Genomic DNA, 70,218 nt, shown 5'->3' with positions numbered 1-70,218 from the left:
ATGGAACACACTGTCCTTTTCAATCTAAAATTTCTTCGAAACTATAAATACAGCTTTGTATTAATTAAAAATATAAATGATACTATATTACAACGATGGAACATTATGGTGTTTGCCTACTCACCTCTTCGTCCGTGTACATATGTACAAAATCACCAATGTAATTGGGTATCTTTGGTCACTTTATTTTCCTCTTTTTAAACAATAAATTGTTCATTTCTTCTTCATCAGAGCTATCTGACGAAGATTCAAGGAAAAAGTATGCTAGACGCTTCAAATTTTCCATATTATTTTCAGCCGCCATTTTGCATTCGAAAATCCCCACCGTAAAAAATTACTCTTTACAATTTTACAGTTTGGCAGAAATGAAAAATTCGTATTTCATTGGCGATCCGAGCGCTCGGAAATAGGTCGCTCGGTCCTTAGGGACGGAGCAGCTCCGAGCGATCGCCGATCGAGCGGCGCCGCCAATGGAAGATGTAAATCCTCCTCCGAGCAGCTCGGCTTTTCCCAATGGAAGATAAAAAAAATTCCGAGCGCTCCGTGAGCACTCGGAGGAGCCCAATGGAAAACGCTGTAAGACTTAACGAAGTATTTTAGTTTGGAATTGGAAGCGTATTTAGTGTATTTACTTGGCTTCAATTTTATTACCTTGTTTAGTTGAACTGGGGTATCCTTTTAATGAAGTAAATCGAAAGTTAAGCGAATTACCGAATTTAAAACGGACAAAACTGAAACTAAAAAAACGACGTTACTAGATTTTTATGAATCGTGTACTTTAGTGTCGTCCATGTGTGTGGGTGGGTATGTGTGTGTGATCGGGTATGATTGGGAACGCGAAAAAACGTAGCCAATCGGGGGAAATTCCTCTTAGTCTGCGTTGTGTAAATCATCAAGAGCGCTATACAACATACGGCCAATTGACGTGGCAACACAGGTTGAAGTATATTCGTTTCACCAGTGGGCGCATGCGTTTTTCGCCTTCCCGGCTAGAAATGAAATATAAAAAATATGGCCGAACGACGTCGAGAAAATACGAGCATTCAGGCAAAACGGGTTTAATTTCTAGTCAAATTTAAAGAAAATTCATAAATAATACAAAATCTAGTTGCAAATTGAGTTTGTGCAATAAAATAATTAGCGATTTGACCTGTATGTAATTGCAATTTTGTTATTTCTGGCTATTTCGTTCTCAATTAATCATTAAGACTGGGACGCTTTTGAACTATTCTCACAGCGAAGAGGCCGGTAAATGGTTAAGGATGCACGCTTAAAGCTAACAGGTGTGAGTTCGAATCTCGCTTCCGCATATATCTCTTATTATTTTTTTCATTTTAATTTTACTTTCAGTTTGAACATTTTCTCTGCTTTTTATATCAAATAATTTATATTACTTAAATTCCTCTAATAATATTACTTAAATTCCTCTAATAATATTACTTAAATTCCTCTAATAATATTACTTAAATTCCTCGAATTCATTATCTTGTCATTTTAATTCATTTTGGGCTCCCAACGCCATCTTGTTACAAAAAAAAATTACTAAGAATTTTGGAATTGCGGTATTTTTCACTTATAGTTATTTATAATAGTATTTAATTTCGGTAGTATTTCCAAAACTATTGTTAAAAATATGAAATTCCACTCTTTTTATTTTTGTTCCCTTGTTCACTCCGCTATGCCGCGACGCCTTTCCCGTCTCGTATTCTCTTTCTCTCTCCCTTTTCTGTGAATCGACTGTCTCCCCTGTTGTCGCTCCCCAAGTAGCCGGTACCGCGAAACGGGAATTTGTTAAGAGCGTCGCCGAAAAAATCGCATTTCTTTAAACTAATGATTAAGCACTTAAAAAACCCATTATATCGAAACATGAATAAGGCACATGTTTCCGACGTCAGGAATCCAGTGGTGGTTTTAGATTTCGCCTAGGACCAATAGTTTTAGAGATATAAAAATAACAAGAAATGCATGTTAAAAAAGGTTCTCAGTCGAAATTTCGGGGCTTACGGTTTCAGCATAGGCCAAAGCCAGGCGATCCGGAACAGATTGCGTTGTAGAACGGGGGGGCTTGTAGAAGGCAGAAGTCGAGGGTAAGAATAAACAGTAAACCTATCGGTTTACTTTAATTAATGGCGATTTAAATTACGTAAGATCTGGCGACCTTGCTGGCCAATGTGCCGAACCGTTTCACCCTATTCATCGTTTTGTAATACAGTATTTCACATTTCGGGGGTCATGAGGCGTGGCACTCTTTTGGAAACCACAATCTGGCTCATTTAGCTATTGACTTTTCCTATTAGTTTTTTAATCTAATAGGCCTGTGTTTGCATCTAGTCGTATTCGAAACCTATTTTAACCCTGATAGACGAGAAGATAAATAGACCACATGTTTAAAGGTCAGTAAAAACCTTAAATTTATTTAGTATTTAAATAACTGTAATACAAACTGTATAACATTATTGTCGCAATCAATCTTAACAATCATGCCTCAATATTCCAGAGCTGATCGTACGGAACTAGTGGCCATTAACTACGCGGAAGGTGGAAGAAATCTACGACGAGTGAGAGATCTTTGAGCAACGATATCCAGATAGAAGTACATCCATAACTACTGTAAGGCGAGCTGTAAATGACTTTCACCAGTATGGTAACGTACAACCTCAATTTCGTGGGCCTGGTCAGCGGGATTTGGACTTTGAAAACATCGTTTTAGGATATTTTGCCGCTTACCCACGTAGTAGTTGCGTCGCGGCGAGTAAGGATTTGGCTTGCAGTAAAAATCGCATTTGGGTAATTTTACATACGCATAAGTACCATCCTTACAGAGCAACGCTTCACCACGGTTTACGAGTTGGAGACGCTCAACAACGGCTGGATTTTTGCAACTGCCTGCTAAATTCCGTTCACGAAGACCCACAATTCCTCCGAAACATGCTATTCTCGGATGAATCCTCGTTTACAAGAGACGGCCCTTACAATCACCAAAATAATCATGTTTGGGAAGACACAAATCCACACTGGGGATATGGACACCGTCACCAATTTCAATTTGGTCACTTTAATGTTTGGATTGGTCTTGTTAGAAACCGGCTAGTTGGTCCAGTATTCTTACCGCAAAATCTAAATGGCCAGAGTTATTTAGATTTCTTGAGAAATGAGCTAGAAAAACAACTTGACGAACTGCCGTTGGCGCAACGAGCAAGACTGTGGTTTCAGCAAGACGGTGCTTCGCCTCATTACCACAGAGTCGTGAGAGATTACCTAAACAACGAATTTCCACAACGATGGATAGGGAGAAACGGTCCAGTACACTGGCCAGCAAGGTCGCCCGATCTGACTCCGTTGGATTTCTTTCTATGGGGCTTCGTCAAGGACAAGGTGTACGCCACTCCGGTTGAGACCCTTGAAGAGCTGCGTCAACGAATTGTAAGCGCTTGCCGGGAAGTAACCCCGGAAATGATTCAAGCCGCCTTCGACAATATGATTGTTCGCGCCCAAGCCTGCATCACAGCCGAAGGTGGTATTTTCGAAACGTACTAATAAATTTTGTTTGTAAGTAGATAAATAAAATGTCGCATTTTTCACCCTACGAAATTAAATCGTGTAATACCTTCTTCGCCATTGTCTCCTCGATTTTTCAGCGGTGTTTATTGCATTAAACACCAGATTAACAAATTTCTGACTTTCATAAAGTTTCACTACTCACCCAATGGAATTCCAAAAAAAGTTATTTTAGCTTGCCCAACCTGTGACTTTTTCACGTCGTATTTTGTCAGTGAAAAAGACGTCTATTTTTTCGCGCCAATGCTATTTGTACGTTTTCGGTGACGCTCTACAATTTTCTCAGTAACAATTTTCTTAAAGCACCTAGCGGTTAAAATTTAAATTTTCAAAAAAGTGTAAATTTTTTGGATTTAGATGCAACTTTTGGTAGAAAGTGTCCCCCGGCACGTATAATGTGCAGTACAAATTTCGAATTTTAGAAAACATAGTTTTTGAAAAAATCACTTTTTCGAGCAAAAAACACATCCTGTATATTGGAATTGTATTTTAACGTATTAGACATAGAAGATTAGGCCTAAATTAGGTCGTGTAGGGCTAAGATTAGCGTAGAAAGTAAGTTACTATTTTATTGTAGTACACTATTGATATCAAAGCGAATCGACTTGAAACGTTAACCCACACGTCACCAATGAAAAACTAGCGAAGGCTCGATTCTACTATAGTATATTCAACGTGGAGATGAAGTGCGATGTTACAAGTGTAACGGAATCTTAGAATACTGGGAATCAGGAGACGTACCAGAACTTGAACATGCCAGATTCTTTCCACACTGTCCGTCGAGGGATAATTTACCCTCGGGGAAAAAAGTACCTCTCACTAGAATGGGACATTTCACCAACGCCAAGAGCAACTACTGTTGTTGAAAAATGCATCTCGCTTGTATCTGAAGACGACGTTTGTGATTGTCCCTCATCTGTCAGACGATACTGCTGTTAGACGCTACAAATACGTAAGGTAGAACTTTTTTTAATTATTTATACAAGTTGCGCTTGCAGAAGGTAGTTTCAATCCTTTAAATGAAATTGTTTATATCCCTTACGAAAATCGAATTAATTACTATATTTAAATTACGATTTAAATGGGTTAAATGTCGGACTAGTCGTAGAACCAATTTTACGTAATTATGTAAACAAAGTTCTAAAATAAAAAAATTAAATGTATATAACTTATCCTTATTCTAGAAATTAAAAGGGCTCGGAAGCGATAAATTATGGGTAACGAGGGGTGTAAAAATTACGGCTCTTCGTTTTTCCAACTGCTTTTCTGATATACAAAAAAATGGACCAAAATGGACCAAAAGTACCCTAAAAGCGACCAAAGTCACCATTACCGGCCCTATGTACCCTATTTCGGACCAAAAGTACCCCAAACTGGACCTATTAGCTTTTTTGTAACATTTGTTAAATTCCCATGGAGATTCCCCTAAAAAGAAGTATTTCGGAGAGGGAACCTTCACTAGGAAAATATAGAGATTGGCTAGCGATAATAAATTCTGGCGATTGGGGAAAGCACAGGGGTGAAATTCATCCTCCAGAAATCTGCGCGAGGAAAACAAATTCTGGAGAATGGGGGAAAGCGGAGGGATAAAATCCATTTTCCAAAAATCTGAGCTAGTAAAACTAATTCTGGCGAATGAAAATTATGGTGAATTGGAAGCGATAACAAATTCTGGTGATTGGGGAGGGGGATGGGAGAAGCAGGAAAAATCTTGGCGAATGACAATTATAGCGCTTGGAAGCGATAACAAATTCTGGCGATTGAGGAGGGGGTAGGGGAGAAGCAGATAAAATATTGGCGATTACCATCCCGCGATTGAGATAAGATATATGGAAGCGATAACAAATTCTGGCGATTGGGGAGGGGGGAGCGGGGAAGCAGAAAAAATCTTGGCGATTACCATCCCGCGATTGAGATAAGATATATGGAAACGATAACAAATTCTGGCGATTGGTGAGGGGGGAAAGGGGGGAAGCAGAGAGAGAAAATCTTGGTGATTACCATCCAGCGATTGAGATAAGATATAAGACTGATTATCTCAATCGCGTAATGATAATCCCTTTCTCTCATATCAGATTTCAGAAAATGTCAGCCCAAATAACAGCCTTTTAATGAATTTCTATTTTGGCTGAAATTTACAAAGTTTACCATTTTCAGCTTATAATAGTCTCGTAGCTATTTGGGCCGAAAATGTCGGTCCAAATAGCTACCTTTTTGTTTTAAGCTAAATGCGCTGAAAATGTCGGTCCTTTTAGTCTGGGTGCTATCAGGGGGTAGAAACGTACGCGAAATGCGTTGTCTCATGCGATTCCCTAGTTGGGGGGGGGGGGAGTTTAGTCTGAAAAGTTTCAGCGGGTTCGTCTGCTTCGGTAACTGGACCTCGTTCGGGCCTCGGGCTAAAAAGGGATCACGCTTATTGTCAAAAGAAACAACCCAAATCTAAAAATCCGAATGGTTAGTATTACAATTTTAATTATCATCGATGTAGTCATAAATTGTTTGTTTTAAATATAATTTCAGGGGTAAACTTTAAAAAAACACTTCAAAATTAATATTTTTGCCCAATGAAGAGATTGAATCTCCTGATTTATTAAAAACAATTCTTAAATATTAAAAAAAAAAAAAATTGAAATAACATCTCCATGAGTATTCGTTTTTTTGCAAATTTTACTCCTGATTTACCTGTTGTAAAAATTAGTTTTAAATGCTTTATTTCAAATGTTTTTCTATATTTTTATTCTTTTTAAACAGCTTTGTTAAAAAAAATTAAGGCAAATCCAATAAAATTATGACAAATGAAGCATTCCATTACTTGTCCATGTTTACAATTGAAGGCACCAAGTTACAAACGTAATAATAAACTTCACTACAATTTCAATTTAACCCAACTTATGATTAAAGATGACTTGTGATAGTTCTTACAACTCTTGAATTGGCAAGATTTTCCCATATTTAATTTACACCTTGTTAAAATAAAATAAACCTTAGTTTAATATTATATCTGGTTAGTGTAACTTAAAACAAATACCAACTTGGTCGAACCATGGCCAACTTCGCGCGCTCACTACGCTCGCACCAGGCGGCCTACCCAAAGAATTTCAAATCCATGTATTGGCGCGAAATAAAAGTTTGGTTTTTAGTGTCTTCGACGGCCGTCGGGAGCGCTACTTCCGGACCTTAAAGTCGGTTCCTTTTACGATATAAATAACATGGTTTTCTATGGCGCGAAACTTGACCATAATGAGTACATAGTACTGTAAATTATTTAAATATCAGAAAATTGTATTTATTTTATACTTAGGTTATAACTTAAAAGTTCAATTTCCATAAATAACCCCTCAAATACTTCATTACTTAGGTAATTTTTAAATAGTTTGTATGAATAGTTAAGCCTTGTTGGATTTTAGATTTGTTGTCTTTTAAAACAATTTTCGCGGCGGGAAATTCGAACACTTGATAATTACTTAGTGCTGAATGATATTTGATTTATGACAAAAGATATTTATTTCATTTTTCAATTATTATTTAAAGTTGTTACATATCAATAATTTTTGTATATTTTACCCAAAAATGCCTTCGAGTTGCGTTCCCTATGACCCATCTGTAAAAAGCAAAACACCTGGAGTTTCAAATAAATGGCAGATCAGAATCGAGCGTTGTATGTTGTTTACATTTTTGTGAAACAGATTACCGTAAAGGTCTTAAATTACGAACGCTGGAAAAAACGGCAATACCTACAGTATTCCCACAGTTGTAGCCAACCTGGTCAGTGGCAGTCATATTGCTAGTAGGCCAAACAGGCAAACACTTATCTTATTAGCCCTAACTCCCAAGAGCGCGGGTGGTGGCACCAGTGTGGGAGTTGATATAAAAGGAGGTAGCAGAGGGAGAGATAGGGCTTTTAAGAGCATAGAGGCAGAGCTGTAGAGTCAGTGGTTAGTAGCAGTCAGAAACTAGTATGGGAGTGGTTAACTCCCAGCTAGCCTGCTAGTCAGTTGAAGTTTTCCCCCAGTGGCTGCCAGGTTGCATTCTCTTCCCTTGGTGGCAATATCTAAGAAATATTTGTATCTTATTATAATAGGATAGTTATTGTATAGTTCGCTCTAAGGCCTCCGAAGGCATGTTACCCAACCTTCTATAGTAGAGTGGCTATACAGTATCCAACTTATATGACACCAAATGCGTTGAGTACAGAGCCTGACACGCAGCGAACCACTTTAAAATTGGCAAGTTTGGCTTACGTAGCTGGTTTTGTGGTACAGAAAATGGGGCAAGCTGAATTTTGTAGCTTGTGTTTCGAGTGCATTTCCGGACCCTTCTCAAATTCAACACTTTTAGACTTTATTAAAACAGCCGACAGAGGAGGTATAAGTTACCCAAATAAGGATTTTGTAATGTTTCATTGAGGCAGCACTTCCTTATTTTCGAGAATCAGCAAGAATTAGCGAAAATATTGAATCTCCCGTGTTGCCGAAACTTACCAGGTGTCCAATTTTGCATTGTAATTTTAATGTCCCTCATGCCTCGATATCTGCCAAATTTATCTGTGACAAAATAATACCACCCGTAGTTGATAACATAACTAGGACAATTTGATTTGAGAAAGTAAAGGAACTAGTTTACAAACCTCAATCGAGAAAACTTCTGAAAATGTAAAGGTCTTTCATTTTCATTATGGATTTTCATATTTTGATCACCATACACCAGTGATACTTCATTGTTTTCCAGGATTCTTTCATATCTACCATTCATAATTACCAGTTTTCATTCATATCTACGAGTATTCATATAATCATATTTACCAGCGTTCATTCATATCTACCAGTATTCATACTTTTTTACCAGCGTTCATTCATATCTACCAGTATTCATACTTTTTTACCAATGTTCATTCATGTTTTCGTTCATTATCACTGTTATTCCAACTATATATGTCTCTAAAATTTAATGAAAAAATGCAATTATTAAATTTTACGTCAAACAAATTATTTCATAAAAATATTAAAAGTATTTTTTATGCTCATTACACTAAAAGTATTTTTTATGCTCATTACACTAAAATTTTAGTTACATTACTTTAAATATCAGTTTAATTGTTTATCTACTTGCCATCAAATAGTTTAAAATCCAAACCAAAATGTTTGATGAAAAATTCCACGTCGGTTTGTTTACATTCCATTCTAAACACGTGATTTTCACTGGCGCCTGAGCGGTGGCACTTTTGGAAATAGTAGATCTCGGCGGGAAAAATGAATTAGAAAATTTTGAAAAGGGTTGTAAATCATGGAAAAAGGTTTATTCTACCTCTGACATCGACGAATATATCGAATAGTTTTCAATAAATTCCTTAAAGTAACGAAAAACCATAATCGTTCCATTCGATTCTATGCTAATAGTTAGGTCCGGAGGTGGCTCCAGCGCCTCCGTAGCGGCAAAGAACGAATTTCGCTATTTTTGATCTTTTGGGTAGGCCGCCTGGTGCGAGCGTAGTGAGCGCGCGAAGTTGGCCATGGTCGAACCCTCGGGGCTCGGGCCTCGTGCCCAGCACCAACCGCGAATACGAGATTTAAAAATTGAACCGAACTGAATTTTTCAGACTTTTTTCCCCAAGCTATTACATTGCCCCCCGCAACTAGGAATCGCACGGTTAGAAGGGAGCCCGTAGGAATCTCTCCGCATTTCCAATCTAGGGTACGTAGTCTAGATTATCTTTGGTGCTATTTGGGACGAATTTGTCAGCCCAAATAGCTTCAGCCTTTATTTTAGTAGTCAAATGCCGTGTCTACAGTGCCTTATGTCCAACCCTGATCCCCTCCTCTTCTCCACGAATGGGGAACGCAGCTCTGGGGTGATTGAGTGGGTTTCTCATTTTAGCCTCTTCTAAAAGAGGCTTTGATTTTAATCGAAAGGGGATATTTAACCCCCCGATTGGAAATTACGAATTCGCTTCAACGGCACTCGATATAAATTTATTTCAGGCGTCATTCTATTGGTATTAGTTCCCTCTATCTACCTATGATCCCAGTGCTGAGCTGCGGTTTTTAATCAAAGGGGTAAAATCAAGCGTGCTAGGAGGAAGAGGCTACTTTTGTGGCTCTAGGCACTTTGCATAGTCTGCCTCATGGATAAGGCGTCACTGGACCGTATTAAGGTATCTTGGCGCCCTAGGCTTAATAATCCCCTCCCTTCCCTTTCGAGGTCTAGTTAGCGGTAAAAATGTATTATTTTTATCAAAATTTTGCATCCCCAAAGTGCCGTGCCTAGTCAGCCTAATGGTTAATCCGGCCCTGGCCATGATGCTCGCGGATCCTCTCGACGCAGTCAATCTTAAGTTTTAATGCAATAGCAGGGCTCCCACCAGGTCCCTAAAATACCCAAAAGTCCCTACTTTTTATCGAGGTCACTAAATCACCCTATTTCTAGTACATTTTTTGAAAAGTACCATCGGCTTAAAATATTGAACCAGAATTGTATTCATTCACGTCTATAGTTTTTTTAGAAATTTCTACTAAGTTATTTTTTAAAAGTTTAAATCTTATTTTTGTTTATTCAAATGGTCCTTTACTTATTTGGTTCCTATTTTAAAAATTTGGTTCCTATTGCACCCTATTTCTAGCCAGAAAAATGCCCTATTTTCCAATTTTTTATTTTCAGATTTTATTGGGAGCCCTGCAATAGCTAATTTGGAACCGTCAACGCGTTCCGTTCTACCAGAACATTTGTCTAATTTAATTTCCCACAAGTTCCGCGTGCTTTTTTTAAATCGTACGCGTTCCGCCAAAAATGCAGCTGGAATTCGAAAACAGCGACCAAGTAAATCGTTTTATTGTACTGGATTCATCAACCGAATTTTTCCACTCAGTGGTAGTTTCATGATGTGTTTCGTTTAATTCTCTTTCTGCTGTATGTCGTATGATTATTTTTGTCGAAAAACCAATTTGAAGTGTTCGTAAAGAATTTTCGTTATTCTCTTCCATAAAAGTCACAGTAAATAATCGTATCTATTGACGAAGACCTAAGGGTAAGGTTCTGGTTATTTTTATACGCTTTGCTATTATTATAAGTAAAAGTAACATAATAACAATAAGTATGACAATTTTAACAAACTAATTTTCCGGGTTATTGCGCAATCAAGGTTTATTTCAGCACAGCCCCTTATACTAGAAATCAACTGAGGCAACTAAAGCGGTCCGTATTTAACATTAAAAATATCCGAGTAACTTCATTAACTAACAATTGTTAGGCGCAATTTTCAAAAAAGATCACCTACAGATAAAAAAAATATCTTACAACTTACGGACTTCGCACTCAAGCTCGCGCAGAAAAATCATCATGTTAATTGAAATAGGGAAATCAGCAGTTTTCGGTACAATCGTTAAATCTAAGTTGTAAAATATTTAAAAATAGGGTGGCCGTGATCTTTTTAAGGTAAAAGCGGATGTTATTACGAATGACGGTGGTTGAGGTATTTTATATTAAATTTTTAAGTGGGAAAATATTTTAATTAAAAAAATATATTTTTACAAGGCCTTTCAAGCTCTAACTTCATATTACTGGCAGACAATAAATTTAACCTAACTCTAATTTAATAATATTAAAATATATTAAATATAAAATTTATCTGTCATTATTTCTTAATTAACTTGTATAATAGGTAATATTAAATTGATTACACATATAGTAAAGGTAAAACATAATTACCTTATAACACACAATCTGGATCATTGTATTCACTATTGATAATGTTTACTGAGATTTGCATAAAAATAACTCGGGGTTGATTTTATAAAATGTCTTTACGCTTGCCCAACTTGTTGAAATGTTGCACTGGAATAGTTCAGCCAATAAACTCTTCAGTGGGAGAGAAAACGGATCCACAGCTGAAGCGGGGAGGCAACATTTCAACAATTTGGCCAAGGTTATTTTATAAAAAGAACTATTAATGATTTTAGCTTTCATATTATGCCCACTTATATCCCAAACTTGGTTAGCTGTACCGCGTTGTGCATTTAAACTTCTTTAATGCATGTTCTATTTTTAAATATTTTGTGTGTGCCTATATATTGGTTTTTTGGCTAATTGATTTTATATATTTAACTTTTTTTAATTAAGTGCTTAAATGAAAAGACTTAAAACGGTTTTAAAATTCACAATTTATTTATTTAAAATAAAACCGTTTTAAGTCTCTTTTCATTTAGTTTTTCACAATGTGCTTCTCTTCACTTCTAAGTGCTTAAAAATACGAAAAATTTATCAAAGGGAAATGGTTTGTTTTTCTCTTTAGTTAAGTTCATAGATCAATATAGTTCGGTAAGCATTTTTACGAGCCTCGAATTCTTGTTTTGTGGCGCACATTAGTTTCTTTTTTTTTCATAATTCGAAATATGAAAAATAAAAACGTGGTTTTTCCGGAACCACTCGTTGAGTCCTCATTGGTTGAAACTGCTCGATCGTCTGCAACGGAACTTCACATATTTTTCAGTTATACAAAATCATTCTACTCTATAAGATTTCTATATTAAATATCGTCTGCTTCCCCAATTCTATTCATCAGCTTCCAAAATCCGCCTCTTGGAGGAAATAGGAATAAAGTATTTAATTTAATTAAAATCTTTATTATTGAAGCACTTAAAAATGATTAAAAAATTTCAAATGGGAAAACTAGACTGCTGTTCAGCAAGTTAATTTAAGAGCAATTCAGCAACCTCACGCCAGAAAATCGAGCACTATTTGAGCTCTACAGCTCATAAGGGTCCCTATTGCGTGGTCAAAGGGATACTACCTGTGTAGAAAAGTCGTGATACGTCGTTACGGTAATGGCTGCTGACCACCAATAGCTAATTCGCTATATTTAATTTTCGCCACCAAAAATATGGCGTATAGTGATAGTTTTCGTTTAATTTTCATTTTGGAAGCGTTTGAATTTTCACCAAGCCTTTGCCGTCAATAGGTGGTTTTTTTCGCCTGTTCTGGGTTTTTTGAGTAGGTTAAAAAGTGTAGCCCTATGACGTCATTTTACTCCAATTCTGTCTTGACGAAAAAAAAACAAGTTGGAGTAAGAAGGGAGTAGTTAAAGGCTAAAGGTTTATTTATTTGCCGTAGCAGCTGTAGTTTTGTTTTAAGATGGCGACCGGTGGTGAGGTGTTAGCTTTTCTGGAACCTTCTTCATCTGAGGAAGAAGAGAGTAAAATTGAAGCTATTTATTCTTGCGCGAGGAATTTTAGATTGAGCATACAAAATTATGAATCAACTGTCGTGAAATGACTACACGGAATATGAATTTAAAACCTTTTTTCGAGTTAAGCCTAGCGTTTTCAACATGTTGTCTAACCGTTTTGCTGCTTCAGAATTTGCACAAATATTACCCCTTCAAGGTAAGCCCACTAAATTTTTTTAAAATTCTTAATTTTAACAAGATAAAATTGTCAAAACAGGTGGTAGCCGTGAGCTTATATCACCCGACAAACATCTATTAGCATTTCTATGGTTTGTAGTCCAGAGAGGTGTAAAATTAGCCTTTTCAGTTTACACAGAGACACGTAGTGGCAAATGCGAGAAGCTCTGGAACTGCTTGATTTTCGTATGCTAAGCAGACGATTTTTCAATAAAGCGTCTGCTTAGCAGACAAATATCCAGCAGTTTATGAGCTTCTTGCATTTGCCACTACGTGGCTCTATGTAAACTGAAAATGCTAATTGGCTCACATTTCAGACAGATTTAACATTACGTTAAGCTCCGTACTCATCATTTTAAAAAGAGTCAATCAGTTTCTGGACAGCATATCGCAATCTTTTATAAACTGGCCGGTTGACAGAAATGAAGTCATGCAAGGTTTCGCTTCAAAGTGCGGTTTCCCAAATGTTTTGGGTTGTGTAGATGCCTATCCGTTGGAAAGCTTTTGTCTAATTCCATACAAAGATAATGGATATTTGACAGCCATCCAAAAGAATATCAACAAAAGACATAGCAAAACCCGTGTTATTGTTGAAAATACAATTGGAAACCTAAAAAAGAAATTTCCCATTTTAAATTTCATTAATTTAAGAAAAATTGAAACAATATGTGATGTGATTATTTTTTGTTGCGTACTTTATAATATCGCATATGATCCAAATGATAAAGAAATGCTGGCCATTGAAGACCTGGAAGAGGAAATTATGAAAGATCCCAATCAAGAAATCAATGCTTTCACTGGTATTCAACCAACTACTACTGGCTTGCTTGTACGTGATGATCTTGCCCGGTCCTTTTATTTTGAAGATCATCAAAATATGCTTGAAAACATCAGACCTTCACCCTAAATATTGGTATTAATGGTTATTTTTCGTAAATGGCACTTACTAAAAGTTACATATTTAAATTTTTAAACAATTGACTAAACATTTCAATATTTAAAAGTTTTAAATTGACCTATTTTGAAGCTTTGGCATTATCACAAACAAAAACATGGTATGTAAAAATTAAACTTTAATTATATTATAGATATCACAATTCAATAAAATATATTAAGTATTGCTAATTGATTTCATGAGATATTTCTCAAAGAATGCCATTTTTTCTTTGTGTCTGCGCTCCTTTGATTTTTCTTTTTCTTCATGGCGCCCTCTTAGATCTTAACGCTCTTAATTGTGTCGGCACAGTTGTCCGCCCCCACCCCCAATTCTTCAGATTCAACATTTAATACTTGAGAATTGCCAAGGGAATTTTGGTTTCGCTTTGGAGTATTTCCAACTTCATTTACTTCTGGAGTTTCCTGCTCCATGTCGGCTGCTGTACCACTTTGTCTTGAAGCCGCTGCATTACTGTTTTGTGAAGAACTGCAAAAGAGAACAGAAGTTCATTAAAATATTAACCGCAACATTTAATAAATTTTAGTTACTCTTTGAAGATATCTTTTATTTGTTCTTCGTTGAGCGTTGTCCCAGCTCCACGTAAAATTACTGGGGTTAAATTCGGATTGTCCATAAAGACTTCTTCGAGTTCACTAAAGTTTTCAAGGCAAGTTGTATTAAATCAAATAGATAAACAAATCCCTTTTAAATCTACCTTTGGAAAGAACAAGTAGCTCTTGACCTCCCTGATTTGTTATTGATATCTTTCTTTTGTTAAAAGCTCTAGTAAGGCTCTTCCATCTATAATAAAGAACAATTTATGTTTTTCATAGGCATTATTCAAGGTTAACTTACTTATTTTCAATTGATAGAACAGAGAATGTATGGCCATGATCGACTAGCATTGTCTGTAATTCTTCGAAGAGTTTTTTTTTCGATTTTCCCCTCCGTAAGAATTTTGGTTCATGTGCCTGGTACAAAGCTATTAAAAGCTTTGTAGCTTTTTCGTTAAATTTTGTTTTTTCAGTTTCATTTAATTTTGCTTTTCCGCACAATTGATACTAAAATTAAATTTGGTTATAGAAGAATGATATTCCCAACAGGTACCTCCAGTAAAGGCCAGTGCTTAGTCAAATTTGGATTTCATATTTCAGAGGTTCCAATCTTAACATTAATTTAAAAAGTCATACAAAACATTCAGCAGCTCAAAGCTGTGAAAGCACTGACTGGTTACCAAACAGAACTGTAGTTTATAAGAATACCTCAAAATCATCTTTTCAAATTATCTCAGTTTAATTTGCGGCCAAGGGCATGAAACAATGTAATCTTATTGGATTACCATCTTCATTGGTAGCAGGACACTCCACTGGAAGACAGTTTAAATCTAAATCGGATACTGCTATCCGATAAACTATTTTATCTGAAGTAAAATGATAATCAAAACGTTTAGAAAAAGCACATTTAAAACTAAAAGCCAGATCATCAAAATGCAAAGAAAACTTTTCATATTCTACAACCTTCTCCTAAGAAAAAATAATGCTGGTCATCAATATGTGGCTCATTTTGCTCATTTATTTATAAAAACCATTTAACAATTTGACTTTCGTTGTTAAAAGATTGCCACATTTGAAGAGGTTCAAAACGCGTCATGTTTTCGTGAAACGAAATTTAAGCGGACGAATTTTCTATATAAGCAGACGACAAAGCTAGATTACTCCCTCTACACCTCCTTTCGAGGAGGAGTAAAAAGTGTAACATTTGAGCTCTGGAACAAGCGAACAAAATTCGGGACAGGGTAAAGCCTAGTTCCCACTTAGCGAAAAAAACAATTTTCGCGCTGAAAATTGACGCTCGCGAATAAAATTGGCGAATTTTTTCAAATTCGCCGCTAAAATCGCGTCTCCGCGGTATCTAGCGAATGTTCTATTTTTTGACGTCCACACCTTGGCGATAAAAAGCTTCAGCCAATCAGAAAACGCGTTCCCTCGATCTATTCTGCTCTCGTCCGTCACTTATTAAGCCTAGGTCTTTAGAAAAGCAGCTCAGCCAACTTGACCAAGATACTGAAGTAAAGGTAATTTAAAATATTTCCCTAACCCAAAAACGTCTATCTTTTGGGGACATATACTTATTGCATATTGCATAAACGAATAAGACATTAAGTACAATTAAATTAATTTTATTGAAATTATCAACAGGAACATCCATTTGGTTCATTTTGAACTGATGTTTTATGTTAGGCCTAAAACATTACTAAAAACCCGCACGAGTTGTTTTCAGCGTTTTTAAATTTTCGCGCTAAAGTGAGAACCGCTTCCCCAGCGACCGAAAAAACGCGTATATTTTCGTTGTGCGAAAATTTAATTCGTCTAGAAAATTCGCCAATTGGGAACTAGCCTTAAATCTTACCCCGAGAACAGGCGAATAAAACGTTTTAGGGTAAAAAGTTTACACTTTTTGTTCTCGGACAGGCGAAAAAAACCACCTAATGAGAGATGGCGGGAAATCTTTACCGGATATGGTTTGTTTCGGTATATTTTGACAATACTCTAAAAAAAGGTTACAGAAAGTGTGATATTTATGGTTGTTGCTATTAGTGTATTTTTGCAATTCATGTATGTCAACATAGAAATATGGGGATATAGTCTAATAACCTTGATTTAACGAGAAAAACTGTTATTATTAACTTCGTTAATCTCTTATACTTCGTCATTAATTAGGTGTCGTTCTGTACACAGTCATAAACAAACCATCTCGAGATAATTTGTGTTTGCAACGGGATGTTGTTTCACGCGTTCTATCACGTGAAGAAACCTGTTTGGTGGAAATTCGTCTTACGAAGAAAACGTTGCTCCAAATTGTTGTTATTTTCAATAGTAAGTAGAATCAGAAATATATTGAAGTTTCTTACGATAGAAGTAATATATCTAGGCCATACCACGGAGGTAAGACATAGACATGGATATCCAACCCAAGTATTTCTTGAAAAGGGTTTGGTAGCATAGCTAAAATTAATTTATCCTCAAGATAACGATATGTATATTTCGTTTGCTCTCTTTATGTTTAATATTTTAATTGCTAGCCGTCATCTCTAAAAAATATATAATCATAATCATAATCAGCTAGGCTAATAGCCAAGGCACCATCTTAGGCTTAAGTAAAAAAGTAACGGGGAGAAGGCGCTAGCGTCGCATTGCAAAAATCGCTTTTCATACATGAAAGACAAAGTTGACTCTCCATAACTTACGTTCGCAGTTGCCAATGGTCGGGAAATTGATAAATTATTAATTTTTATTTCGGTGACGGGGGAGGGTTTAACTTCGGCGGTATTCTACAAACGATAGGGTTTCAAGAGTTAATGAGATATCAGTCGATAGGTAATTTCCCGACCATAGCTGCCCTTATTTCAACTTTGGCGCTCGGAGCTACGGAATTTTAGCAGTACCAAAGATAATATAAACCTCGTACCCTCGCGCTTAGTCAATAGCGTTTTTTACCCACTTCCTGCCATGGTTACTATGGTAACCAACTATAGAAAAGACCCCGGTCAACTTTGATGACGTGCTGTTCGCGCAGTTAGCCGTGATAGGACAATACAGAGACCCATGGAATCACTTGCCGGAAGTGGGTAAACGCATCGTTTCAATCAGAAAGCTCTCAGAATTCGAATCTATAGTATGGAGTTCTATATTATCTTTGGCAGTACCTATCTTTGATTCCGCTAAAAGGCACACTTTTAGTTCCACATCGTAATATATTTCGAGTGGAACTATTGTTCTGACGGAAATGTTGAAGTTAGAGGGATAGAATAATGGAGAGAAAGTAATCGCTAGTGTTTGTCATAATTTTCACGCGTCGACAGCGAGTGGTACTGTCGGCGCCTACGTTTTGGCGCGAAACGAAGCAACAGTTGTTGTACGATTTTTGGTTCTTCCGGTTGTGACTTCACGTTAGGTATCGGCGGGGAGTAAATAAACTACCTGTTCAACAAGCCGTTTATCTGATACGTCCTGCCCGAGGTGATATGATTTTTCTCAGTCACTCTGGTATGGAGCAATACGCAGAGGTATTCCTTGGTTTAAATGAAACTTCTAATTGTAATAATTCCTGCGTAATAAAAAAAATCTTACTATCTTCAAATTGGTAATTAAATCTTGATCACGTGATCCAACATCGTAAAGTTAAATAACCCTGATTTGATGGTCCTTACATTAAAAACGGCCTAAAAATCAGTCACTATAAGATTATAACTACGTCCATAAGTGTGACAGTTCGTCGAAATAATTACTGTGTGAAATGACGTAGAATTGAAAAGATAAGAGCCTCGAGGGCCTACTTAGTAAAATTCTGTACACTGATTACAGACTTTATCAATGTTAGTTTTGTAATCATTTAAGTAATGACTTTAGTACAGTCAAAGCTGCAGGCTTGTACACCGATTACGGAAAGTAATCAGCATTTCGAAGAGCCTCTGGTGAGCAAAAATATTCAACTTAAAACCAGTGGTGGGTGAAATACCTCTCGGGCCCCTAAGCTTAAGCTTTATTGCACATAATAAGACATTTCGAAATGGAAATAATACGTGCGCATTTTTAAGTTGTTCTCTAGCCTGCTGGGCGTGACAACAATTATAGGTCTGCTCGAAGAATATTGCATTTCCGAGGCGTCAGTTAGATGTTTGGAGACGACCACAACTGTGCCGTGCACCGATGAACCAAGTTACAGGGAATTTGCAACAGCCACGAAATTCAAGTACTCGAGCTCAGCTTTCCATTTACACCCGGAGATAAAGAAGAAAAGTAAGAGATGCTAGAAGTTGAAACTGATTTTTAAAAAAGGGTTTAAAGCTACATATTTATGTGGCTCACCTAATTCCGCATTTCAGACACCAGGTTTAACAGGTTCATTCAATCGAATTTCCTGATTTCCCTAGTTTTCCCACTGATATTTCCCTGATTGTTCCAGGTACAAAATAACCTCAATAAAATCTAAGGTTTTATCTTATTAGGTCGCAAACACTTTTTACCTAGTGTAGCTCTCTAATTCATTGCTTACTTTAACAATCTTTTCAAAGAAGTAAAGGGTTACTCATTTCATGATGGACTTTTAAACAAAATTGGTTTCATATTTTTATACAGGGTCTTTTAAATTGATCTATCCAAGCGCTTTTCTCAAAAACGACGTTACGGAAAATCGAAGCATTTTTGTGCGTTTTAGAAAATTTATTTTTTTCACCGGTAGATCGGAGACCAAAAGTGTCAATGAGAAAATTGAAGAGCATATTGAAAAAAGTAAGGATACAATTGGTTCGGTCAAAATACGATTATTTCCACCCGCGTTTTGAGGTCTTGAAAGAAGACAAGTTGGCCGTAGGGGGCAATAGCTATCTTTTGAAACCAAAATAAACAAGTAACAAAAATGTACGTTTGTTGGAATTAAAGCTTCGGATTTTCGATAAAAAACATGTAAAATTTATTAAATAAAATGAAGAATAAGAGTAGATGATTGTTGGACGTAGTATATCTTTTTAGACCCAGGCATATCTACCGCTATTGTTTTAGGAATGTGCCTGTGCGTTGGCCTGCTGGATTTCCGTCTTAACACCGCTGGACTTCTTTTTGTCAAGTTTAAACAAACTTAAAACGTTTTTTTATCAAAATTCCGAAGCTTTAATTCCAACAAACGTACATTTTTGTTATTTGCTTATTATGGTTTCAAAAGAAGAAATTGCCTCTTACGGCCAACTTGTCTTTTTTCAAGCCCTCAAAACTCGAGGGAAAATAACCGTATTTTAAATATGCTCTTCAACTTTCTTATTGACACTTTTTTCTGCGACCTTCCGGTGAAAAAATAAATTTTCGAAAATGACAAAAATGCTTCGTTGTGTGTTAAATTTAAAAGTTCAATTGATTACTATGCGTAGTATACACCCTGAAAATTTCACAATTTTCCGTCACGACGTTCTTTAAGGGGATTGTATGAGCTCGTCAACTAACATGGAGCAATAAAACGCTGAACTATGCGTTTTCTTAGCTGGGAAACCTTACTTTATTTCGTGGCTCACATGCAAGAGTTCATTGGTAGTGACTAGTGAGAGGTCGTCAGGTCCATAAACACTTTAGAGGGCTAATTCTCGCTCCCTCTTCTCCTTGGGACTCGGAGATAAAAACTTTCCGAGACGTTTTGTGCTGTGATCGACCTTCGAGTTGTTATTCTTGCACGTCCGTTCTTTCTATGGCGGCTTTTTGGGGGAGTCGCAATGAGCTGTTTATATACAGAGTTTAATTATAGTTTAGGGATGTTTTAGCGGAATAAATGCGCTAATCAAGATATTAATGAAATGTGGTAATTCGGAGACTTTCGATACTTTTTAACCCGGGGAGCCACCTGTTACCTTCGTCAACATAAAAACATGAAACTCAAACAAAAATATAGCTTAACAATAAACACGAAATATTTAAAAGTAATATTTTATTCTACTTTTCTGGTTCTTATCTTTACTAATTAAAAGGTTTATGTTATCTATGGGAATATAAATCGTTTAGTTTTACAGTTTCTTTCTTTTAAAATGCAAGGTTTAATGAATCTCTCTTTAGGAGTAGGAGATCTTAAAACACTATCCCTATACTTTTCCTTTAAGAGGGGCAGTGAAAAGTTAGTTGTAACAAGGTCTATTATAATCTGTATACCTAAATAACAGTCAGGTTAAGCCAACACAAGAAATCGTTTAGGCTAAACTTGTAGGATTGTAGACGTATCTTTATTGGGTATACAATCTACACTCCTACAAGTTCTCACCACACGTTTTTAAAGGATGGTTTAACCCATTTACTATTAAAAAAAAACTCTTGGAACAGGGAAATAAGACTAAGTGCGCGCTACATTTTCAGGTTGTGAATTGGTTCAAATATACGCGTACAATCGACACGGAGCAAATAATCCTCCAAGAAGAATAATCCGAAATCTCGAAAACTCTCTGCCCCGTCTACGGCACGATATTCTTCGAAACGTCGAGTCAGGAAAACGTAAGTTATTTGTTTTACGTAAAAACTACTAGGATGTAGTTGAATCTGCGATAAAAATATATAAATAAGGGAGGGGCGATAAATTCATAGACTTTTGGATTTTCGTATCCTAAGCAAGCTATAAATCACAAAGCGTCGAAAATCCAGCAGTTAAGGAGCTTCTCGTGTTGGCCGTTACGTGAAAAGGCTAATTGCAATGGCGAACAGGAAACGTTCTTGGAGGGTGTGCGATTATTTGAGCTCGTCAACTAACATGGAGCAATAAAACGCTGTCATCTCTCCGCGAATTAAAAACTGCCAGGTTTTGAAGCCCGAGAAAACTCCGCCGTCCGCCGGCCTTTTAAGTCTGACTTTAGACCCTAATTGGAATCGCTCTATGACAGACTATCGTTAAAAGTAATTCGCTACCCCAATGAGTCTAAATAGCCCGCTCTTCCGAAGAAGCGCCTAGGAACTTGTAGAGGTTAACGGGAATAGTTAGTGTAGGGAGCTGTTGGCTCGTGTGGCATGAAGGGCTTGCCACCATCCTCCTACACATTGTAACCCGACCACCTGTTTAAAGACATTAAAAGTCACTCGATGACTTGGGCCTAAGGTAGTGCCTTGGGTATTAGCCTAGCTGATTATTATTATTATTTTATCTAGCGTCTGCTATTGCCAAATTAGCCCCAAATTAACGAAAAATGCCGAAATCTGGGTGTCCTAATTCCTCTGTGTTAGTAAGGAGAAAACGCAAAACTGTGTCAAGTTATAATAAAATGTAAATACTAACATTTTTAAGCTTCTATTCCATCCATTATAACGCCCTTATACGCATATTTGTGTGCCATAACCTGCTGCCACATGCTAATAGTCCTAGTCGAACGAAGTCGATACTACGACGCAAAATATCAATTTCTTTCCTCCACATTTTGACGGGAAAATAAAAAGTGGGCCATTTTCGACAGAGGGTGTAAAGTATAGTAGTAGTCGGAGTCGGCTAGTGTGCGTCTTGCCGACTCAATGCCGACTGATATGGTTGATTTAAATATCCTTCGCGGTTGGGCCGACTATCATTTGAGCAGCTGTAAAACATACGTTTTATTGTGTAAAAATTGTCAAAGGTTGGTCGGCCCGATGTTCCTCCACAAGCTCAAAAAGTCCGATTTGTGGTCGGAAATGGGTTTTGCTTTCGTAAAAGATCGATAAAACTTGAAAAATTAAGTTTATAATTAAGAATTAAACACCTTTTAAAAATTTACATAATAGTCATATTAGTTGTGCCGACTGCGATGGTCGTTGGGCTTCCTAAACTAAATGAAGATATTCGAACGCCGAATAATTCGTGAATTTTAAGAGAGCACGTGGTTGGCTATCTCCATGGGAGAGTTTCGTTTGGCCGACTTCTCATTTGGCCGACCACAAAATACACGTTACGCCGACTGTCCATTTGGCCGACTGCACATTTGTCCGACTGAGAAGTCGGTCATATGGACAGTCGGCCAAATGGACTGCTCATTTGACCGACTGAACATTTGTCCGACTGTCCATTTGGCCGACTGAGAATTCGGCCAAATGGGCAGTCGGCCAAATGGACAGTGCATTAGACCGACTGCTCATTTTTCCGACTACTCATTTAGCCGACTGCTCGTTTGGCCGACTGCTCGTTTGGCCGACTGCTCGTTTGGCCGACTGCTCGTTTGGCCGACTGCTCGTTTGGCCGACTGCTCGTTTGGCCGACTGCTCGTTTGGCCGACTGCTCGTTTGGCCGACTACTCGTTTGGCCGACTACTCATTTGGCCGACTACTCATTTCGCCGACTGCTCATATGTCATTTAGACGATACTAGGTGCGTTTGGCTAGGTACTGTCCTCTAGGTCGCGTTTTAGAAGGCCCAGCTTGGTTATAAAGAACGGGGCTGGGGGGGCGCCGGTCCGGCCCCCCAGCGCTCGAGCGAAGCGAGTGCGCGGCGCCGTCAGGCGCCAATACTTAGAATACATTGCCCGTTCTATAAGTCAACCTAACACTAAAGACATAGATAAGGACAGGCTATAGTATAAGAGTCAGTGAAATGAGCAGTCGGTCAAATGAGCAGTCGGTCAAATGAGCAGTCGTTCAAATGAGCAGTCGTTCAAATGAGCAGTCGGTCAAATGAGTAGTCGGCCAAACGAGCAGTCGGCCAAACGAGCAGTCGGTCAAACGAGCAGTTGGCCAAACGAGCAGTCGGTCAAATGAGTAGTCGGACAAATGAGCAGTCGGTCAAACGGGCTGCTCATTTGGCCGACCAGAATTTCAGCTAAAAGAGTAGTCGGCCAAATGAGTAGTCGGCCAAATGAGTAGTCGGCCAAATGAGTAGTCGGCATAATGAGTAGTCGGCCAAATGGTCTGCTCATTTGGCCGACCGAAAAGTCGACCAAATGAGCTGTCGGCCAAATGGGCATTCGGACATATGAGCAGTCGGCTAAATGAAAAGTCGGTCAAATGAGGAGTCGGCCAAATGCGGAGTCGGCCAAATGCACCCCACCCATCTCCATTGGCTGTGATACAGTAGGTCAGTGGGATGGAAGTTTCCGCTATATATTTTTTGATTGATCTAGTTCTCACTATTTTCAGTTTAAAGTTAGATAGCCGATAATTAATAAATGTGTGCATAAATTATATTTATATAATTTTTACTAAATCATTATTTTGATTATTTACGTATCTTCTCGTATACTAGGCGAGTGTACGAATTGATCGAAGTTGGCCGTGCCCCCAACTGGTTGTAGATCGTTAGACGGTTAGAGAGTCTGTGTATTTTTATAATAATTTTTCCGCACGCGTGTGTTTTCCCGCTCATTTGTGCCCTTTGTTAAAGCGGTAGTTAAATCCGTGGTTCCATCCGAGTCAATTTCCAAGCGACTTTTCTTCTTTTTCCGGCCATAAAAGTATTTACATATAGTTTTTAAATAATATTCGGTATTGTACATAACATTTACGGGTTTAAAGCTTATTTATAATTCTAAATCCCAACTTTCGTAGATTTAGAGGTCTACATTATTATTCATTATGGAAATAGAGAAATTGCCTTATGTTTTTAGAAAGTGCAAAGTCTGAACGTGCAACAACTTCTACAATCCCCAGCATTATAAATGGTAAATCAGGAATAATTACATTTGTTTTTAAATATATAAAGTGAATCAAATACAATGCGATTTTGCTTTCGGATATTTCAGATAAGAGTTTAAAAAAACATCTGTTATCTCAATGTTGTGCGACATAACTACAAACATAAAAGTTCGTACTGAAGTGGTCAATAGTTTAGCTGGCAGTGGTAGTGGAAAACCAATGGATATAGATCAGTGGCGTCACCAGGATTTCAAAACTGGTGGCGCTTAAGCCATAAGCACTGGTCAGGGGCGTCCCATTGAGTGATATGGGGGAGGGGGGGGGGCTCCGAAAAAGGTTTGAGACATTTATACCGACTAGGAAAAATGAAATTTTGATGACCATTTTTAAGTTTAAAGAAACATTTCGCAAAGTGAATTGGAAAAAGTCTTAATTTTAGGAGGCGCTTTTCAGAAATTTTAGGTGGCGCTTCAGATATTTTTCAGGTGGCTCAAGCGCCGCCTAAAACACCCTAGCGACGCCACTGATATAGATTATACTGGCTTGCCAGAATTTCCCATCAACAAAGTCAAGGACGTAAGAGAATTTAATGAACTCTTGTGTGATAGTGACATAAGAAGAAAATCGGTAAGTTTGAATGCATGCTTAATGGCTAAAGTTTATAGGGAGCACGTGAAAGTCTTTTGTTTTGTTTTAGTCGTTTTAAGTATCAAAAATTCAGTATTCGAGTATCTAGTTCAGGTTTTCAAATTAATAAAATTCTAGTACGTAAGTTTAGCTTAGCTTAGCTGGGATTTCTAAATTCGCACAGTTTAAATTTAAATCTCAAAAGGTACGTGAGGCAGTAAGTGCCCAAATTACGGGGTATCAGGAACCACAAATTGATAGATTAACAGCTAAGGTATTTTACTTGGTCAATTGAGGGAGGTATAATTTCCCATTCTATGGTGAAAGATAATTGGTACATACATTGTCCAAATTATGGGCCTTGGAGCCTGTTGTTTGAACCCTGTTAATAAAGCCAAAATGTCCATTTCCATTTAAATATTTGGTTTTTATCCATTCCCAAAAAAAAATTAATTTCCATTATCTCAGTTATTGGTGTTGAAACTGTTCTATGTAATACTTGGTTGTTATTTAAAAAAAATATTACTAATTAGGTAGACAAAATTTCAACTTGGGGTGCAAAAAAGATATCTGACTCCACAAGAAGCATTATGCGAAACGTAATGACAAATGAAGTTGCTCTTAATTGTAACTGGATCGGAGCAAATTAAAAAGCAGCTTTTGTAAACATGCTAATAAAGAATTTCATCATTGGTATAGTGTAAATAATACTAAATGTTTAACAATTTAACCTTATGATTTATCTCTTTTCTAGAAGCAGTAAAACGGTCAACCAATTTGAAACTGGGAAAAGATATAGATGTAGAATCTTCAATAAAATTATGGTTCAAACTTGCTAAGGATAGGAACGGGGGATGCCTAAGGAGAAGCTTAAAAGCAATGGAGTCAAAAGACACTGACAAAAATTACCAGGAAGACAGTGTTAAAAAACTTATTTTGTATTGATAATCATGAATTTAAAAAAATAAGTCACGTATAATTAAAAAGACAAGATATTTCATGACTAAAAACTTATATTAATATAACATTTTAATTTCAATAGGCGAGCTTTCGAACCCAAGTCCCTTTTCAAGGCATAGTTGGGTAAATGCTTAACTATGACTTGAAAACGAACTTCGGTTTGAAAATTCTCCTATTGAAAATAAAATATTACATTATTAAATTAAAATTTGTCATGAAGTATCAATCATTTTAAATAAGTTATTAACAGTGTCTAAAAGTTGACCTATAAATATATCAAATTGTTCAACTAATTTTTTTTCCGAGAGTAACGAAAGTTTGTTAGCCAAAGTATTTAAATATGTTTTAATTAAAATCTCTTAAACATTTAAGAATGTATGTTTGTCATTTAATTATATCCATGTGAAATTAGTACTGTTAATTGATATATTGGTAGATCCTATGACTATACAGCCTTAATTTTTCGTCGGCAAAACAGCATAATATTGGTCGGGCCGACTGATATAGTCTTAATATTTTGCTAGGCAAAGTGACTCACTACAGGTAGGGCCGACTATTACACAGTCTTGGTTTCTGGGTCGAAATTGGTAGGGCCGACTGATATTTTGGTAGGGGTCATAGCAATACAGCGACTCTCTACCGACCATAAAACAGGCTGTGACATTTCGACCTGTTAACCAGCTGAGGGCCGACTACGACCCGACCAAGACGATCGGCTACGGCCCGACTATGGCCGACTACGGCCCGACTATGGCCAACTACGAGACGGCCGACTACGACCCGACCAAGTCGGCCGACTGATTTTATACGTCCATCGGCCCGACTAAATTGTGCTACTGGGGAGGTAAAGAACGATGCAAAAACTTTTCTATTTGTTGGATAAATTAACATCAATAAATCTTTTAATTATGTATTGCTCGGCGAGAAATTGTCCTTCAACTAAAAAAAATTAAGTATCGTTTATCTTTTTTTAAGTTTCCAAAGGATAAAGACCGGTGAATACGCGTTTTCATTAGATAAGCTTATATTCATATATATTATTAACTTTCAAACTTTTAGTTCTACATATTTGTACACAAACCATACACTTTGTTCTCTCCATTTTACTGACGATTGTTTCATGAATGTTAAAACCAGAAATAGACTAACAACATTTGCTATACCAACTATTTTTCGCAATAATGAAGACCAAATTTCAGTTTCAAATACGCCTATTAAAGGTATAAAAACCTCTACCAGGAGAACTTGCTTCTTAATTTTATTAATAATTAATTATTCCAACAAGTAGTAAAGTAAAACCGGACAAATGAACATGGGTTAGAAGATATCTCCAAAGAAAACACGTTGGCTACACACGGGTCAGAGTTAAACGGGACAAAACAAATTATCCAAATGCACAATTACGCTTTCCCTAATGAATCAAATTGTCAAAATGGTAATTTAATTTTGAAGTTGTAACCCAGATAAACCGTAGATTTAAATTGATAAAACATTTCAGTTGATAAACTTAATGGCAATGGGAAAATAATTTTGGATTTAAACCAAGAATTGATATATTCAAGTAAACGCATTCCAATAGAACACAATTATAACCATCCAAACGAAAGCTACGCTTCAAATAATGACAATGAATATAGTAAGATAAGAGTTTTGATATTTATTGAAATTAATTTAACTAAAGTACTTATATTATTACACTAGTACCAAATATAGAAGGAGAAGTAGAAATTGTAGTTTCGGAAAAGCAAGTCAAAAATAAGTCAGTTCAAACCAAAGGATTTCCAAAAAGACTTAATAAGAAAAATGCAAAAATCCTAAGAATGAAAAAGCAGTTAGCAAGTATGAAAGTTAAACTGGCAGGCAGTAAAAATACTTGCGATGTCACAAATGATACTAGGTTCTTATCTGACTTTACTAAGGAATTATTTGATTCTGAATTGAAACTAAGACAAAGAAACAAAAAAATGTGGCAAGCTGTATTATGCCTTCCAATAAAGAGAACGCTGGAGAAATGGTTAGCTCACATAGAACTTGAACCTGGATTCAACCACAAAACGGTTGAGGCCTTGAAAATAAAATTTCAAAATAAGAAAATTAGTGAAAGTGTGGTAGTACTTTCTTTTGACGAAATGAGCTTAAAAGAAAAACTAAATTACAATCATGGAAACGACATCATTGAAGGTTTTGTGGATTTTGGTCCGTACGGAAGAACCAAGCAGTACGCAAATCAAGCTCTTGTATTCATGATTAAAGGCATAAAGCTAAAATGGAAACAACCAATTGGTTACTTTCTAACAAAAGATGCTTGCCCAAAACAGACCTTAAATCTTTTGCTACACGACTGCATAACTCACCTAAAAATATTGGACTCATTGTCAAACCTGTGGTTTGTCACCAAGGGACGGGAAACCAAACTTTGTTGAGAAGTATGGGGAATATCAGTTGAAAAGCCATACATTAAAATTGATGAAGAGAAAATTAATTTCTTCTTTGATCCTCCCCATCTCTTGAAAAGTGTGATGAACAATTTCAAACGATATCCAATTATGGTGGAGGACAAAGTAGTTACTTGGATAGATCTTGAAAATTTTTATTAATTAGATCAAAAAATTTAAAGTTTCGAAGCGCTCATAAGCTGACACACAAACACATTAATTTACCTGCATTTCCCAATATGGAAGTCAGTTTAGCACCCAAATTTTTAGCCGGAGTGTCGCCAATGGCATTGAAACCGCATGCTCTTTGGGATTAGGAGACTTAACAATAAACAGCACTTTCATGGCCGAGTTCCTTCTACACATGAACGACCTTTTTGATTTGTTCAATAGCAGGACTTTGAAAAATGAAACCCTCTGTAAGAGAGGAATGAGTGATAAGTCAATCCATATTCAAATGTTGAGTGATAAATTGGAATGATTTAACACATGGAAGCCTCAAAACTGCAGGTATAAAACCCTTCCTTGTATCGAAGGGTGGAAACTCTCAATTCAGTCTTTGCTATTCCTGTGGAAAGATCTAAAGGATAATTTTAGTCTTGAATTCTTATTAACAGGAAGGGTTAGTCAAGACTTTCTAGAAAATTACTTTGGTTCTATTCGTCAAAAAGGAGGCAATGGAGATCATCCGAATTCTCAACAATTTCGGGCAGCATACAGAGTTGCATCAGTCAATAATCTCTTAAACCTGCAGATTCAACTTGCATCGATGATTCGGATAACTTCATTTTAAACATAGATTCCTTTAAGAAATCAGCTCCAGGACCAGAAAAGGATTCATCTGATTTTGAAAAATATGGAGTCTTACAAGTTCAAGGGCAATGCTCCGAAGAAGACTTAGAAACAGTAGCGCCGCCAGCGGTGGGCACAAGTTGAAAAATTTTGGGCCTATTTAGGAGGCCTCCAATTTAAGAACTATAGGCCCACTTGGGGCCTCGAATTTAAGAAAAGGTGCCTACTTTAGGCCTCCCATTTACGAAAAAGGTGCCTTCTTGGGGCCTAAAATTCATTGAAAAGATGACTAGTTGACTACCAGTTTTTTTTATTCCTAAACGGCCGGTAATCTTTGCTATCCACTTAAGAAAACAAGCCCCCTCAGGGGCCCCCTGCAGCCTAAAAAGGGTAGGTTAAGCGGTGTTAACATTCCGAGTTTATTTGTAAAGGGAGATCATTGTAATTCGGGGAAAAACAGCTGCTTCCATAAGCCGCACACGTTATCGTAAAACGTAAAAATGACCTCGAACCTTAGCTCCCCTCCACCTCGTGGCAAGTTCAAAGAGCGAAATGTCTCCTCCCCCCACAAGATGCAAATCGAGAAAGGGGGCCCCCGTACCTGACACCTGTTCGTCCGAGAGCTACCGTGTTGTTAAGAATGTCGTTTGTTGATAAGCGCAATATCATCCTAGAAGGGGTGGGCCTTCACCATGGGGATAAAACTGGAAAGCTCCAGCTTATTTGGGGGTTTGTGATTCGCCCACTGGGTCACGTGTTCGAAAGGCTGGTTGTTACTCTTATCTTAAGACATAATTTTTACCAGAGTTTCATTTCATTTTGTGCGCTTCTTCAAAGCAGTTCTCTACATTTCGGGTCTTTCTCAGTCAGCTAATTTAGTGTCCTCTTTGTTTAAATATTTTTGGCAAGAGCCGACTTCTACCTCCTAGAGGTTTAAAGAAGCCGTACTGCGCTTGTTTTAAATAAAAACATTTCGGGCTAGTTAAAGGGGCTCCAAAGTTCGGTGGCAAAAAAAAATTGAGCATGCTTTTCATCCCGCCAACCCCTCACTCGGACTTGGCAGAGGCGGGCAGAGTCAAACGTAAATTTCGCACTTTACTGACTTTACACATATTTGGCACCGAACTTTGGAGCCCCTTTAATATAGTTAGTTGGCTTTTTTCAAGCTTTTTATTTAGTACCTAGTTATTTTCTAACTACACTATATTAGTGGTGTCTGTTTTGTTTTAATATTTTTGGCAAGAGCCGACTTCTACCTCCTAGAGGTTTAAAGAAGCCGTACTGCGCTTGTTTTGAATAAAAACATTTCGGGCTAGTTTATATAGTTAGTTGACTTTTTTCAAGCTTTTAGTAGCTAGATATTTTGAACCAAACTATTGGTGGTGCCGAGGGTGGTATCATTCTTAAACTAGTTTTTTTAAGACTATAGTGGTACCATTTTAAAAGGCCTAATATCTGGAGTTTTTACTTTAAAAACTAAAACCAGAATGAGTTCCCGAAAGTTTACGTCGGCGTGTACAACAGGAAACTGAGACACTGAAGCAAATTAACAGTTGAGATCAACTTACTACCAAATAATCGATAAATTTATATCAGAAATGAAAAACAGATTTTTAGAAAATAATAGCCCAATTAAAGGAATAACTGCGTCCGACCCCGACTCAGAAAACTTTCTCGTAGAAAATGACGTCCTAGCCCACTGCCAAATATACACTCGCTTTAATTTCGACCTAGATTCATTGAAAGGTCAAATTAAAATAGCCAGAAATTTAATAAAATTGAAAAATTTGAAAAGCGTAACAGACTGTTATCACTATCTAATGACTATGGAAGGTGGCTTTCCCGACTTAGTTAAGTACTATAAAGTTGTTCTGTGTATTCCCGTGGCCAATACTATTTCTGAAAGGAGTTTCAGTTCCTTGAATAGAATTGAAACGCGTCTACGGACAACAATGCGAGAGGATAGACTTTCCAACCTGGCCACATTATCCATTAATCGAGATTTATCGAATCATTTAAAAGAACATCCGATGTTAGTGGTTGATAAATAAGGGATTATTGGAATTGGGGATATTGGATATCTAAATGTTGGTTAAACTGGGGAACAGGTGAAAAATTAATTTAATTTTAGCTTCACATAATTTTGCAATAAGAAACACGGTGAACTCTTTCAAAACGGAGAGTTTAGTTAAAAGAAAAAAACGTGAAATTATCGATTGAAATTATTGCGTAGAGGGGGCCCTCTAATATCATTGGTGCCTACTTGGGAAAAAATCCTGGCGGCGCTACTGCTTAGAAATTTGAAATTTCATTGAAAGTCCCAACCTGCTCAAAGAAAATGTCCTTATAGTTATATATCAGGATACCTAATCCATCGTTGCTTCTCAAATCACCAATGTTCATCTTGCATCAGCCAACTAAGGCAAGACTTGATCTAATTAATGTGGTTGCTCATTTTAAGGCATTCAAATCCACCAAAAACTCTTTTGGTACCATCATTGTACCAACTGCCAATTTCTTGGAATTTGTAACAAATGTAAATGAGATATTTGACACCAGTTTCAAACTATTATCACACATGACAAATGTGAAAGAACGCTTACAAAGATTCATATTTCATCGCTTGGAGAATCGATAAGAAATGGTTCCCGGCTCCTGAAGATTCAACATGCGCAACTGTGTTTCAAAATTTATTGCAGCAGTTTTGATTTTTTTTTATAATTGATTTTTTTATGGCGCCATCGAACGTCTAAGACTATCTTAACGGCTCGTCTGCTCTTCTAGGCGCTCGCGCTTCAAAAACCTGCGACAATATTATAACATTACGGGAATAGGAAGATGCGCCTCTCTATACTATACACACTCTGATTTTCGATGCATTTTAAACATAATAAGCTGAATCTGACAACACTGCTTTCTTTTTGGATGACAATGTTTTTATTTTTGTCTGGCAGCGCTGTTTCTCCACACTGAAAAAGGCGGACGTTTGCGCCGCCGAAATATGTTTTTAAACTGATCGGCTACTTGTTGACCGTTATGTTTAATTATCGATTATGAATATCTAGTTTTCGACGGCAACCAAAAGAGGGCGTAGCGATAGCTTACGAATATAACCTCCAACGCGTTCTTTAGGAAAAACTCCAAGAAATTACCTCGGCAACGTACCACTAAGCAGCGCTTTGGGCTGGGCGACAAAAGTACTAGTTTATATTCAATTTAACCGAAATAGTTCAGCGTCACACTTAAAACTAGCGACATAAAATTAAAATGCATTTTACATTTCATATCATTTTAGTCAATTTATGCAACGACGTAATTTCTAAGCTCGAGAAATGGACTCCTCGTATTCATCTTCGAGATGCAAACAGGCTCACCGACACTGGCATGGAAGACGCCTTCTTGATGGGTGAGGCATTCATTTGCTTACATTTTTTTTCTCATCTGAATGTTCCATGTATTATCCCATAAAGCAAGTGGATGATCTAGTGTAGCACCTGAATAGTATGATAGCCCGTCCAACCTAGTGTATTAGGTTCAATCGATTGAGATTTCTCACAATTCTTATTTCTTTCTTATAAGGATAAGCTAAGGATAAATCCTTATTTCGCTCTTAAGGATAAGCTAAGGATAAATCCTTATTTCGCTCTTAAGGATAAGCTAAGGATAAATCCTAATTTCGCCCTTAAGGATAAGCTAAGGATAAATCCTTATTTCGCTCTTAAGGATAAGCTAAGGATAAATCCTTATTTCGCTCTTAAGGATAAGCTAAGGATAAATCCTTATTTCGCTCTTAAGGATAAGCTAAGGATAAATCCTTATTTTGTTCTGAAGGATAAGCTAAGGATAAATCCTTATTTCGCTCTGAAGGATAAGCTAAGGATAAATCCTTATTTCGCTCTGAAGGATAAGCTAAGGATAAATCCTTATTTCGCTCTTAAGGGTAAGCTAAGGATAAATCCTTATTTTGTTCTGAAGGATAAGCTAAGGATAAATCCTTATTTTGTTCTGAAGGATAAGCTAAGGATAGATATTTATTTCGCTCTTAAGGATAAGCTAAGGATAAATCCTTATTTCGCTCTTAAGGATAAGCTAAGGATAAATCCTTATTTCGCTCTTAAGGAAAAGCTAAGGATAAATAATTATTTCGCTCTTAAGGATAAGCTAAGAATAAATCCTTATTTCGCTCTTAAGGATAAGCTAAGGATAAATCCTTATTTCGCTCTTAAGGATAAGCTAAGGATAAATCCTTATTTCGCTCTTAAGGATAAGCTAAGGATAAATCCTTATTTCGCTCTTAAGGATAAGCTAAGAACAATTCCCTTTTTTTAGCGAAAATTGTCCTTATGATCCTAAAGGATAAAAGCAAAAATTTGACCACTTGGCCTAATCCTAGCCAATGGTGTTTCCCGAACTTATCCGTGACCGATAGAAATGATAAACTTCGGAGGTTAGTTAGATAATATACTTAAGCAGATTTTACAACAAATTTATGTACTGTCAAATACCCTATACCTTTATTTATGAAAATAAATACCTTTAAAATTAATTAATTAATTACTATATAATTTCTTATTATTCTTTTTCACTGAAAATCGCTTTTATGTGCCTTTTTGACACTCGAGTATAAGGATAATTTTAATTTTTAAGGGCAATTTTTACTCCTTACGAATCATAATACATGTATAAGTAGAGTTGTAGAATCGGAACCTAGCACCCACAGAAGAATGAATTGAACAAACAAATCTGCATGGTGTGGAAATTTAAAAAAAAATGATAAACATAATAACGTTAACGCCCTAATATCTAAATTTAAATACTGGTTTATGATTAACAAATTCAGGCCGAGCACAGACTGCGATCGAACGTTTGCATTTTCCCGCTTTGTGTTTCGGAAAGTTGAGAAAGAATATACTTTCCATGTATTTTTTGTCGCTAAATCTGGAGTCGTTTTTGCATAATTTGAAACAACAATTTTTAGCAACAATTTTTTTAAATAAAGTGAAGCTTCTGCTAGGCGCTCGGGGGAAAATACAACCATCCGACGGTTTGTCTAAGGGGAAGTCACGTGATAATGTATTTCCTTTATTCGCGCATGCGCCTAAAATGTTTCGGCCAGACAATAGCTAAAGCGCCAGCAGGTGACAGACTCTTCTCGCGGGGCAAAAGTCTTAAGTTTTCTTAAAGGTTACATTTAAGAAAGACGTACTTTGCCGCAATACACGCTTCTATCTCTGGCGTCTCCCAAAACGGGCGAAAAGGGGGAAAAAACGGCGCTTGGTGCGCTGACGTCAAAAATGGGAATTCCTCTCTCTATCAGGCTCCGTCACAGAGATCGTCTACGGTACTTCCGCGCTTTAGCCTTTTAGGGCCTTACTTTGAGTTAACCCTTGCCTAATTTTATTGTTATTTTTTAATATTCTAATACTTAAATTAAATAAGTATGGTGGTTTACTGCAATGCGTACGGTTGTAATTCGGCTTATAGCAAGGGAAAGAATAGTTTTTTCAAGTTTCCTCTGGATAACCCATCGCTATTAAAAATATGGGTGTCTAAAGTAAAAAGAAAGAACTTTAAACCCACGAAGCACTCGAGATTATGTCAAAAACATTTCGAAACTAATTGTTTTGAAACAAGTACAAACGCTGAATTTCTTCAAAGTCTTGGTGTTGATAGCACTTTTTGGCCTAAACGGATGTTAGTTAAAGGAGCAATTCCGAATATCTTTGCATACCAAAAAGAAAAGGAAACCAAACGTCCAAGGAGTCTTATATCAAAAAGGCAAAAGAAACTTGTAAGAATTATCCAGGGTTATATTATATTAAAAGATTTAAAAACGTTGTTCAATAATTTAGGAAATAGAACACATTCTGGGTGAGGCTGAGACCGAGGCTAATACAATTGGAGTGGTGTCAAATGCAGAGATGTCAGTTGAGGAAGTTATAACTTTGAACCCTACTCCAAATCCTATATCAATCCAGACTGATATGAAAGATGCTTTTACTATGATGGATCTACAGTTCAAATCCAGAAAAGTACAAACGGTTAAGATTAATAAGCATTTCCGTTCAAAAAGTACGCAAACTATCGAGAAAAGTCAATCTGAAAACAAGCTACCTATGCCAGAGGAATTGAAGCCCTCTTGCAGTTGTCAATCTAAGGATTATGCTGATTCTAGTACTCAATACTACTCAAGTGATATTAAAAATGAAGATTGCAACCCAGATGACCTTAATACCTCATTTTACGAACCCTCTTCGGAATCAGAGTAATGGAAAATATTTTTATATCTCCTTTCATTTAAAGGTGTCTTAAACAATGCTTTATTTAAAAACAGGAGTGATTCTGACTTTGATATTGAGGAAGAGTTACCCGAAGGTCCGGCTGGAGGAAAAAAGTTCATAGTGTTTATGAGTAACCTCATGCAACTCTTCACATTCTGCGAAAATTAAATATATTAAGGGGTCAATGGTGTGCATCGAATCTCTTTGTGTGAATGGACACTCTCAATGCTGGTATAGTCAACCTCTCGATGGAAAACTGCCCATTGGAAATTTGTTATTAGCAGCTGGCATGTTGTTTAACGGAAACCATCCGACTAATATCATTCGAATGCTCAAAACATTAAACATTCAATGCCTTTCATTGTCAACCTACTATTTAATCCAGAAATATTATTTATATCCGTCTATAATGGAGGTGTGGAAGAAGGAAGAAGCTGATAACATTGCAGAGTGTTTAACATTGGAGGGTGACGTTAATTTCGGAGGCGATTCAAGATGCGACAGCCCGGGTATTAATTTTTAAACGTGATTAAGTGCCTCTCTGAAATACAAACAAAAAAAATATCCATTCAGGTCATAATGCTAAATTTGGGAGTTATTCTATCATGAACCTAAAAACAAATAAAATTGTCACTTTTCAATTAGTCCAGGTAACAATATACTCATTTTGAACTTACCCTCACTGCTATAAGACTATTTATAATTTCGTATCATTCTTTTTATAGTCAAATGAAGTTGCCAACTCCAACGCAATGGAATTTGAAGGGTTGAAGAGATGCTTGAAAGTTATTGAATCTCGTGGGGTGAAAATAACAAGGTTGATAACAGACCGGCATCTACAAATTACCAAGTACATGAGGGAAACGTGATACGACATAGTCCACGAATTTGATCCTTGGCATGTTTCTAAAAGTAATAGGTCTTAATTTATATTCTAATATTATAATTGAAATAGTTAACTTGAACTATTGGTTTTTCCAGGTCTGAAGAAAAAGCTAGCTGCTGCGAGTAGAATCAAGGATTGTGCCGTAATAGCAGACTGGATCCAAAGTATAACCAACCATCTGTATTTCTGCGCTGCGAGTAACACTAAAGAGGAGAAACGAGATAAATGGCTCAGTCTTCCAAATCACATTTCAAATTTACATAAAAATCACCCAGGGAGCTCATTTAAAAAATGTTTGCATGGACTTTTGGATAAAAAAACAGAAAGAAAAAAAACTTGGATAAGACAGGGAACCTTGGCTCACCTTCAAGTTGCAAAAATTGTTGAAGCGAAAAGGCTATTGAAAGATGTTGAATTAACTTCCGGATATGGAGGGACAAGTTCGCTTGAGGGGTACCACGCTACTTTGTTGTCCAATGCCCCTAAAAATACACATTTTTTTTACGAAGGAATGCAATCGAGGTCAATATAAAATTTTGATATGTATTATAAATCGATTTACTATTCACTTCATTTAAATAGACTAGCTTTATCCGCTCTCCATCACAATGAAAATTGTCAAAAAGATATAAAGAAATTTGGTGACGTAGACCAGTGTACGTATCGATTCTCCAAAGCCAATAAAGGAAAACCTACTTTGGTATTTCGAAAGGAGGATTCTACCTATGGTGAGATTATTAAATTTATTTGTGATATTTTGAGAAAAAAATTAAAATATTTTTAATTTTAGGTTATGTCGAAACGCTATACCAAAAGGTTCTAGAAATGAGAAAGATTTATCCCACTTACGAAGAAGCTAATAAGTCTTTGGGAAAAGATATTGTACCACCTCCCCTTTCATATTCATATGATCACCCACCTAAAGAAGAATTACTTACAAAATTTACAAGCAGATTTTGCCAAAAAAAGTAGTTTGATGATTCTTTAACAGTCTGACTGATTAAAAAATTCTAATTTTATTTTAAATTTGTAAAAAGTTTTAAAAATGACAACCCTTGTAAATTATTTTAAAAATGAGACTAGTTTATTAAACTCCTGGAGCATTTACTTTTTCATGACAAATATAACTGAACATTTTCTAAAGAATTTGACTAAATCTCTTATCACTAAAATTTAAACATGTAGATATCCTTGGTAAGTGTCATCTGGTGAGGGAAATCTTGCACGAATGCGAGATAACACATGATGGAATCACTACTCTCAATCGCTCACCCAGATTTTTGTAAATCATGCCAACAAATTGCCTGTAGGCTGTATATCTGAATCGTCTAAAAACAAAAACAATAATGAAATAATTTTTATAATATAATTATGAAAACCAAACTTATACATTGACAAATTATTTGTCAATGGTTATACATACGCATTTGGATCATTGTTAGGTAACCCAAGCCTTCTTATAAAGTTCCGGGCATATAATCGGTACGCTGTGTTTAAAACATAAATGTTTAGGCACACTGCCTCAAATCCAGGGTGCAGAGTAATGCACGAGACTTCTTCCATTTTATTTCTAACTTCTCTCTGCTCTACACAGCACGTACACTCATCCTCCGTTGCCATAGCTTTACAATTTGTACATCTACACCTAATTGGCATTCATTTAAAATTAATCACATGGTTGAAACCAATTAAATAATTGAATAAATGAAAATAAATACACTCACCAGGTATTCACTTCTGCATCTAAGCGGTGGCCATAATCATCTGAATCATCAGAATCATTTGATTCATTATAACTATAATTTTCCGATATATCAGACTCACTAGAACTACTACTATTTCTTTCTGGCTCAAATCTATATGGTTCTATTTGTTGCATCGCTAAAATTTAAAATTAAATCACTCGAAATTTAGGACTACCGACCACGAAGTTTAAATTGCCGCTTAGGAAGTTTCCCGCCTGTGACGTCGGCCTTAATAAAAACACGTGACCACTAGCGTTTTCCCGTTTTGGAGTGAATCATGTCGTCTGCTTAAATATCCCCTTTCTAATGCAAATTAAAAATTAATTACGGTCACAAAATAATAAATGAACTGTTTTTAGGATATATTATACTCTAAGCTTCACGAAAAAATAGGTTTTTATTTTTATTAAATGTAACCTTTAAAGGTTACATTTAAGAAAGACGTACTTTGCCGCAATACACGCTTCTATCTCTGGCGTCTCCCAAAACGGGCGAAAAGGGGGAAAAAACGGCGCTTGGTGCGCTGACGTCAAAAATGGGAATTCCTCTCTCTATCAGGCTCCGTCACAGAGATCGTCTACGGTACTTCCGCGCTTTAGCCTTTTAGGGCCTTACTTTGAGTTAACCCTTGCCTAATTTTATTGTTATTTTTTAATATTCTAATACTTAAATTAAATAAGTATGGTGGTTTACTGCAATGCGTACGGTTGTAATTCGGCTTATAGCAAGGGAAAGAATAGTTTTTTCAAGTTTCCTCTGGATAACCCATCGCTATTAAAAATATGGGTGTCTAAAGTAAAAAGAAAGAACTTTAAACCCACGAAGCACTCGAGATTATGTCAAAAACATTTCGAAACTAATTGTTTTGAAACAAGTACAAACGCTGAATTTCTTCAAAGTCTTGGTGTTGATAGCACTTTTTGGCCTAAACGGATGTTAGTTAAAGGAGCAATTCCGAATATCTTTGCATACCAAAAAGAAAAGGAAACCAAACGTCCAAGGAGTCTTATATCAAAAAGGCAAAAGAAACTTGTAAGAATTATCCAGGGTTATATTATATTAAAAGATTTAAAAACGTTGTTCAATAATTTAGGAAATAGAACACATTCTGGGTGAGGCTGAGACCGAGGCTAATACAATTGGAGTGGTGTCAAATGCAGAGATGTCAGTTGAGGAAGTTATAACTTTGAACCCTACTCCAAATCCTATATCAATCCAGACTGATATGAAAGATGCTTTTACTATGATGGATCTACAGTTCAAATCCAGAAAAGTACAAACGGTTAAGATTAATAAGCATTTCCGTTCAAAAAGTACGCAAACTATCGAGAAAAGTCAATCTGAAAACAAGCTACCTATGCCAGAGGAATTGAAGCCCTCTTGCAGTTGTCAATCTAAGGATTATGCTGATTCTAGTACTCAATACTACTCAAGTGATATTAAAAATGAAGATTGCAACCCAGATGACCTTAATACCTCATTTTACGAACCCTCTTCGGAATCAGAGTAATGGAAAATATTTTTATATCTCCTTTCATTTAAAGGTGTCTTAAACAATGCTTTATTTAAAAACAGGAGTGATTCTGACTTTGATATTGAGGAAGAGTTACCCGAAGGTCCGGCTGGAGGAAAAAAGTTCATAGTGTTTATGAGTAACCTCATGCAACTCTTCACATTCTGCGAAAATTAAATATATTAAGGGGTCAATGGTGTGCATCGAATCTCTTTGTGTGAATGGACACTCTCAATGCTGGTATAGTCAACCTCTCGATGGAAAACTGCCCATTGGAAATTTGTTATTAGCAGCTGGCATGTTGTTTAACGGAAACCATCCGACTAATATCATTCGAATGCTCAAAACATTAAACATTCAATGCCTTTCATTGTCAACCTACTATTTAATCCAGAAATATTATTTATATCCGTCTATAATGGAGGTGTGGAAGAAGGAAGAAGCTGATAACATTGCAGAGTGTTTAACATTGGAGGGTGACGTTAATTTCGGAGGCGATTCAAGATGCGACAGCCCGGGTATTAATTTTTAAACGTGATTAAGTGCCTCTCTGAAATACAAACAAAAAAAATATCCATTCAGGTCATAATGCTAAATTTGGGAGTTATTCTATCATGAACCTAAAAACAAATAAAATTGTCACTTTTCAATTAGTCCAGGTAACAATATACTCATTTTGAACTTACCCTCACTGCTATAAGACTATTTATAATTTCGTATCATTCTTTTTATAGTCAAATGAAGTTGCCAACTCCAACGCAATGGAATTTGAAGGGTTGAAGAGATGCTTGAAAGTTATTGAATCTCGTGGGGTGAAAATAACAAGGTTGATAACAGACCGGCATCTACAAATTACCAAGTACATGAGGGAAACGTGATACGACATAGTCCACGAATTTGATCCTTGGCATGTTTCTAAAAGTAATAGGTCTTAATTTATATTCTAATATTATAATTGAAATAGTTAACTTGAACTATTGGTTTTTCCAGGTCTGAAGAAAAAGCTAGCTGCTGCGAGTAGAATCAAGGATTGTGCCGTAATAGCAGACTGGATCCAAAGTATAACCAACCATCTGTATTTCTGCGCTGCGAGTAACACTAAAGAGGAGAAACGAGATAAATGGCTCAGTCTTCCAAATCACATTTCAAATTTACATAAAAATCACCCAGGGAGCTCATTTAAAAAATGTTTGCATGGACTTTTGGATAAAAAAACAGAAAGAAAAAAAACTTGGATAAGACAGGGAACCTTGGCTCACCTTCAAGTTGCAAAAATTGTTGAAGCGAAAAGGCTATTGAAAGATGTTGAATTAACTTCCGGATATGGAGGGACAAGTTCGCTTGAGGGGTACCACGCTACTTTGTTGTCCAATGCCCCTAAAAATACACATTTTTTTTACGAAGGAATGCAATCGAGGTCAATATAAAATTTTGATATGTATTATAAATCGATTTACTATTCACTTCATTTAAATAGACTAGCTTTATCCGCTCTCCATCACAATGAAAATTGTCAAAAAGATATAAAGAAATTTGGTGACGTAGACCAGTGTACGTATCGATTCTCCAAAGCCAATAAAGGAAAACCTACTTTGGTATTTCGAAAGGAGGATTCTACCTATGGTGAGATTATTAAATTTATTTGTGATATTTTGAGAAAAAAATTAAAATATTTTTAATTTTAGGTTATGTCGAAACGCTATACCAAAAGGTTCTAGAAATGAGAAAGATTTATCCCACTTACGAAGAAGCTAATAAGTCTTTGGGAAAAGATATTGTACCACCTCCCCTTTCATATTCATATGATCACCCACCTAAAGAAGAATTACTTACAAAATTTACAAGCAGATTTTGCCAAAAAAAGTAGTTTGATGATTCTTTAACAGTCTGACTGATTAAAAAATTCTAATTTTATTTTAAATTTGTAAAAAGTTTTAAAAATGACAACCCTTGTAAATTATTTTAAAAATGAGACTAGTTTATTAAACTCCTGGAGCATTTACTTTTTCATGACAAATATAACTGAACATTTTCTAAAGAATTTGACTAAATCTCTTATCACTAAAATTTAAACATGTAGATATCCTTGGTAAGTGTCATCTGGTGAGGGAAATCTTGCACGAATGCGAGATAACACATGATGGAATCACTACTCTCAATCGCTCACCCAGATTTTTGTAAATCATGCCAACAAATTGCCTGTAGGCTGTATATCTGAATCGTCTAAAAACAAAAACAATAATGAAATAATTTTTATAATATAATTATGAAAACCAAACTTATACATTGACAAATTATTTGTCAATGGTTATACATACGCATTTGGATCATTGTTAGGTAACCCAAGCCTTCTTATAAAGTTCCGGGCATATAATCGGTACGCTGTGTTTAAAACATAAATGTTTAGGCACACTGCCTCAAATCCAGGGTGCAGAGTAATGCACGAGACTTCTTCCATTTTATTTCTAACTTCTCTCTGCTCTACACAGCACGTACACTCATCCTCCGTTGCCATAGCTTTACAATTTGTACATCTACACCTAATTGGCATTCATTTAAAATTAATCACATGGTTGAAACCAATTAAATAATTGAATAAATGAAAATAAATACACTCACCAGGTATTCACTTCTGCATCTAAGCGGTGGCCATAATCATCTGAATCATCAGAATCATTTGATTCATTATAACTATAATTTTCCGATATATCAGACTCACTAGAACTACTACTATTTCTTTCTGGCTCAAATCTATATGGTTCTATTTGTTGCATCGCTAAAATTTAAAATTAAATCACTCGAAATTTAGGACTACCGACCACGAAGTTTAAATTGCCGCTTAGGAAGTTTCCCGCCTGTGACGTCGGCCTTAATAAAAACACGTGACCACTAGCGTTTTCCCGTTTTGGAGTGAATCATGTCGTCTGCTTAAATATCCCCTTTCTAATGCAAATTAAAAATTAATTACGGTCACAAAATAATAAATGAACTGTTTTTAGGATATATTATACTCTAAGCTTCACGAAAAAATAGGTTTTTATTTTTATTAAATGTAACCTTTAAAGGTTACATTTAAGAAAGACGTACTTTGCCGCAATACACGCTTCTATCTCTGGCGTCTCCCAAAACGGGCGAAAAGGGGGAAAAAACGGCGCTTGGTGCGCTGACGTCAAAAATGGGAATTCCTCTCTCTATCAGGCTCCGTCACAGAGATCGTCTACGGTACTTCCGCGCTTTAGCCTTTTAGGGCCTTACTTTGAGTTAACCCTTGCCTAATTTTATTGTTATTTTTTAATATTCTAATACTTAAATTAAATAAGTATGGTGGTTTACTGCAATGCGTACGGTTGTAATTCGGCTTATAGCAAGGGAAAGAATAGTTTTTTCAAGTTTCCTCTGGATAACCCATCGCTATTAAAAATATGGGTGTCTAAAGTAAAAAGAAAGAACTTTAAACCCACGAAGCACTCGAGATTATGTCAAAAACATTTCGAAACTAATTGTTTTGAAACAAGTACAAACGCTGAATTTCTTCAAAGTCTTGGTGTTGATAGCACTTTTTGGCCTAAACGGATGTTAGTTAAAGGAGCAATTCCGAATATCTTTGCATACCAAAAAGAAAAGGAAACCAAACGTCCAAGGAGTCTTATATCAAAAAGGCAAAAGAAACTTGTAAGAATTATCCAGGGTTATATTATATTAAAAGATTTAAAAACGTTGTTCAATAATTTAGGAAATAGAACACATTCTGGGTGAGGCTGAGACCGAGGCTAATACAATTGGAGTGGTGTCAAATGCAGAGATGTCAGTTGAGGAAGTTATAACTTTGAACCCTACTCCAAATCCTATATCAATCCAGACTGATATGAAAGATGCTTTTACTATGATGGATCTACAGTTCAAATCCAGAAAAGTACAAACGGTTAAGATTAATAAGCATTTCCGTTCAAAAAGTACGCAAACTATCGAGAAAAGTCAATCTGAAAACAAGCTACCTATGCCAGAGGAATTGAAGCCCTCTTGCAGTTGTCAATCTAAGGATTATGCTGATTCTAGTACTCAATACTACTCAAGTGATATTAAAAATGAAGATTGCAACCCAGATGACCTTAATACCTCATTTTACGAACCCTCTTCGGAATCAGAGTAATGGAAAATATTTTTATATCTCCTTTCATTTAAAGGTGTCTTAAACAATGCTTTATTTAAAAACAGGAGTGATTCTGACTTTGATATTGAGGAAGAGTTACCCGAAGGTCCGGCTGGAGGAAAAAAGTTCATAGTGTTTATGAGTAACCTCATGCAACTCTTCACATTCTGCGAAAATTAAATATATTAAGGGGTCAATGGTGTGCATCGAATCTCTTTGTGTGAATGGACACTCTCAATGCTGGTATAGTCAACCTCTCGATGGAAAACTGCCCATTGGAAATTTGTTATTAGCAGCTGGCATGTTGTTTAACGGAAACCATCCGACTAATATCATTCGAATGCTCAAAACATTAAACATTCAATGCCTTTCATTGTCAACCTACTATTTAATCCAGAAATATTATTTATATCCGTCTATAATGGAGGTGTGGAAGAAGGAAGAAGCTGATAACATTGCAGAGTGTTTAACATTGGAGGGTGACGTTAATTTCGGAGGCGATTCAAGATGCGACAGCCCGGGTATTAATTTTTAAACGTGATTAAGTGCCTCTCTGAAATACAAACAAAAAAAATATCCATTCAGGTCATAATGCTAAATTTGGGAGTTATTCTATCATGAACCTAAAAACAAATAAAATTGTCACTTTTCAATTAGTCCAGGTAACAATATACTCATTTTGAACTTACCCTCACTGCTATAAGACTATTTATAATTTCGTATCATTCTTTTTATAGTCAAATGAAGTTGCCAACTCCAACGCAATGGAATTTGAAGGGTTGAAGAGATGCTTGAAAGTTATTGAATCTCGTGGGGTGAAAATAACAAGGTTGATAACAGACCGGCATCTACAAATTACCAAGTACATGAGGGAAACGTGATACGACATAGTCCACGAATTTGATCCTTGGCATGTTTCTAAAAGTAATAGGTCTTAATTTATATTCTAATATTATAATTGAAATAGTTAACTTGAACTATTGGTTTTTCCAGGTCTGAAGAAAAAGCTAGCTGCTGCGAGTAGAATCAAGGATTGTGCCGTAATAGCAGACTGGATCCAAAGTATAACCAACCATCTGTATTTCTGCGCTGCGAGTAACACTAAAGAGGAGAAACGAGATAAATGGCTCAGTCTTCCAAATCACATTTCAAATTTACATAAAAATCACCCAGGGAGCTCATTTAAAAAATGTTTGCATGGACTTTTGGATAAAAAAACAGAAAGAAAAAAAACTTGGATAAGACAGGGAACCTTGGCTCACCTTCAAGTTGCAAAAATTGTTGAAGCGAAAAGGCTATTGAAAGATGTTGAATTAACTTCCGGATATGGAGGGACAAGTTCGCTTGAGGGGTACCACGCTACTTTGTTGTCCAATGCCCCTAAAAATACACATTTTTTTTACGAAGGAATGCAATCGAGGTCAATATAAAATTTTGATATGTATTATAAATCGATTTACTATTCACTTCATTTAAATAGACTAGCTTTATCCGCTCTCCATCACAATGAAAATTGTCAAAAAGATATAAAGAAATTTGGTGACGTAGACCAGTGTACGTATCGATTCTCCAAAGCCAATAAAGGAAAACCTACTTTGGTATTTCGAAAGGAGGATTCTACCTATGGTGAGATTATTAAATTTATTTGTGATATTTTGAGAAAAAAATTAAAATATTTTTAATTTTAGGTTATGTCGAAACGCTATACCAAAAGGTTCTAGAAATGAGAAAGATTTATCCCACTTACGAAGAAGCTAATAAGTCTTTGGGAAAAGATATTGTACCACCTCCCCTTTCATATTCATATGATCACCCACCTAAAGAAGAATTACTTACAAAATTTACAAGCAGATTTTGCCAAAAAAAGTAGTTTGATGATTCTTTAACAGTCTGACTGATTAAAAAATTCTAATTTTATTTTAAATTTGTAAAAAGTTTTAAAAATGACAACCCTTGTAAATTATTTTAAAAATGAGACTAGTTTATTAAACTCCTGGAGCATTTACTTTTTCATGACAAATATAACTGAACATTTTCTAAAGAATTTGACTAAATCTCTTATCACTAAAATTTAAACATGTAGATATCCTTGGTAAGTGTCATCTGGTGAGGGAAATCTTGCACGAATGCGAGATAACACATGATGGAATCACTACTCTCAATCGCTCACCCAGATTTTTGTAAATCATGCCAACAAATTGCCTGTAGGCTGTATATCTGAATCGTCTAAAAACAAAAACAATAATGAAATAATTTTTATAATATAATTATGAAAACCAAACTTATACATTGACAAATTATTTGTCAATGGTTATACATACGCATTTGGATCATTGTTAGGTAACCCAAGCCTTCTTATAAAGTTCCGGGCATATAATCGGTACGCTGTGTTTAAAACATAAATGTTTAGGCACACTGCCTCAAATCCAGGGTGCAGAGTAATGCACGAGACTTCTTCCATTTTATTTCTAACTTCTCTCTGCTCTACACAGCACGTACACTCATCCTCCGTTGCCATAGCTTTACAATTTGTACATCTACACCTAATTGGCATTCATTTAAAATTAATCACATGGTTGAAACCAATTAAATAATTGAATAAATGAAAATAAATACACTCACCAGGTATTCACTTCTGCATCTAAGCGGTGGCCATAATCATCTGAATCATCAGAATCATTTGATTCATTATAACTATAATTTTCCGATATATCAGACTCACTAGAACTACTACTATTTCTTTCTGGCTCAAATCTATATGGTTCTATTTGTTGCATCGCTAAAATTTAAAATTAAATCACTCGAAATTTAGGACTACCGACCACGAAGTTTAAATTGCCGCTTAGGAAGTTTCCCGCCTGTGACGTCGGCCTTAATAAAAACACGTGACCACTAGCGTTTTCCCGTTTTGGAGTGAATCATGTCGTCTGCTTAAATATCCCCTTTCTAATGCAAATTAAAAATTAATTACGGTCACAAAATAATAAATGAACTGTTTTTAGGATATATTATACTCTAAGCTTCACGAAAAAATAGGTTTTTATTTTTATTAAATGTAACCTTTAACATTGGATTTCCGTTCTTTCTCATAGATCTTTCTTGAGTAAATTAAGTATTTTTTAAAGAGTTACGAGTAATTAAACTTAAAAAATAACGCGAGCTTGTCTTCAAGTGATAAAATTAAGATAGTTTGCACTGCGGCTACGACCGGGGCGATAGTTTACGGGGTCTTTTTTGTTCTTTAGAGATTATCTCTAATTTTAATAATAATAATTATAATCAGCTAAACTAATACCCAAGACACCACCATAGGTCTAATTCAACTAAAGCCAATTAGCAGTGGCTGGGTTAGAATACGTAAGAGGGTGGTGGTAAGCCCTTCATGCCACGCGAGCCAACAGATCCCTACACTTACTATTACCATATGTAACATAATTACTCATAAGTATGCCACTGGCTCTATTTCTTCACTAACGGTTTGTTTCACAGATATTGCGTCATCCGTACCCTACGTAATATTTGACGTCATATTTGACGTCATCGAATCTCAAATGCCGACTATGCCGTCGTATAATTAGCTCTACGTCTGATAAACCGACGGCCCTTATTTTAGTAAACAAACCGGTTTGAACAACCAAGGCTTAGGAGCTAAAATGAACTACACTATAGTGTCAAGTTCTGTTAATGTAATTAATTTGCAAATTAATGAAGTTCTCGGAGACTCACGTTCTAAAATAAATTTGCATTGTCAAAAAAAAGAAGCAGGTTTTTTTGAAAAAATAGTTGAAATTCAGGTTGAGCTTTTCTGGCGCATCTACAAGGTTGGAGTCTTTCAGTCTTTGCAGATTCTTTTGAGCCTAGGCATGATTCTTCTAGGCTTTATTTGGGTTTTAATAACGCTGGTGGAATATCCCACTTCGACGACTTGTTCCATTTTTGGAAAGCAATCACTTATTGTTCATTTTCCCCAACCTTTTATTTTTCTAAATTACTCATAATTTAACTTCATCCGCACAAACCGAGCGAGTTTATAAATTTCAATAAAGCTACATTGGGCAGACTAAAATTCCGACGCAAAAAATTCCTTCTCAATTTAGAGGTTTTCCATTGGCTGAAATGCATATGTTACTAGCCAATAGTGTGACTCCCAAAATTACTAGGATGAATAAAAAGGTTAAAATCTAACGTAGTCCACTTTTTTACTGGTTCGTGGTGAAACAAACCGTTAGTGAAGATTTTTGAATGGAATAAAGGTACAGTGGCATACTTATGAGTAATTATGTTACATATGCTATTACCGTTAACCTCAGCAAGTTTTTATGGAAAGGAGAAACTGAAGATCTAGGAGAAAAAACCTCTTTTACCCCCCTTCCAATATTGATCGCTTCCCCTTGTGGCTTTCACATTTTCGGCACCGCTCAGTGGTTTGCTGCGGAGGTAGGGGTGTGCAAAATATTTGGTAAGACCAAATAATTCGATCGAATACCAAATCGAATATTCGATTCGTCGAATCGAATAGCGCTTTGAAAAGTTCGCGAATAATCGAATTTTTTGATCAAATAGTCGAATATTCGAAAAGATAGGGAAAAAGTATTTGGTATTTTCAAAAAGTTTGCAAACTGGTCGAATAACCGCGGGTATTTTTTTTAATTTGTTGAAGTTCAAGGCCATCCCAGGAGAGCGTAGTGAAATTTCCGAACTAGTCCTTATTTCTGGCACCTCTCTTTAGGCCGCAGCGCCAAGGACCATATAAAGAGTAGCTTGCACGTCCATTATCCATACCATTTGTATTAAAACTTCTTAGCGAAAGGCAGACGCTGTTTATTCTAGCGCCTAAAGGCTAAATTACTCGCGTGTTCTCTTTTGTTATGGAATTTTCTAGAATAGCAAAGTAAAACTAAAATTGAGTCTAAAACGTAAATCAAGTCCAAAACAAAACTAAAAACCGGGAGGAAAATTGAAGTAAGTAACTTTATGGATTTTTCTGTTTAGAAATTTTTAGTTAACTAAATTAATAATTATTGATCCAAAATGGCCAATGTGAAGAATAGCCCCCCCTATTATATTTCGATTTTTATTCGATTTATTGGTAGCATTTTTTACGCTGAATTTAATGGTGTATTAATTATTATCCGCAAACATATAAATTAAAAGTTATCGGGAATGGGATTTTTCAATTTTCACTGGTATTATCAGGAGATTTCACTGTCTGTTCTACCCCGAGATAGAGTAGGACACATGAAAACAAACTTTCATTTTGGTCTATACTAATTGAATATCAATAAATGATTTGGGCCAATGTGAAGAATTGAACATCAATGAACTATTTTACTTTTCCGCGTATTTGGACAATACTTGATGCGTTGAACATCAATTAATTATTTGGGCCAATGTGAAGCATTGAACACCAATTAACTATTTTAGTTTTCCGCGTATTTGGACCATACTTGATGCGTTATGGCTAGGTAATGTCCTCTAGGTCGCGTTATAGGCGGCCCATCGTGATAGCAAGAATGGGGTTGGGGTGGCGCCAATAGTCTGTTTTCAATTGCACAAGTTGAAATTCAGTCGATAAGAACTTTTCTTACCCTCGCAAATGCTTTGAAATTGTAGATTTTTCACACGTGTTAACGAAGTCCTTTGGGCTATTTTTAACAATAGGTACTTTGGTTTTTTTTGGTTTTGTTTATTGTTTTCGGGTTTATGATACTTGATGCGTCAGGCTTGGTGCTGTCCTCTAGGTTGCGTTATAGTTGGCCCATAGCTTTTTTTAGTATGGGGTTGGGGAGGCGCTGCGCGCCCCCAGCGCTCGAGCGAAGTGAGTGCACGGCGCCGTTAGGCGCCAATACTTAGAGTACATTCGACGTTGTATAAGTCAACATCACACAGAAGTCATAGTATGGTTAAAAAAAAACCTAAAATGCGTTGAAATACGAGAAAAATTCCCAACCCTTAAAAGTTAGTACTGTTCTGCATTTCAGCCTTTTCCTTTTTCGTCATCAGTCCTACGGTCTCCAAAACGTATTAAATACCAAATACTTTTTCCCTATCTTTTCGAATATTCGAAAAGATAGGGAAAAAGTATTTGGTATTTTCAAAAAGTTTGCAAACTGGTCGAATAACCGCGGGTATTTTTTTTAATTTGTTGAAGTTCAAGGCCATCCCAGGAGAGCGTAGTGAAATTTCCGAACTAGTCCTTATTTCTGGCACCTCTCTTTAGGCCGCAGCGCCAAGGACCATATAAAGAGTAGCTTGCACGTCCATTATCCATACCATTTGTATTAAAACTTCTTAGCGAAAGGCAGACGCTGTTTATTCTAGCGCCTAAAGGCTAAATTACTCGCGTGTTCTCTTTTGTTATGGAATTTTCTAGAATAGCAAAGTAAAACTAAAATTGAGTCTAAAACGTAAATCAAGTCCAAAACAAAACTAAAAACCGGGAGGAAAATTGAAGTAAGTAACTTTATGGATTTTTCTGTTTAGAAATTTTTAGTTAACTAAATTAATAATTATTGATCCAAAATGGCCAATGTGAAGAATAGCCCCCCCTATTATATTTCGATTTTTATTCGATTTATTGGTAGCATTTTTTACGCTGAATTTAATGGTGTATTAATTATTATCCGCAAACATATAAATTAAAAGTTATCGGGAATGGGATTTTTCAATTTTCACTGGTATTATCAGGAGATTTCACTGTCTGTTCTACCCCGAGATAGAGTAGGACACATGAAAACAAACTTTCATTTTGGTCTATACTAATTGAATATCAATAAATGATTTGGGCCAATGTGAAGAATTGAACATCAATGAACTATTTTACTTTTCCGCGTATTTGGACAATACTTGATGCGTTGAACATCAATTAATTATTTGGGCCAATGTGAAGCATTGAACACCAATTAACTATTTTAGTTTTCCGCGTATTTGGACCATACTTGATGCGTTATGGCTAGGTAATGTCCTCTAGGTCGCGTTATAGGCGGCCCATCGTGATAGCAAGAATGGGGTTGGGGTGGCGCCAATAGTCTGTTTTCAATTGCACAAGTTGAAATTCAGTCGATAAGAACTTTTCTTACCCTCGCAAATGCTTTGAAATTGTAGATTTTTCACACGTGTTAACGAAGTCCTTTGGGCTATTTTTAACAATAGGTACTTTGGTTTTTTTTGGTTTTGTTTATTGTTTTCGGGTTTATGATACTTGATGCGTCAGGCTTGGTGCTGTCCTCTAGGTTGCGTTATAGTTGGCCCATAGCTTTTTTTAGTATGGGGTTGGGGAGGCGCTGCGCGCCCCCAGCGCTCGAGCGAAGTGAGTGCACGGCGCCGTTAGGCGCCAATACTTAGAGTACATTCGACGTTGTATAAGTCAACATCACACAGAAGTCATAGTATGGTTAAAAAAAAACCTAAAATGCGTTGAAATACGAGAAAAATTCCCAACCCTTAAAAGTTAGTACTGTTCTGCATTTCAGCCTTTTCCTTTTTCGTCATCAGTCCTACGGTCTCCAAAACGTATTAAAATCTAGACATTTAAAGAATCGTCCTCCTCATCAGTCCTACGTCATCAAATAAACAGACAAATCTCGAAATATGTCGTATTTCCCGTTGTAAAAATTGCTGGCAAGTAACAATTTTACATTGATCATATCTTTTTAAACAATAAATTGCGATTAAAACGTTTTACATTGTTAAAAAATCCCGTTCTTTGAGGTACATATCATTAACATATTCAGTTCCCTCCCAAATCCCTTATTTGTAAGAGTTAAGTATAGACTACACTACCACTACAAATTTCATTTTCAGTATTACTCCTTAGTACACGCCAAACATAAAGTTTGATTTCACGTGTCCTGCTCTATCTCGGGAGAAAAAGTATAGAACTCACATTAAACTATTGTCGAAAATGCATTAAAATTGACGGTTTTCAAAACGCGTTAACTTAACTAATTATCATTTGCGGTTACTAAAAAAAATACCTTCGTACTCCTTACACACTGGGCTTTCATCTAAGAAAATAAAAAAACAATAAAAGGAGGGGGGGGGCTGTTCTTCACTTTTGCCTTTAAAATTAATATAAATGAAATTTTTAACAAAAGTTCTGCTCCCTCGCGTTTTACATATATTTAAAAACTTTGAATTTTAATTAAGGGTTTGCAAACTATGAAGTATGTAGCATGTCCTTTGATTTAGTTAGTAGTTAAGGTTAAAAGTCGCTAGAAGACTTGGTCCTGGAGTGGTACCTAGGGTAATAGCCTAGTTAATTATGATTATTATTTTCCCATGGTACCCAATTAAAATATGTATGATAATTGATAAGTTGATATGCACTAGATTTTTGTAGGTTACGATTAACTCATTTTGATCAATTCGAAGGAAGGTTGAAAATAAAGGCATTTTGTACAACAATTAGAATTAATTTGAATGGTAAGTTAGAGTTTACCACAGTGGCATAATATAAAATTCTGGGCCCGCTTGCAGCCTGAGACAATGACCCCCTTCAGTGTTTTTTATTAAGAGCCTTAGAGAAGGCTAAGTAAAATTTAAAATACCATCTTTTAGAACGGGCCCGTCATTATACCACTGATTTACCAAGTTGACCCAAGGAACTTCGTTCTAGGCTATACTGTATTTGGTTTAATATTTTACTATTTTCAAGTAAAACGAACAGTGATTTCAATTACTTTTTTTGACAAATATGCAAACTATTTGGCTATTTGAAAACCAAATACGTCGAATAATTATATATTCGAAATACTATTTGGTATTTGATCAGTTAACTGGTCTAAATTTTGGCCCTAAAAATATTCGACCAAATTATTTGACGTTATAAATATTCGATTTGGTATTTGCCGTGCTTTGAAAAAAATATTTGGTATTCGATTCGATCCCCAAAAAATGGTATTTGCACACCTCTATGCGGAGGTAATCTCTAAAAGTTTTGGGGTCTTCCATAAAGAACGCTTTATAGGTAGCGTTGCCCAGCTTTGATGCATTGGATAATATTTTCATTGAGTATATTTAGTTTTTAATTCAAGGTAAACGGTTCAGAGATCGTTATCCGAGCATTATACCACTTTCAAAACGGCACATTGAAGTTGGAGTCACAGATGGAAACTGGACAGAAATCACTGCCCGGTATTTCCTAAAAGGATGGCTCGGTCCAAAAAGTAAGTTTTCACCTCTCCGAGTGAACTTGGTGTCTGTCTATAGTGTGTGCCACTGTGTTCGCAGTTGACGTCACGGGGCAAAGTAATAGAACGGTGTTCGCAATTGGCAACCCGAAGCAAAGTGTTTGCAAGGTGTTCTCAGTTGGCAACCCGGGGCAAAGTGTTATCAAAAATATATATAAAAACCACAAAGTGGACTTCTACGGCCCTTCGCTACCTTCCCCTACAATAGCCTTGTAAAATGAGAAACGACTGGGGGTGTCATTCTCCCTCTTTATTCCAAAACCAATCGCCTTAGAGCTACATACGTCATCGTTCTACGTCACGCGATGTCGGAAAATAGTTTCATGAGAATCGCGATACTAGCAGCTCTGCTGGGAACAAATATAAAAAATCGTCTGCACCGTCTGCTTTGGAAATACCACGGTTTCTAGATTTACGGATTATGGGATCCCGTGGAAAACTGGAAATACTTTATTTTCCTTTGATGCCAAGGCCCGATAAGCTACATCGTTTTCTAGGTTTGTTTTGAATTTTATTTATTTAATTTTCAATTAGGTTATAAAATCAAATTTCATCAATGTAATCATCTACTTCATTTCAATTTAGGGATATTTTTCTTTTGCATTTGAAATGCCACGGAAAAGAACAGAAGAGCAGTTGCCTTTTAAAACATTCCAGAGTCTTTTTAAGGTTTCCGGATTTATCAATGATAAAAAAGTCTTCATCTTCGTAATTTTCTATTAACGCCACTAAATCTAATGGTTTTCCGTTAATATTTTCACTCATGTTTAAAAATCAATTTGAATCTATCACTTTGGAAATTTCACAACAAAAACGTTTGAGATTTTTTGGAACTATTTAAATTTTGCCAACTAACGCATGTACCTTGTGTAAAAATGCGCGAATTTAACCCTCCGCGGCGGCGAACTAACATCCCCTCCTCTTCTGCCCGAATGGGGGACGCAGCTCTGGGGTGATTGAGGGGGTTTCTCATTTTTCATGTTGTCGGTAAGGGCCTTAGAGGTCCACTTTATGGTTTTTATATATATTTTTGGTGTTATCATTGTGTTCTCAGTTTCTAGGGTCGTAGAAAAGGTAGATTTTTTTCCGCTAAAACTACGTGTCCTGAGATACAAGAAGCGGTATTACAGTAGCCTTGGGAGTATTCGTGTTGTGTTGGGATATTTGTTTTAATAGTTACTGCTTTTTGACGTTAAAGACGGACCGAGTGCTGAGGGTCTCAACATCCAAATTGTAGGGCTTTCACCAATTATTTACGGTATACGTCATATTATCAATACCAATAGCATCGGTTGCGATACGAACCTGGGTTACCTGATGGCAGGCACGTGTTCAACCATTCAACCACCGAAACTTATTACTCAGCAGATAAATTCAGGAATACGAACCGATAGAATGTAAGCGAAAAATAAATTGAATCTTGGGTTGCAAAGAATACCCGGTTCTATTGCATGATAGGCAACTGTTTACGACTGGGCCACCGACGTTCTGAGCCACCGACGCGTTTCGCCAATAATTTCAGGAATAATGATCGAAAAAGAATCACCGTCACCTCGCACGACACTAGGAAAATTATAGGCATAAGAACGAATTTAATATAAGCGAAAAATAAACTTAATCTTTGGTCGAAAAGAATACATTCGTGCCGGACGGGAAACGAATCCGGTTCTAGACGATGCTGGTAATTAAATAGAGTCCGAGATAATTTGCCGCATTCGCACGAGGATATGTACTATTTTGTTTTTCCAACTGGTTTTAAAAAGAGATAACACTTTCTGTATTTCATCTGTGTGTTATAATCAAGAACCAATAGAAGTTACTTATAAGTTATACTTCTCAAACTCGGAGAATTGACTAGCGCCATCTAGTGCTTACATTTTCATAAAGTCTTGGAAAATGGAAATTTATTATTATTAATTTTATTATTTTTATAAATATAAATTATAATAATTAAAAAAATATCTTAAAAATTTTGAATTTTCAATCAAAAATTTCCCACTTTTGCATTTTTCAGATGGCGCTGCAGACACATGTTTAAGGTGTTTCCATTCTGAGAAGTATAAGATTTATGGCAGCGTGTAACTTGTACATAGTTCTTAGTCAAGGGGGGGATTTTTCGCGGGAAAATTTTTCTCTCTCCGCAGAAAAAAGCGAAACCTCCACGTGCCTCAGGTGATGACGTAGTTGGATCCCAACTTCGACCAAATACGGGAGTCTTACGTAGCTCAAAACTTTGTCTGCCCTTTGCACGTTTTTACATGAAATGTAAAAGTGGCTTATGGAGTAATTTTTATTTAAAATTATATTTTAAAATTAAAGTTAGGTCCATTAAGTATTGATTTAATAAATTTGAGAAACGTATATAGACTTAAAATATTTTATTTTAACAATTAAAAATTTAGATGCTTTAAATACAAAAATATCACACTGGCTTGTGGAATGATAAAAAACCTTAAAAATAAATTGGTAATACGATTTCAGTAAACTTAAGTAGTTTAACTACTATTTCAAATTAAAACAAAATCATTTCGTAATGAACTTTCAAAATTTAATATTAGGGAACTTACTAATACAATGAGACTTATATGGATATAAAATCCTAAAACTTAACTTTTAAAACTTTAATACCTATTTAACTTTAGTTGTAACTACATTATCACTTTTACAATAATGTGTTGGCACTTTTAAGTAGTTTCGCAATATCAGCCAAAGTTAGACCTGGCGCTTTGCTGCAGCCGAACTGAAAGCCTATTTTCCCGCGACGTTTGTTCGCTGGGATCCAACTACGTCACAAGAAAGGGAAACTCTCGTGTCATGCCCCCCCACCTCTTCTCGGAAAAATCACGTTTCCAGCCTGCGGTCTATGCGCAAACCTTATACTGAATATTTTTTACCAACCTTGGTTCTGCGTTGTTGAAAGAAAATGTTACTTATCATTTTGTGTGATTAAAAACTCCAAGATGGTTTGCTTTCAGAATATCCTCGTATCAAATTGAAGGTCAATCCGATGTTGAGATTTTACAAGGATTGCGATTCTCGATTACAAGTAAGCTTAGGACCATGTGGATCTAAAAAGAATCTTTCGCCACTATGAGTGACTCAGCTCGAGGTCCTCTAAGCAGCCAGTACCTGAATATTTCATTGGTAGTCTTAAAAACAGTTATATATTCCTTTGGTAGTCTTAACGACGGGTTTTTGAAACGAAAAACACGCGCCGTCTGCTTAGAAGAACTCTAGCTCGGCCACGCCACTAGCGGCGAAAGGTACCCATTAGGGAACAGTAATACAGAGGAAGTGCAGTTTGTGTAGGTGAACAGGCTTTGAAATGTCTACTTTAGCCAACCCTTTATTCTATAGTATAGACTCGAAAATTGGACCAAAAACGACATTAATGGGAATTTCTTTCGCGAATTTAAAGAAACTTGTCAAAAATTGAAAGGTTGTCTTTAATTCAACTTTAAATTTGAAACATATGTATTTGCTTTACCTTTACTAGAATATACAGGGTCTTTTTTTTTGCTCGGAAAAGTGTTTTTTTTTCAAAAACTATTTATAGTACCGATTTCAAATTTGGAAGGTCAATTCTCTATACCGGGGGACATCAGTTTGAGAAATTTGAGCGTTTTCGGTAATGTTTTTCACCAATTTTGATAAATTATTTTTCGACCACTAGGTGCGAGATAAAAAATTTCTATTATAAAGTTGTAGGCCGTCATCGAAAACCCTTAAAAATTGTTCACTCGACGAAAAACAATTTATTTATCAGTGAAAATTCGAGCTTGAAAAATTTACAAGTTGGTGAAGCCAAATTACGATTGTTTGAAACGATAATTGAAACCGAATTACCTAATCCAGTTGAAACTTTGGTTAAAAAAACGACCGGATTTAAAAAACACGAGGCTATAGGTCAATCCTAAACATGCATTGGGTATTTAAAGGAAAACTTTGGGAGATTATTATCAGTGTTTGATAATATTTCGAACAATGCCTCGTTATTCAGTAGCTGAGCGTACCGAGATAGTTGTCATTTACTATGGAGAAGCAGCGCAAAACCTTAGAAGAGTGACTGAAATCTTCGCAGAAAGACATCCAAATGGAGCACCATCTGTAAATACAGTAAGACGAGCAATTCACGATTTCAATCAATTTGGTAACTTGCAACCTAGGTTTCGCGGATTGGGTCAACCGGATTTAGACTTCGAGAACAATGTACTCGCGTACTTTGTGGCATATCCTCGTCACAGTTGCGCTAACGCCGCTGCTGATTTGGGTTGTTCTGCAAATCGTGTGTGGAAAATTCTTCGTAAGAATCGCTATCACCCATACAGAGCCACGCTCCACCAAGGACTAATTGACGGAGACCATCAAAGACGTTATGAATTTAGCAACTGGTTACTAAATGCTGTCCAAGAAGATAGAAAATTTTTGCGCCATGTTTTGTTCTCCGACGAAGCGTCATTTTCTAGAGATGGGCCCTTTAATCATCAAAACAGCCATCTTTGGTCTGACATCAACCCACATTGGGGTTTTGTTATCATCACCAGGTTCAATTTGAACGGGTCAATGTTTGGGTTGGACTTGTTGGAAACCGTTTGATTGGTCCCTTTTTCCTCCCGACGAACCTCAACGGCCAAAGGTATTTACATTTTCTACAGAACGAACTGAGTGACGCAATCGACGACCTTCCATTGGCTGAAAGACGTGAGTTGTGGTTTCAGCAAGATGGCGCCCCTCCGCATTTTTCCCGGCAAGTAACTGAGCACCTCAACAACGAGTTTCCTGAAAGGTGGATAGGGAGAAATGGTCCAGTGCATTGGCCAGCAAGGTCACCTGACCTAACACCGCTGGATTATTTTCTCTGGGGATTCGTTAAAGCAAAGGTATACGCCACGCCCATTGAAACTAGGGAGGAACTCATTAGACGAATAATCAGTGCTTGCCGAGACGTCACACCAGAAATGGTAGAGAAAGCGTTTGAGAACTTAATTGTCCGCGCACAAACCTGTGTTGCAGCCAATGGTGATATTATTGAAAATGTTTTGTAAAAATTTATGTGAATAAAATATCTGCATTTAAAAACCAAACGTGTACATTTTTTCAAGTGTGAAAACTCTACTACGTTTGTATTAGACTTGTTCCCTTTTCAATTATCGTTTCAAACAATCGTAATTTGGCTTCACCAACTTGTAAATTTTTCAAGCTCGAATTTTCACTGATAAATAAGTTGTTTTTCGTCGAGTGAACAATTTTTAAAGGTTTTCGATGACGGCCTACAACTTTATAATAGAAATTTTTTATCTCGCACCTAGTGGTCGAAAAATAATTTATCAAAATTGGTGAAAAACATTACCGAAAACGCTCAAATTTCTCAAACTGATGTCCCCCGGTATAGAGAATTGACCTTCCAAATTTGAAATCGGTACTATAAATAGTTTTTGAAAAAAAACACTTTTCCGAGCCAAAAAAAAGATCCTGTATAATATTATACATGTAATAAATTTATTATTAGTTATTAGAACAGTTAAGAAATAAACACAAAGTACTTAAATGAAAATGCAACGTATAATAAACATCGATTAGATGAAAATAAAACCTATAGCTACAGCTTAGTTAAGCAGATTAAACCTGTAGCTTCAATGTTTTCAAATCACACCAGCAAATGGAATAGGTCTAACTAAAATTAAACTGGAGAAACTCTCATGGTATAAACAAATTTTTTTTATTTATTGGAGACGTTTCGATCCGATGTCCTTTATCAATCCTTTATTTTAAGACTACTAATAAAAATTTAAAAGCACGAGATTTGAAATTATGTCGCGTGAGACAAATGCGTCAAAAGGGAACGTGAAATAAAACAAAACAAATACCAAATGGAATTCAATAAAGAATACATCAATAATGGACGCTTCAATAAAAGATACTCGGTTTCTACTCGGCTGCCCCATGGCAAAACCTTCTAACCAACAAATTTTGGAAAAATTAGATTTTTACGCATCAGTATTACTAAGGCATGTACAAAAGTACTGTAAAGGTTTCAGGTAAAAGTCATAAATATTTAACTATTTATGACTTAAAAAATGGTTTTGGATTTTATAATTTTCGCATTAAAAACCACGTTAAAATCCATGAGTTTCCTAACGATCCTATCTTATGTAATGAATGGCTTAAATCCATTGCAAGGAAAATAGTTTACCAAAGAAAAAATAAATAAAATAAATTGGATTCGAGTTGAAAAGTATGTCTAGAAAAAGCAAGGGGAAAAAAGTCTCAAGATCACATCTAATGAGATAACTGAAAACAAGAACACAATTAAAACCGAAGAGAGATATGACTTATCTATAATTATATCCGAAAACAGTGAAGAAACTACGATCATTTCAAAAGATTCTATCATTGAAAACCCAGAAGCGCACTCAATTTAAGTATTAAATAAAGAACTTGAGAAGGGTGTTCCTCATAAAAAACACCACTGAGGAAACCATAGAATATTTATTTATGTATGACAAGAATAATTGCTCATTAAGCCTAAGGTGGGCTTTTAAAGAAAACTGTAAATAAACTCAATTCTACAATTTAGAGACTAAACAAGAAAATTGACCAACATAATAATGATAAACAAATTCAACAAGAAACTGAAAACTTAATTAGAGCATTTTAAGAGTAATATCAATATTGATTCGTTAAAAACTATTGAGAGGGCAGCCAATGAAGATGGTTCTAGATAGTCAGGTACAATTTTTATTAGACTTAATTCAAAACTTTCGTTCTGTGGAGTTATTGTTCTCCGAAGGGATACAGATATGTTAGAACATTGCTAAAGCTACCATACAATTTAACTTTAAAGACTTATATGGGCAAGATAGATGGAGAGAGTGGAATAACAGATCTAATTAAAGCAAGATTAACTCTTGAAGCGGAAAAATTAAACCATCCCGAGAAAGTGGTATCAATCGCAATTGATGAGATGTCGTTGAATAGCCAACTTATGTATATATATAAAAGATACGACCCAGTTTTTGGATGAAAAATTGGCAAGACGCAATCCTGAAACTGTAGAAGAGTTCCAAAATTCACCAACACACCGAAATATTGTAAATCAGTTAGTTTCCCCTCTTTTGGACAATTTGATGCACAACATCTCTAAATAATTTGAAAAGGTTAAACAAATCGAATACAAACCAATTAGACGAAAAGTCTTGAAACTTTAAATATAATATATATTAGGTGAAATTTAATATATTATATAAGGAAATTTAGTATTTAACCCAACAAGGAGATTCAGTATTTAACCCAACAAGGAGATTTAATATATAACATAACTAGGAGATTTAATGTAATATAAAAGTTATTAAATTTTATTTTGAAGTTTAAATTACTTGGTTGAATTAATTACAAAGTTCCAGCTGGGACGCACCGTATAGGATCTTAGAAATTTGGAATTTTGGATACGCGCGAAAAGACTCCAAGGCTTAAAATCCGATGCGGAGACGCTTCCTCGCCTTAAAAAATGGCCGATTTCAAAAATAGATTGTGAGCGAACCAAATGATGGAAAATTACGATATTAGGCTTGAAATTATTAATGAAACTTACTTGAAATCATATAAGAAACTCGGCAATGACGTAAATCGGTAAAGTTACGAAAAGGATTCGGAAAAGCGATCCACTTTACAAAATATTTTCCCATAGGAAAGCATTAGGAAGGTACTCCCGTATTTTGGCGCTCCAAGCGGAATATTTTCGCGTAAAACGTGAATTTCTCATACGTTCGTTAACATATGAGTCGTTTCAAGCTGGCGGGCCTTCTTGTGCGAGTGCAGCGAGAACAGATCTAAGTTGGCCGTGATATAACGTATTTTTTCGTCGCACGTGTAATTATTTATTCTGATCATAAAAACGAATCACGTGGGCTTAGCAATAAATTATTTATCTGCATTTGTCTTAGCCAATAAGATTATCCCTTCCGAACCAGCGCGCCTTTTTATACAATGTAACCGTTGAAGTTTTTCAAATCAATTTCTTTAAAGATCTATATTTTCTAGTTATAATGTTTTATTAAAGGGGAACGGCCAAGCTTTTCCAAATATCGCCTTATTTGCATATCAAAAGATCAACAAGACGTTCAATATAGTTACACGTACCTTATTTTGTCTTGAAAAAATAGTTTTTGGCCTAAAAAGTTGAAATGCAAAATAACGCCAAGTATTTGGGTTTGAATTTTCGCCGCCTTCTTAAGGTGTATCGCCAGCGCCAGCAGCACCTTAGTGAGCGATTTGCGAACTATCCCAACTTGTAAAATCGCGCAATTTAGGCTTAGGTCTCGTATAACTGGAACGCGCCGCTCGTGCAAAACAAATTTTTCGCGTCTTCAGCAGCGCACGCTTTTATGTTGTTTTACTGTCTCACCGATTTCTCACTAGGTGTCGCAGCGTACGCGCTCTTTTCAATTTCCCGAAATTTCTTTATTTTATTAAAAATTAACCACTTAATATTTTTTATGCATTTTTTTCCATAAATTTTAGTTTTTAACGGGCTATAGGACTATCTAACTGGTTAAAGCTTCACCGTTCCCATTTAACACATTGGTTTGGAAAAATATATGCATTAAATTTCAAAATGAACGTGCGACTCGCGAGACCCAGAAAAAAGCGCGTAGAAAGAAATAAAGATGCAGTTAGGATTTAGCCTCCGGACTGGAAAGATATGAATAAAATTCAGTTAACTATATCTCTTAGCCATCTTAAATTAATTTCACCAAATAACAGTTAATCCTAATAAGAACACCATTATCTCAAGAACATGAAATTAACTATATAAAACAAATTAAAGACTTTAATCCTGAAATAGACAAAAAAAACCTAAGGAAATTGGCGAATTTAGCTGTAAAAAATGCGAAAATAGTTGAAAAAGTAAGGTTTCGTTTTTACAATGACAATTTAGAAACTCGTTATATTTATGGAAACCTAAAATACATAAACCTAATCATTATACTCCGAGCGGAGTATATTTAGAGCTCATCTTTTCCCCCCATTTCCACCTCTGCTGCGCGTATATTGGTAATTTACCGGTTTGGTCGTGGAAGACGTCAACTCAGCTTGAGATACTTTTAGGCCTTTTTTGAGTCGCGCTCTAACCTCAACCACTGGTCGTATTTTAATTCTGTAAACGGATTTAAAATCAGCGTGTTTCACTTCATAGGCCCGTCTTTCCACGATTTATAATTTAATCAATAACGCCGAGATAATATTAGTTTTTGAAGCCAGTAAATTACGGTTTCGAAGCATCCATTTTCCCTCTTAAGTTTCAGATTGGCGAGCATGCGCAACGGGAAACTGAGTCTAACATGAAAACCGAGGCCTAGCACAAATACAGGTCCCAAAGGCGAGGAATAGTTGATTTTATAAAATGTCTTTACGCTTGTCAAACTTGTTGAAATGTTGCCCTGGAATAGTTCAGCCAATGCCTAAGAATGAGTTCATAAACTCTTTAGTGGGAGAGAAAACGGATCCACAGCGGGGAGGCAACATTTCAACAAGATGGCCAAGGTTATTTTATAAAAAGAACTATACATTTCCTCGCCTTAAAATTTTCGTCGATTTTAAAAGTAGATAGTGATGTAAAATACCCGGGTATTTATAACGCAGGGTAAATACCTTAGGTACTTACCCGGGTAAATACCCAAAATACAAAAATACCCAGGTGTTTATAAACACCATTAATTTCTTTGTTAATTTTTTTTAATTTATCCAATTAAGAGTACGGTAATTGAAAAACCCACAAACACATCAACTTATGCTCATATTAAATTTAATTATTGTTTCTTACTTTTTTGAAAGTTTTACGTAGTAACAATAACATATATGATATAACTATTAAATATCATTTATTCATTTTCTGGACGATCTCTGCTGCCCCTTCCTCTCCTCAGACTCCTCATCATGACTATTTTATTTGCAGACCTAACACTAACAGTAACGTGAGCAATTAAGGATTTTATTCATTTCATTTGGGCCATTAAAACATTTCCTAATATGCTTTGTCATTTTGTTGACATTAGAATTTTTGTACTCCTAACAATAATATTTGAATACAACACCATCATTTTATCTTTGAATAACTCGCAGGCTAGAAATAAAATAGACCAAAATAAAACTGCATTTAAAAAAGGTAGTTTGCCCAAAAATGCCCTACCTAATAAGCCCAAACAAAGCAAAAGACAAGGAGGATAACCGATAGTACCACTCCACCCGATACTAACTGACGCCCCAATCATAAAAACCCTAGTTTTGGGTATTAACCCGGGCATGGGGTAAATACCCGGGTAAATACCTATTTAAAAATACCCTACCCTCTGGGTATTTACCCGACTTACATCACAAAAAGTAGATTACGAGCGAAATACTTAAGGGAAAATTATGAATGTAGTCTTAAATAAAACCTGGAATCTTACTAAAAATCATATGAAAAATTCCAAGTTGAGTACAAACACTAAAATTATTAAAAAGTCTCAGAATTGCAACACAGTTAGGATAAAAAAATTCCCGTAGGAAAAGCATTGGGGAGAAAAAACAATTTTCCCGAAAATTCGTCCGCTTAGATTCAGTTCGTGTACACTCTGTTCAAAAAGTCTTTGCCCGTGGGAGATTTCGAACATTTTCGCCCGTCATTTCTTGTATAGTTGCATCAAGTCGAAGCGGACATCGGTAATAGATTAATAAAATGTTTAGCTACAAATTGGCCAAAATCATTTTCTGAATAGACTTATAATTTGGCCTATTTTGGCCTAAAAGAGGGGTGTCAACTTTTTTATTTTTTATCTCAGGTCATTTTAAACCCGATTTTCGTGTTCTCCGGGGTTGATTTATATTTAGAAAGTGTTGCAATTATTCAAATCGACGCATTGGTTCAAAAGATATTAACCAAAGAAGTTTTCACAGAAATTGAGAAATATCTAAACATCTCACCAAGCCATTTAAAATAATAAATGTTTTCATGTGCTCATTTGAGAAACGAACAGGGGCGACGCCAGAAAATATTTATGTTAACCTTCAATTTGTTACATATTTAGAATTAAACAAAAAATATTACTTCTAGGAACTATAGATGGCGACAAAACCCGTCAACATATATTATTTTAAATGGATTGGTGAGATTTTTAGATATTTCTCAATTTCTGTGAAAACGTCTTTGGTTAATATCTTTTGAACCAATGCGTCGATTTGAATAATTCCAACACTTTCTAAATATAAATCAACCCCGGAGAACACGAAAATCGGGTTTAAAATGACCTGAGATCAAAAATAAAAAAGTTGAAACCCCCTCTTTTAGGCCAAAATAGGCCAAATTATAAGTCTATCCAGAAAATTATTTTGGCCAATTTGTAGCTAAACATTTTATTTATCTACTACCGATGTCCGCTTCAACTTGATGCAACTATACAAGAAATGACGGGCGAAAATGTTCGAAATCTCCCACGGGCAAAGACTTTTTGAACAGAGTGTACATGTTATGTTTGGTTGAACTAATCTATCAGCTGTTAAGTTTAACACTTATCATTTTCGAGCTTTAAAATTTGAAATGCCAAGGAAACAAAAAGGCAAAACGACGGGCTGAGTGTTTGCGCAGCAAAGGTAATAACTTTTTTGTGGTTGAACTAATATTTGTATCGGTAAAGGGGGTAAAATTGAGGGGACGGCAAAAATATCTGGCAGCCTCGTTTGAAACAAACATCTTCAACTCGTAGTATAATTATAACAAAAACTGAAAAAATTGTTTAGAGCTTCTTCCAGTTAAAGCCTTAGAGGTGCAAATATTACTTTTATGCACCACTTCTCATAAATGGGCATATATTATAACAAAAACAGTTTAGAGCTCATTATAGGTGCAGCCTTAAAGGGACATATATTATTTTTATTGTTGATTAATATGTCATTAAAATTAAATTAATTAATTAATTAACATTAAAATTTTAAAAATTATTATTATTATGGTATTATTTATTGCAGTAATCTGCAATAAGTGAATAATAATTTTTAAAATTTTAATGTTAATTAATTAATTAATTTAATTTTAATGACATTAATCAACAATAAAAATAATATATGTCCCTTTAAGGCTGCACCTATAACGAGCTCTAAACTGTTTTTTCAGTTCGAAGAACTGTTTTTGTTATAATCACTTCAGAACTATAGTCGTTTCTGATGGTAGTCCAACTTATAGCACTGGTAAAATTGGGTAAAAATAATCTCACCTCTAATTGGTAACACTATTATGTCTTTAAGCAATTTTGAATAATTTATAGTAAGATGAAACCTCTAGATTTATCTCTTGATACTGATATGTTTGGGAAATTTTGATATTGTAGACATGTCCCTAAGTATTGATTCGATTATTACACTGACAAGTGAGTGAACTTTGTTCAACTAACACTTCGTTTTCTTTTAATGGACAATATTTTAAACAAATGGAAGGTCCAGCTATGGGAAATCTTTTGTACCCGATCATAGTCAATTTATTTGTGGAGGATTTAGAAGACGTTATGCTGCGTTTTATAGACGGTTTTTTCTTTGTGTGACCAAGTAATAGACAAAATTTGGAATCTTTTCACCAAACTATTAATAGTCTAAATTCGATTATTAAATTTACTTTAGAAATGGAAAATATGGGTCGAGTATCGTTTTTGGATATTAATAAAGAAAAAAAACCCCAATGGTTTATGTTTTTCAATGTACCAAAAACAGACACTAAACCTTTTTTAAATTTAATTTATAATCCTCCTTATCAGGGAAAAGCGTCAGTGATAAAAGGTCTAAAATGCCACATCTAGATAATATCAGAAAATCCCAATGCAGACAAACAAAATATTACTAAAATTAATAATCAGCTAGGCTAATACCCAAGGCACCACCTTAGGCCCAAGTCATCTAGCGACTTAATTATGCCATTAAACAGGTGGCCGGGTTACAATGCGTAGGAGGGCGGTAGCAAGCCCTTCATGCCACGCGAGCCAACAGCTCCCTACACTAACTATTACCGTTAACCTCTACAAGTTTTTAAGGAAGGGGAAACCGAAGAACTCGGGGGAAACCCCTTAAACCAGTGGGGAGAGAACTTGCAAACTCAACGCGGAAGGAGAAGTTCCGAGTTTTCACCCAGTGGCACATGTTTGGATCGAACCCGGCTCCTCTTGCTATGAGGCGAAAGCGCTAACCACTCCGCCACCACACTTAGTAAACTCCAGTTACCCTAAAACTTTGGTCACTTATATTCTTGACCAAATTACAGTTGTAAATAACCGAGGGGCTAACCACTTCCTTAAATTGTGTGCACCGATTACAGCGAATACAGCCTGTGGTAGTGCAAAGTCTGTAATCGATTACGTAATCACTTTAGTACAGTCAAAGCTACACCGATTACGGATAGTGATCAGCCCCTCGCAAATATCAAAACAACTGAGAATGAAAAACATAATACATTGGTTCTCCAACTTCTCCCATACATGAGAAAAAGAACGGAGAAATTATAAAGAATTCTAAAACAATTTGATACAAATCTAGTATCAAAAATGACTGACACATTAGGTAAATAACTTTTTTTAGACGAAATTTTAAGAGGTGTAGGTTATGAAATTCCGTGTTCGTGTTCAAAGGAGAAACTAAACGTTCAATTACAGATAGAATCAAAGAACATAAAAATGAGATGACAAATTGCAAAACATATTTGGGAAAATGACTTTCAGAATCAGAAATACATGAACCGAAATTATCAGCGAGCAAATTTTTCTCGCGCGGCAATTTCTCTGAGGGAGGGTTAAATAGCGAACCTAGGCTTAGCCGTGTTGTGTTATTGATAGAGGTCAGTGGAAGGCGGTAGCTGCTGCAGCTGTCCAAAATGGAAAAAGTACATGAATTAAACACCTTTTTAACTAATCTTACCGAACCATTTATGTATGAAAGAACAGAGAAATACTTAGTTTTATTAAAATCAGAAAATATTTAGGCCTGCAGTACCAAAGAATATGGGAAGACCAAAGAAACAGAAGGCTACGGAAAAAGAAGAAACTGAAATAAACCACGAGAAAAGAGCTAATAGAAACAAGAAAAAAAATGATGATTTCGTTTCAGTAGCGGCACTAAGGTTTTTTCACAGGTGGGCTAATTATTTTGTGGCCCCTAAGAATTTTGTGAACCTTTGATTGACCATATTTCGCAAAAGTGGTGAAATCGAATAAACCCACAATTTTCCAGGAAGCGAGAAGAGCATGGTCGTTTTATTGTTGCGGCTCTCGTCGCGTTTTCTGGACCCCCTACTGACCTTGTATCTGACCTGGAGGGGACACGTGCATGCCTGGGGTATTTCTCTAAATTCCCATAAGCCCCTTTCTTTTCAACTTTCTCTCAATTTCCGCTACCTTCCTCCCGAATCTATACGTGTATGGTCTACTACCTTTTTGAGTAAACAAATTGATTTTGAAAGATTTTTTTCCAGAAAAACGTTTCTTCGCAATAAAACAAATTTCTAGAGATAATGCAAATTAATAAATTAAAATATGTGGCCTCTTAATTATGAATATGTGGCCCTTTCAATATAAATATGTGGCTATGTGGCCCCTCTCAGAAATGCAGGGGGGCTAAAGCCCACTTCAGCCCACCCTTAGCGCCGCTACTGTTTCGTTTACGAGTAAGGCTACCATTAAGTTGCTATTCAGTTTTATATTTCAAATAGAACGAGTACAATTATCTTAAAAAATAATACAAATATTTATTGTTTATAATTCTTAACGTAGTCAAGTTAGTCTATTTTTTATTAGTCGTTAACAGCAACTGATCACGATGATATTTGATTGAGCTAACTCAAACAAATATCGAGAAAGTTTCGCTCGACCGTCGCCAGGTAGCGTATTCAAACCTTCGCCGCGGAGGTGGGGAGGTTCTCTTTTCGAGGAGCAGCCACTAAGGTGGAGGGCAAACGGAGAACTTGCCACCCGTGTTAGAACATCCGTTCTTCGTCTATGGTTAGAAGAATAGGACTCTGATCATTTCGGTTCATGTATTTCTGAAAGAATGATTTCCAAATTATTAAGAGATAATCAAATTGGTATAAAAGAAAATTCTTCGAAGGTATGTTTATTAGGAAAAAGCGTAATTTAAAACTAGACAGAGGCTGTTCGGAAGTAACTTACGGGGGGGGGGGTCTATTTAATGTTTAACATTTTGTTTTCCATTAATTATTTCTTATATTTTTATAATTATTGATGTATTCTTTATTGGATTCCACTTGGTATTTGTTTTGTTTTATTTCACGTTCTCTTTTGACGCGTTTGTCTCACGCGACATTATTTAAAATCTCGTGCTTTTAAATTTTTATTAGTAGTCTTAAAATAATAATAAAAGGACCTCGGCTCGAAACGTCTCCAATAAATAAAATAAAATTATTTAATTTTATATTAATACATTTTATGTTTAACATTTAAATACATAAAAATGCATAGCAACGCTGTTAAAATAGCGTTTGCTTTACTAAAATTGTCCACTAACAAGCTTCTAAAAAAACCGCGCTTGGGAAAAATTGCCTATTCGAGACTTAAGAATGTAGTGAACGACTTCGCTTCCTCTTATAATTGTTCCCCGAGACAAATAAACGAAATAAACAATATTTAAAAATTCAAAACAGTTGCAAGAATATAAGCCAAATGAATGGTTCCAATTTGGCCAAAGCCTAACAGTTCAACACGCACTACGCACGCTATCTCAACGTTTGGCCGTCAACGTTTCTCTGTGTAAGTTCAAAAACTGTTCCACGCCGTGCCCCGAATAATAGTTTCACACGAGCTTACCTAGTGAAGTATGTGACATCGGTAAATAGCAATAAATGAATCAGTCCCATATCTGTCGCACGCAGTAGCGTCACCAGCAATACGCACAGGTAGGCACGGGCCTACGTTGAAATATGTTGGGCCTACTTGCGTTCCCCAAAATTTCAAAAAACTTTCCAATAGGGCCCTCAAAATGTGTTAATAATGTGCCTATTTAAAGACTGGGTGTTATTTTTTTTTGGAAAATAACCTGGGTTTTTTAAGAAAAGGAAGGTTTACTGTGTGTTTAGAGTGTTTCTCTAAACAAAGGTCATCTCGAACTCTAGTGTACTTTTCCATTGTGTAAAATATTTCTCAATATTATATTCCAAGAAGAGACTAGAACTGGTTTGGTTCCAGTATGCCCGATTTACCCATTTAGCTTAACAAATACAAATACAATGAACCTGGTAGGTTGACACCTGCAATTTTAGGGGGGAGGGTGAGTAGGCGGGAATGTACTTTGACTCTTTGAGATAAGAAACTCAAACATTGGCCGCTATGTGTCAATAGTCAAGCTAATATATTAAATAGTTTCATATTTAAAATTTTTCATTTCATTTCGTATTGAGCGTTAGAACGAGCTATACATACAGATTTCTGTGTCAATTAATTTTAGGCTATAGTCTATTTTGTTTTGATCTTTTTGCGAGAAGAGCGGACTTGCTTAAAATATGAACAAATAACAAATAGCTAAATAATTTTACTTAATAGAGTAGTATCAGAAGAGAAAACCATAGACATGATATCCAGGCTTAAGGACTGGTAACCTAGTCAGTTATTTCGTCTAAACTTGTTGAGGTTAACGGTAATAGTTAGTGTAGGGAGCTTGATGACTTAGGCCTAAGGTGGTGCCTTGGGTATTAGCCTAGCTGATTATTATTGTTTTTTTATCTTCGCGAAGGCAACCATTCTGGGGGCAAATTTCGCCTACAATGAACCGTAAACATCGGAGTTGTTACGTGAATAGTTGTATAGGCAACAGAGGAGGTAAAAAAACAGCAGAGGATGTAGGAGAAATTGTTTTTTTCGCATTCCAGCCGTTATTAAAATCAGGGGGAAAAATCGAGGAGATATCATTCTTTAGGCGGCAGCAATGGATTCTAAAGCTAAGGCTTAGTGACGAAGTGCGTGATAATACTAGAGTATGTTCGAGACATTTTTTCTCAGGTATGTGTTGTATGAATAGTGGAGGAAACGATAAAAATTATATATTAATGACTCTGTTTCTAGGCAAACCTTCTAAGCTCCTTGATAAAACCAATCCTGATTGGTTACCACATGAAAGTTTCGATGACACTGTCGGTGATGATAGTATTCTTAAACGTTATGAAAGAAGAGAAAAGCGGTCAAAGAAGAAATGCCTACATCAAACAGCCAAAACAAAGACGAATACAGAAACCTATAGCTACATCTACACCTTCTGGTAAACCAAGAGCGCTGCTGAATAGCTTGAATGATTCGGCACTTGGAATGTCTTCAGAGTTAGATAACAGTGTCCTACAAGTAAACGAGCAATGGTCGTTTAACGATACACCAGTAGAACTACCATCATCGATAGAAGAATATTGCGCAACAGAAAATACACGGGTGATTAAGACAATTGAATGTGGCATCCAAATTGAGCCGTATTTCAACAGTGCTTCCATAGAGACTCAAACTAGTTTGGAATTATCGAACACTTGCGTACAAACTGAATTTCAATCGCAAGATTTCTGTGTTCAGACTGGCCCTGCATTGACAGATTTAACATTATTTTCCACGCAAACAATTCTAAGAGTTTGCG

General features: G+C 36.0%; 6 protein-coding genes across 9 annotated transcripts; 3 read left to right on the top strand and 3 right to left on the bottom strand.

The window, feature by feature from the left end:
- Nucleotides 1-34,402: 34,402 nt before the first annotated feature.
- LOC149968866 (uncharacterized) lies at nt 34,403-36,929 on the top strand. Of its 2 annotated transcripts, XR_016480666.1 has the most exons (8): nt 34,403-34,606; nt 34,668-35,080; nt 35,150-35,605; nt 35,670-35,746; nt 35,822-36,008; nt 36,078-36,504; nt 36,565-36,710; nt 36,773-36,929. XR_016480666.1 is itself a non-coding variant. In XM_090173587.1 (3 exons), the coding sequence occupies exons 1-3, from the start codon at nt 34,508-34,510 to the stop codon at nt 35,262-35,264; spliced, it is 627 nt and encodes a 208-aa protein (XP_090029713.1). In that variant the 5' UTR covers nt 34,403-34,507; the 3' UTR covers nt 35,265-35,662. The 2 variants fall into 2 exon arrangements, 1 of the variants encoding a protein (XP_090029713.1); XM_090173587.1 differs by lacking the exons at nt 35,670-35,746; nt 35,822-36,008; nt 36,078-36,504; nt 36,565-36,710; nt 36,773-36,929 and having other exon boundaries at nt 35,150-35,662.
- A 247-nt stretch (nt 36,930-37,176) lies between these two features.
- On the bottom strand, nt 37,177-38,139 carry LOC149968865 (uncharacterized). Its single transcript, XM_090173570.1, has 3 exons — nt 37,707-38,139; nt 37,406-37,627; nt 37,177-37,310 (listed from the first exon to the last, which is right to left on the bottom strand). The coding sequence occupies exons 1-3, from the start codon at nt 37,859-37,861 to the stop codon at nt 37,184-37,186; spliced, it is 504 nt and encodes a 167-aa protein (XP_090029696.1). The 5' UTR covers nt 37,862-38,139; the 3' UTR covers nt 37,177-37,183.
- A 416-nt stretch (nt 38,140-38,555) lies between these two features.
- LOC149968864 (uncharacterized) lies at nt 38,556-41,082 on the top strand. 2 transcript variants are annotated; one of them, XR_016480661.1, is made up of 8 exons: nt 38,556-38,759; nt 38,821-39,233; nt 39,303-39,758; nt 39,823-39,899; nt 39,975-40,161; nt 40,231-40,657; nt 40,718-40,863; nt 40,926-41,082. XR_016480661.1 is itself a non-coding variant. In XM_090173562.1 (3 exons), exons 1-3 carry the CDS (start codon nt 38,661-38,663, stop codon nt 39,415-39,417), a joined length of 627 nt encoding a protein of 208 aa, XP_090029688.1. In that variant the 5' UTR covers nt 38,556-38,660; the 3' UTR covers nt 39,418-39,815. The 2 variants fall into 2 exon arrangements, 1 of the variants encoding a protein (XP_090029688.1); XM_090173562.1 differs by lacking the exons at nt 39,823-39,899; nt 39,975-40,161; nt 40,231-40,657; nt 40,718-40,863; nt 40,926-41,082 and having other exon boundaries at nt 39,303-39,815.
- Nucleotides 41,083-41,329: 247 nt separating this feature from the next.
- Nucleotides 41,330-42,292, bottom strand: LOC149968863 (uncharacterized). The gene is made up of 3 exons (XM_090173548.1): nt 41,860-42,292; nt 41,559-41,780; nt 41,330-41,463 (listed from the first exon to the last, which is right to left on the bottom strand). The coding sequence occupies exons 1-3, from the start codon at nt 42,012-42,014 to the stop codon at nt 41,337-41,339; spliced, it is 504 nt and encodes a 167-aa protein (XP_090029674.1). The 5' UTR covers nt 42,015-42,292; the 3' UTR covers nt 41,330-41,336.
- Nucleotides 42,293-42,708: 416 nt separating this feature from the next.
- On the top strand, nt 42,709-45,235 carry LOC149968862 (uncharacterized). Of its 2 annotated transcripts, XR_016480650.1 has the most exons (8): nt 42,709-42,912; nt 42,974-43,386; nt 43,456-43,911; nt 43,976-44,052; nt 44,128-44,314; nt 44,384-44,810; nt 44,871-45,016; nt 45,079-45,235. XR_016480650.1 is itself a non-coding variant. In XM_090173539.1 (3 exons), the coding sequence occupies exons 1-3, from the start codon at nt 42,814-42,816 to the stop codon at nt 43,568-43,570; spliced, it is 627 nt and encodes a 208-aa protein (XP_090029665.1). In that variant the 5' UTR covers nt 42,709-42,813; the 3' UTR covers nt 43,571-43,968. The 2 variants fall into 2 exon arrangements, 1 of the variants encoding a protein (XP_090029665.1); XM_090173539.1 differs by lacking the exons at nt 43,976-44,052; nt 44,128-44,314; nt 44,384-44,810; nt 44,871-45,016; nt 45,079-45,235 and having other exon boundaries at nt 43,456-43,968.
- A 247-nt stretch (nt 45,236-45,482) lies between these two features.
- LOC149968861 (uncharacterized) lies at nt 45,483-46,289 on the bottom strand. The gene is made up of 3 exons (XM_090173521.1): nt 46,013-46,289; nt 45,712-45,933; nt 45,483-45,616 (listed from the first exon to the last, which is right to left on the bottom strand). Exons 1-3 carry the CDS (start codon nt 46,165-46,167, stop codon nt 45,490-45,492), a joined length of 504 nt encoding a protein of 167 aa, XP_090029647.1. The 5' UTR covers nt 46,168-46,289; the 3' UTR covers nt 45,483-45,489.
- Nucleotides 46,290-70,218: the final 23,929 nt, after the last annotated feature.

The sequence above is a fragment of the Leiobunum rupestre genome, chromosome 1, assembly GCF_980474605.1.
Source record: "Leiobunum rupestre chromosome 1, qqLeiRupe1.1.hap1, whole genome shotgun sequence".
Taxonomy (NCBI): domain Eukaryota; kingdom Metazoa; phylum Arthropoda; class Arachnida; order Opiliones; family Sclerosomatidae; genus Leiobunum; species Leiobunum rupestre.
Note: the sequence above shows the minus strand (reverse complement) of the source record. Positions and strands in the feature narration are given on the sequence as shown.

What these genes read in the sequence shown, in the direction of transcription:
- LOC149968865 (XM_090173570.1), bottom strand. Translation starts at nt 37,861, where the DNA reads ATGCAACAAATAGAACCATATAGATTTGAGCCAGAAAGAAATAGTAGT. An exon ending in GATGCAGAAGTGAATACCTG is followed by an intron (nt 37,628 to 37,706) that starts GTGAGTGTATTT and finishes AATGCCAATTAG; the next exon opens with GTGTAGATGTACAAATTGTA. An exon ending in CCTAACAATGATCCAAATGC is followed by an intron (nt 37,311 to 37,405) that starts GTATGTATAACC and finishes TTTTGTTTTTAG; the next exon opens with ACGATTCAGATATACAGCCT.
- LOC149968864 (XM_090173562.1), top strand. Translation starts at nt 38,661, where the DNA reads ATGTTAGTTAAAGGAGCAATTCCGAATATCTTTGCATACCAAAAAGAA. An exon ending in CAAAAAGGCAAAAGAAACTT is followed by an intron (nt 38,760 to 38,820) that starts GTAAGAATTATC and finishes TCAATAATTTAG; the next exon opens with GAAATAGAACACATTCTGGG. An exon ending in GAACCCTCTTCGGAATCAGA is followed by an intron (nt 39,234 to 39,302) that starts GTAATGGAAAAT and finishes ATTTAAAAACAG; the next exon opens with GAGTGATTCTGACTTTGATA.
- LOC149968862 (XM_090173539.1), top strand. Translation starts at nt 42,814, where the DNA reads ATGTTAGTTAAAGGAGCAATTCCGAATATCTTTGCATACCAAAAAGAA. An exon ending in CAAAAAGGCAAAAGAAACTT is followed by an intron (nt 42,913 to 42,973) that starts GTAAGAATTATC and finishes TCAATAATTTAG; the next exon opens with GAAATAGAACACATTCTGGG. An exon ending in GAACCCTCTTCGGAATCAGA is followed by an intron (nt 43,387 to 43,455) that starts GTAATGGAAAAT and finishes ATTTAAAAACAG; the next exon opens with GAGTGATTCTGACTTTGATA.
- LOC149968861 (XM_090173521.1), bottom strand. Translation starts at nt 46,167, where the DNA reads ATGCAACAAATAGAACCATATAGATTTGAGCCAGAAAGAAATAGTAGT. An exon ending in GATGCAGAAGTGAATACCTG is followed by an intron (nt 45,934 to 46,012) that starts GTGAGTGTATTT and finishes AATGCCAATTAG; the next exon opens with GTGTAGATGTACAAATTGTA. An exon ending in CCTAACAATGATCCAAATGC is followed by an intron (nt 45,617 to 45,711) that starts GTATGTATAACC and finishes TTTTGTTTTTAG; the next exon opens with ACGATTCAGATATACAGCCT.
- LOC149968863 (XM_090173548.1), bottom strand. Translation starts at nt 42,014, where the DNA reads ATGCAACAAATAGAACCATATAGATTTGAGCCAGAAAGAAATAGTAGT. An exon ending in GATGCAGAAGTGAATACCTG is followed by an intron (nt 41,781 to 41,859) that starts GTGAGTGTATTT and finishes AATGCCAATTAG; the next exon opens with GTGTAGATGTACAAATTGTA. An exon ending in CCTAACAATGATCCAAATGC is followed by an intron (nt 41,464 to 41,558) that starts GTATGTATAACC and finishes TTTTGTTTTTAG; the next exon opens with ACGATTCAGATATACAGCCT.
- LOC149968866 (XM_090173587.1), top strand. Translation starts at nt 34,508, where the DNA reads ATGTTAGTTAAAGGAGCAATTCCGAATATCTTTGCATACCAAAAAGAA. An exon ending in CAAAAAGGCAAAAGAAACTT is followed by an intron (nt 34,607 to 34,667) that starts GTAAGAATTATC and finishes TCAATAATTTAG; the next exon opens with GAAATAGAACACATTCTGGG. An exon ending in GAACCCTCTTCGGAATCAGA is followed by an intron (nt 35,081 to 35,149) that starts GTAATGGAAAAT and finishes ATTTAAAAACAG; the next exon opens with GAGTGATTCTGACTTTGATA.